Here is a 72,089-nt window from a genome sequence, read left to right as displayed (position 1 = left end):
GACTTTCTGCTGGACATCCGCTTCCCGGCTAGTCCAGACTTTCACCTGGTTCGCGACACCAGGACTTTTCACCTAGGGTTACCACCCCCTAGGACTTTTGCCTGAAGCCATCGACCTGCCAAGACTTTCTGCATAGGGTTACCACCCTCTATGACCTAGGGTTACCACCCCCTAGGGTTTTTCCTCTGCCTAACCGCAGTTAGGACTTTTCCTGAGACACTCATTTAACATGTTAGATCACAACTCACCTTAACTTTGAATCCTTTGCCATTATCAAAACTTAGGTTCGATCGTTAGATGCTTCCCGCACCAACAGCTATAGCTTCTAACCATTTGGACACATAATCCATTGCTACAAGGATAAACCTATTCCCATATGAAAAGGGAAATGGCCCCATGAAGTCTATTCCCCATACATCAAATAATTCAACTTCAAGTATGTAATTCAATGGCGTTTCATTCCTCCTAGTAATATTTCCAGTCCTCTGACATTGATCACATGATTGTACAAACTTCTTGGCATCTTTGAATAAAGTGGGCCAATAAAAGCCTGCTTGAAGGATTTTTGCTACCGTCTTAGAGCTCCCCAAATGTCCTCCATAAGAAGAAGAATGACAATGAAATAGGATATCCTTGACTTCTTCCTCAGGTATACATCATTGCATTTCCTATAAAGGAGGGGTTCATCCCAAATATAATTCTTCTCATCTGAAAAAAAAATTTCTTTTGCTGATTGGAGAAATTTGTGGGTAGGACTCCGCTTGCCAGGAAATTCACAAAATCCGCATACCAAGGTATTTTAGCACTCGATAAGGCTAGAAGGCGCTCATCAGGAAAAATATCATCAATAGGTAAGTCAAAATCTGCATCCTTTTCCTTATTTTGCCAAACTCTGGATAAATGGTCAGCCACTACGTTCTCTGCTCCCTTCTTATCTCTAATCTCGAGGTTGAACTCTTGAAGTAGTAAAATCCATCTGATAAGTCGTGGTTTAGCATCTTTCTTGTTTAGTAAATATCGGATAGCTGCATGATCAGTATAAACTATTACCTTTGAACCTACTAGATATGATCTAAACTTATCAAATGTAAATACTACGGCTAGAAGTTCTTTTTCAGTAGTGGAATAATTCACTTGAGCTGCATCAAGCGTTTTACTTGCATAATATATAGCATGTAGAATCTTATTTTTTTCTTTGTCCTAATACTGCCCCTACTGTGAAGTCACTTGCATCACACATTATCTCAAATGGAAGATTCCAATCCGGAGCTTGAATTATCAGGGCTGAAATAAGGGCACTTTTAATTTTACTAAAGGCCTCCATGCATTCTTTGTCAAAACAAAATTCAACATCCTTGATTAGCAAATTTGTTAAAGGCTTAGCAAATTTTGAAAAGTCCATGATAAAACGTCTATAGAATCCGGCATGCCCTAGGAAACTTCTCACTCCTTTTACATTAATTGGTGGGGGTAGTTTTTCTATCACTTCTACTTTTGCTTGATCCACTTTAATCCCACGTTCTGATATTTTATGCCCCAAAATAATTCCTTCTCTAACCATGAAATGACATTTCTCCTAGTTTTACACTAAATTCGCCTTTTCACATCTTTGAAGAACTGTAGAGAGATTAGATAAATAAGTGTCAAAGTCATTCCCGTATACTGAGAAATCATCCATGAATACTTCCATAATTTTCTCTATTAAATATGAAAAAATTGTCATCATACATCTCTGGAAAGTGGCTAGAGCATTACAAAGCCCAAATGACATACGACGATAAGCAAAAGTTCCATAGGGGCATGTAAAAGTAGTCTTCTCTTGATCTTGGGGATGAATTGGAATTTGAAAAAATCCTGAATATCCATCTAAGTAGCAAAAGTATGAGTGCTTAGCCAATCTCTTAAGCATTTCATCAATAAAAGATAAGGGAAAATGATCCTTCCTCATTTCCTTGTTCAGCTTTCGATAATCAATACACATTCGCCACCCCGTTACTGTTCGTGTTAGAATCAATTTATTATCTTCATTTTTGATAGCAATCATCCCCCCTTTCTTTGGGACTACGTGTACTAGACTCACTCATTCACTGTTTGAAATTGGATAAATGATACCAGCATCAAGAAGTTTGAGCACCTCTTTTTTTACTACCTCTTTCAGATTTGGATTCAACCTCCTCTGGTGCTCAATTGAATTTTTATAGCCCTCCTCAAGTAGAATCCTATGCATGCAAAGGGAAGGACTAATCCCTTTTATATCATCAATAGTGTATCCAATTGCTTTTCTATGCAGCTTCAACTCTTCGACCAACCTCTGTGTTTCAGACTCAGTTAGACTAGCATTGATTATAACTAGAAAAGTAGAATTTGGTTAGAGGAATTCATATTTTAAAGTTGATGGCAATGGCTTAAGCTCAGGTTGGGTTGATACTATTTCTGGCACAGTTAGCTCTTGCTCTATCAACTTAATCTCTTCATCTTGGGATCCCTCCTCCAAATATTCTTCATCTTCTAGAAAAGTATCATCCCCTTTCTTTTCCTCCATTGAAACTACTTCTTCATTGAATATTTTAAAAAAAAAACTCATAACACCAAGGCAATAATACACGAAGATCATTCTGATTCAGAGTAATTCCTTTCTCCCCATTCTCCTTTTCTTCCACTGTATTAACCGTTAGAATTGCGTCGTTTTGTCCCGACCAATCATTAAAATTTGATGTGATCCTGTAGATTATCCCACTGGCTTCCTCTAAATTTTTCTTAAGAAAAGATCCTCCAGAGGCTACATCTAGTTGACTCTTATTTGAGAGAGAAAACCCTTCATAGAATAAGTGCATAATTAACCATCCCTCAATACCATGATGTGGACATGACCGTAAAAGAGATGAATATCTTTCCTAGGCTTGATGTAGCTCTTCCCCAGCAAGTTGTTTAAAATTCAGAATTTGACTTCTCAAATAAGTAGTCTTCTGGAGGGGAAAATATCTGCCCAAGAATCTTTGTTCTAACTCATCCCAGGTTCTGATACTTTGAGATTTCAGGGAATTATACCATCTCTTTGCAGCACCCTGCAAACTAAAAGGAAAGGCCAATAGCTGTATAGTATCAGATGGAACATCCACATATTTCAAAGTATAACAATATCTATAAAATTCCATGAGATGTGAGTAAGGGTCCTCAATCTCTAGGCCTCCAAACTGGACTTTCTGAACCATTGAAATGAAGGAAGGTTTAAGCATTAAATTTCTTGCTTGAATTTCAGGGTAAACAACTGGTCCTAGTCCCTTGGCAGACCTTGGGGCTCCATAATCTCCTAATGACCTGAAAACCTTTTTTGGTGTAGCAAAAAGGTACAGGAGATACAAATTACAGTTACCAAATTCAGAAAGAATTAGGAAGGTCACGAAGGAATTTCAAAAACATAGAAAAGATCAGACAAGTCGTTAGAATCAAAATTGCAGAATTAGAATCACAACAAAAAGAAATTGTCAAGAGTGTTATTCAAGAAAGGAAAAACTTATGAAAATAGAATTCTAAAAGTTAGATTACAACTATGCAAATGAAAAGAAAGAAAGAAAAGTTATGTTTAGTCTAACTCAATTGATAATTTCTAATGTTATAGCGCAGTCCCTGACAATGGCGCCAAAAGCTTGTTCGCTCTCCGCAAGTGTACGGAAATGTCGCAAGTAATATAAAAGATTATCGTATCCATAGGGACTGGAATAAGCACTAGAAATATTTCAACACTAATTAGCCAAACAACTAATCAATTGGTTTCCAAAAGTTAAATGTAACTAATGAAAAGTAAACATAGAAATGAAAGATCAACAAACAAAATTATGGGCTATGATAAAGGAATGTTTTAGGAGTTTTGGTTTCTTTGTAAGATTCCTCAATGTAAATGATCTACCAAATCATATTTCTCAATTGTCCAACATTTATAGAAGGTTGCCGATTCTCTCTTGCAATAGACAACCAACTTAGGACTGAAATCTATACCTAAATGCGATCAATTAGATATGAGCCTATGTTGTCCTTACACGGGCATGTTCCTGTCATGAAGATCCCTCGGAAAATCAACATAGAAATCATTACCTCTCAACCCATAAGATATAAAGATTAATGCATAAATCTATCTTACCCTCTTGAATTATCCTATTTCCCCCCTAAAGCTCATCCCTCAAACGTCCTTACACGGGATTGCACCTGACGCGTGCTTCCCTCGAAAAATTGAGTGAGAGATAATCTCTAAAAGATCCACAAGACATTCAAACAATCAATCAAGAATGTGAATTAGGTCCAAATCACAACAATACATCCAAGATTGAATTGATACAAACAAGACAATATCATAGAAATAAGGAAATGGCAAATCCACAAGAGTTTACATCAATTCATCATACAAATACTCCCTCCATCCTAAAACAAAGAGATCTACCCTTGAATCGAAGAGAGAAATCTGAAAATACAAAGATTATAAGCATTTCTTGATCCCCCAATCCAAGAAGAGGAGAGAAAGAAAACTTATCTAAGATGAAGCTTGGTCTTCGGATCCAATCCACGCTCACGGAGTCGATTCCGTTGAAGATCCTCCTTTAGATCACCCAGAAATCCTCCCAAGATTGAGAGGAAACACCCAAATCTCGCTTTCTCCCCAAGAGGGAGAAGATCCCCTTTCAAATCTTGAAGAAGGGTTTAAATAGAGGTGAAGTTTAGGCGCCACACGACCCCGTGGCACGGCCGTGTGAGGTTCACACGGCCCTGCCCACTCTCCTCTCTACCAGCCTTGCACGGTCGTGTGTGAGACACGGCCGTGGCAAACATCCCCAATAGCCCCTTTACACGGCCGTGTAGATCTACACGGCCTGAACTGTCTTAGCCTTTGGAAATCTGGCATGGCCATGTGATGCACACGACCTGCTTCCTTCCTTGCCACTGAGAACCTCACATGGTCGTGTGAGACACACGGCCGAGGCTTCTCCTTGCTCTGGAAAACTCACATGGCCGTGTGGTGCACACGGCCTAGGCTCCTTCTCAATCTGGGTTCCTTAGATCCTTGCACGGTCGTGTGAGGTTCACACGGCCATGACCTTTTCATTTCCTACTGCAGCCTTCTGGCCCGTGATCTCCACACGGCCTGGGCAACCCCCCAGAGCAGGGCAGTGTGTGGTTCAGGTAGGGCACCTTCTTCCCATTGCTTTGCTCACAGATTTGGCTTCGAACACGAAATCTTCACCAATTCTGACTCCTGTGTACAGAAAATGCACAAAAGCATATCTCCGAACAAAGAGAGTAAATATGCTAAAAAGGAAAGCTGAAAGTACGAAAATGCATAGATCAAGCATGCTCAAAGTATGTGAATGTACGTCAAAACATGCCAATAAGTGTATACAATCTACGCACATCAAGCTCATTGTCAGTTACATGGATCTGTACATACCACCACTCACGAGTTAGTGGTATAGTAGATATGGTGTAGTGCTGGCTCTGTCAGTGCTCCGCTGGTCCACTCATGTGTAGCATGACGTAGTGTGGTAGCACGTCAGGGGTCCCTCCACTTGATTGTCTTAGGGAGATGTGAGCATTGAGCTCCCCCACTTATGATTTGGGGTAGGAAGATAGGTGTACTCTGACAGCATCCCGTCCACTCAGTCACTCATCAGGAGCAGTGATGCCAGAGTGCACGGTTGTCACAACCCTACCCACTCGATCTTACCATCGTGTGTGAGATGGCTGACTGGCATCAAGGGTAACCAAGAAATGTTATTGGCATCATATACATTATTTGCATTTATTTCTTGTGTTTGTTGCACTTTATATGCTGCATATTGGATGGATGCATTGTTTGACATGCATACAGGATTTATGATACTTTGGGTCTGAAGGCCTTGATATTCCTATACGCAGGTTATGGTTAGTATAGTTACTCCTTATCTTACAGTTTCACACTTTCTATATGTTATATCAGGAGACTGTACGCATAGTTATTGCTATTTGTTATTGTTTACTATGCATGTCAACTAGGTATTCGCTGAGTGTTGGACTCACACCCCGTTATTACTCTTTTTAGGTTGAGGCTATCCGGAGGAGTTCCAGTCACTAGTCCCCTTCCAGGTTGTGAGGATTTCCACTTTGGATCCTTGTTTTGTGTTTTCTTATTATGTTAGACTATGTTTCAGACTTATATCTGCTAGAATTTGGATTTTGTATGCTCCCTTGTTATCGATGGGTTTTTGTTTGGATGATATCGGTTTTGTGCTTTATGGGTGTAGTTGAGTAGGATATCGGTTTTGTGCTTTATGAGTGTAGTTGAGTAGGATTTTTGTGATGTTTTCTTTATCTGTGCTTATGTTTAGTTTTCATTATAAAACTGCATGGATGTTTGTTATATTTGTACTGTTATATATTATTATTGTTTCGGCCATGTTGGCCGATATATATGAGGCCTGAGGGTATTGTAGGAAATTTCATATTGTCATCCATACTGGGGAGATGTTGTCAAAATTTTCTTTGGCAGGGACTACCTGGGGTGTGACAATATTTTTGGTATCAAAGCCAAGTTTGCGAGTGAAACTGGGTATTTTCATATTTGTATAGATTTCCGTTATGATTATGTTTCGGAATTCCGTTTTGGATTTGTATGGATTTTCATCGATTTGCTCATTTCAGATTTCCGAGGTCAAAAAGGGGGACTGGACAGTGACGGAACATCTCCAGACAACAAATAGGTAAAAGGTAATTTTATAATTTTTGAGACTGGTAGTAATATTTGGGTTATAATTGAACAGATATGAGGCGAGGTGCACGTGCTCCCGTGCCGAGACGTGGTGCAGGACGACCACACAAGAGGACGTTGGAGTCCCTGGCAACAGAGTTGCCAGAGACGTCTAATGGAGTCGAGCCTGCCGGTCAGGGACAAACTCTGCATGGTACTGCGGGTGCGTCGGGTTCTCAGACTCCGATGGTTTCAGAGGTACCTACCCAGACCATACCCGTCGTACCCACTCCTACAATATTTACGGTACCACCAGCGGTACCACTAGCATACCCGGCACCTACTCTGGTCAAGCTCACTACGTACCCGGTACCACCGCCACCAGTGCCTACAACATACCAGGCACCATTGCCACCGGTGCCCACTACATACATGGAACCCGCACCAGCAGTAGCAGTTGTTCCACCTCCGGTACCACCACCCACCAAACCTCTTGCCGCGCCCACCTATGCTGGCCCTGCAATGCCACCAAAGACACTTGCCTCATTCTATGCAACAGCACCGGGGATGCCTCCCTTGGCCTATGCAGCGGTACCACATGTTATACCAGCTCTAGTGGTTCCGTCAGTTCCTGCAGCCGTCCCAACTCACCTCACTGATATAGTCACGGCACGAGCCCGGATCCCAGCACTGGCAGAGTCGATGAAGAGTCGATTCACACTCTTCCGAGGAGAGACTGATCCGAGTGTGGCTCAGTCCTGGATAGAGACCATGGAGCGGACCATCTTCTACATGGCTTGCTCCGAGTGGGAGAAAGTAGAGCTGGCTGCTTTCCATTTACGGGATGAGGCCGACACCTGGTGGGTTACGTAGCGATCCATCATAGGTGAGCAGAACATCACTTGGGCCAGATTCAGAGAGGCTTTTGAGAGCCGCTACTTTTCACTAGCCTATCAGATGACTCGCCGGAAGGATTTTCTGAGTCTGCGACAGAACAACCGTTCAGTGACAGTGTATAATGCTGAGTTTAACCAGTTGGCTAAATTCTGTCTAGAATTAGTTGCTGAGGACAGTTCCCGTATGCATCAGTTTATTCGGGGACTGGATGGACATCTGCAAGTAAAGCTTGCCGATTTTGGGAGTTCATCCTACATAGAGACACTGGACAGAGACCTGATGATAGAGTCAGCTCAACAGAGAGCGTATCCAAATAAGAAAAGGAGGCAAACGGGTCAAACATCAGGACAGATCCAGCAGGCACAGGCGACCGGACAGTAGTAGAGTGGTCGCAGTCGCCTAGGTCAGGGAACTTCTGGGGCTTCTGGTAAGCCTCAGAAGTCAGGGTGATCTTCATCAGGACCTTCCCGGTCTTCTTAGTAGAACCAAAAACAACCCGCCAGCGATATTCTCTACACTAATGTGGGTCTAGAGATCACGTCACCTCAGCTTGCTCCTTAGGACAGCCAGTTTGCTATTATTGCAAACAGCCTGGGCACGTGAGATGAGATTGTTCGTTGAAGGCTCAGCACACGACTTCCGGGGTTTCTGTTCATGGAGGACAGCACAGTCAGTCAGGGACTCGGTGAGGAGGGCAGAGAGCCCAATCTTCACATAGTCAGCAGAGGACAGCTCCCCCTGCCGTAGTTGCATATGGCATGCATGGACAGGAGCACCCCAGTGCCCTTATGGTACTACAGAGTTCTGTTGTGGGACCTCCATATCAGTTGCAGCCTCAGCCCCTAGTCCAGTATCTGCAGCCTCAGCCACTGGTTCAGTACCAACCACAGCCACAGCCACTGGTCCAATACCAATCACAGCCCCAACCGTCGGTCCAGTATCAGTCGCAGCCCTCTCAGACTTCTCTGGCACAGTATCCAGCACCACCTCAATGGCAGGCTCCTGCCCAGATGCGGTAGCCGCTAGTAGCGCTACCACCTTCTCCTCTACCCAAGATGGGATGTATTCATACGGTCACCAAAGAGGATGCGCAGAGAGCCGATAGATCCATTTTTCGTGGTACGATTTCCATTTATGCCTTATCTGCTGATATGCTGATAGATACTGGTATCTCGCATTCTTTTATATCACATACCTTTATGCGGGAGATTGGTAGACTACCTACTCGTAGACCGTAGTGACTGACCGTCTCCCTACCGTCTAGTGATACATTGGACATCACTCAGGAGGTCAGAGGTTACCCGTTAGATTTTGGCAACATAATACTTATGGTTGATTTATTAGTACTGGAAATGGTCGAGTTCGACATTATCCTTGGCATGGATTGGTTGTCTGCATATAATGCCACGGTTGATTGCCAGACGAGGGTGGTCACTTTCCTACCTCCGAACCAACGCTCGTGGGATTTCACTAGCATCAGGGACGATGACATATCAATCATTTCAACGATTCAGGCTCAGAAGCTGCTGTCACATGGCTGTCAGGGATTTCTTATGTCTATGATTAATACTAACGACAGCAGTAGTTCCCATCTCTCAGATGTTCTAGTGGTCCGAGAGTATCCCGATGTATTTCCAGATGAGCTACCGGGCTTGCCTCCCCGAAGGCAAGTGGAGTTTGCTATTGAGCTGATTCTGGGGACCGCGCCAGCATCGCAAACTCCATATCATATGGAACCGAAAGAGTTGGACGAGCTAAAGGTCCAACTCCAAGAGTTATTGGATAGGGGATTCATTCACCCTAGTGTTTCTCCGTGGGGTTCTCCGGTACTATTCGTCAAGAAAAAGGATGGTACTCTGAGGTTGTGCATCGATTACAGACAGCTGAATGCAGTGACCGTCAGAAATAAGTACCCCTTACCGCGGATCAAGTATTTGTTTAATCAACTCAAAGTTACCTCAGTGTATTCTAAGATTGATCTGCAGTCTGGATATCATCAGCTGAGAGTTAAGGAATCTGATATTCAGAAGATAGCATTCTGTACCAGATACGACCATTATGAGTTTTTGGTAATGTCATTTGGGCTTACCAATGCTCCAACAGTATTTATGGATTTGATGAACTGCATCTTTCTGGAGTATCTAGATCAGTTCATTGTCATTTTCATTGATGACATTTTGATCTTCTCGAGCTCCGAGGAGGAGCATGCACAGCATCTTCGCATAGTCTTGGAGACTCTTCGACGACATCAGCTATATATGAAGTTCAGCAAGTGTGATTTCTGGCTATCTTCTGTCGATTTTCTGGGACACGTAGTCTCTAGCAGAGATATTTCTGTAGACCCTCAGAAGATTGAGGTTGTCACCAGCTGGGAGCTGCCGAAATCAGTTCAAGAGATCCGTAGTTTTCTGGGATTGGCTGGATATTACAGACGGTTCATCGAGGGTTTCTCGCGTATCGCTATGTCGTTGACACGTCTGACTAGGAAAGGCGTGAAGTTCACTTGGGCAGAAGACTGCGAGACCAGCTTCCAGGAGCTGAAGTGGAGATTAGTGTCGGCTCTAGTTTTGGTTTTACCCTCCGGAGAGGACGGATTCGTGCTCTATACCGACGCATCTCTTCAGGGTTTGGGCATTGTTCTGATGCAGCACGGTAAGATAGTTTCCTATGCTTCTCGTCAGTTGAAGGAGCATGAGAAGAACTACCCAGTACATGATATGGAGCTAGCCACCATCATCTTTGCTTTGAAGATTTGGCGACATCATCTGTACGGCATTACCTTTGAGATTCTTAGGAATCATAAGAGTCTCAAATATATTTTCACCCAGAAGGAACTTAATCTCCGATAGAGGAGATGGATGGAATTCCTGAAGGATTATGATTGTACCATTACCTACCACCCGAGGAAAGCTAATGTGGTCGTCGATGCACTCAGCAGGAAGTCCAAAGGGACTTTGGCTTGCCACCGAGTTTCAGTCACAGACTTGGTTCAGGGTTTCTCTGAGTTGTGTCTTCAGGAGCAGGGACATATAGAGCAGGGTATTTTGGTTACCATGGTTGCTCAGTCGTCAATTAGGACGAGGATCCGAGAGGCCCAGGCTGGTGATCAGCATTTGCAATTTATTGGCAGCCAGATGGCAATTCACACGAGATGAGGAGGGTATTATATACTTCTGAGGCAGATTATGCGTACCTCAATCTCACCCGGTCTTACAGGAACTACTTCAGGAGGCTCGTCGCTCTCGATTTGCAATCCATCCAGGTGGGACCCGCATGTATCGAGATTTGAGATGTTCCTACTGGTGGAACGGTATAAAGAAAGACATCGTGGAATTTGTAGTGAGATGTCTTATCTGTCAGCAGGTGAAGGCTGAGCACCAGAGACCTGCCAGATTACTTCAGCGAATTCCTATTCCTGAGTGGAAATGGGAACACATTACCATGGACTTTGTGGTGGGTTTGCCTAGGACACGACGAGGCCATGACGCAATTTGGGTAATCGTTAATCGATTAACCAAATCCGCGCACTTCTTAGCGATCCAGAAGACTGATTCCCTGGATTGATTCACAGATCTCTATTGCAGGGAGATCATCAGATTGCATGTTGTGCCGTTGAGTATTATATCGGATAGAGACCCACGGTTCACGTCCAAGTTCTGGTAGAGTCTACAGCAGGCCTTGGGCACACAGCTCCGTTTCAGTACAGCTTTCCATCCACAGACAGATGGACAGTCAGAGTGGATCATTCAGACTCTAGAGGATTTGCTGAGGTCATGTGTATTAGATTTCGGAGGCAGTTGGGAGGACCATTTGCCATTGGTAGAGTTCACCTATAACAACAGCTTTATTCGGCTATCCAGATAACACTGTTTGAAGCGTTGTATGGTAGGCTTTATCGGACACCCACCCTCTGGGATGAGGTTGGGGAGGCCTAGCTATTAGGACCTCATAGAGCTCAGCAGGAGGCAGAGTTGGCCTGTACTATCAGACGGAGGATGTCAGAGGCGCAGGACCGTAGAAGAGTTATGCTGATCGGAGATGCAGACCCCTGGAGTTCTCTACTGGCGACCATGTTTTTCTACAAGTTTCATCCAAGAAAGGGGTGAAGAGATTTGGCCGCAAAGGTAAGCTAGCTTCACGATACATTGGCCCTTTCTAGATCCTGGAGAGGATTGGAGCAGTAGCTTATCGTCTGGCACTACCACCGGCTCTGGCAGGCGTGCACGACGTATTTCATGTATCTATGTTGAGGAGATACATAGCAGACCTAGCTCATGTGTTGTCTGATATACCAGTTTCCCTTCAGCCTGACGCCACCTATGAGGAGGTTTCGATATGGATTCTGGACCAAAAGGAGCGTCAGCTGCGGAACAAGACTATCCGACTGGTTAAAGTTGGATGACAACATCCACTACAAGAAAAAAGCTAATAGACAACGTTTTTAAAGCGTTGTCTATGTGCCTGAAAAAGTGTTGTTAAAAGCACTGTTGTTAAAAGTCTGCTCAACGACAACACTTTTAAAGCGTTGTCGTTTGTAGCGAAGACAACGCTTTTGCAACGCTTTAAAAGTGTTGTCAATTTTTGCAAAGACAACGTTTTTGCAACGCTTTTAAAGCGTTGTTTTTGGTAGAAAATACAACGCTTTTGTAACGCTTTAAAAGTGTTGTCATGTTTTGCAAAGACAATACTATTACAACGCTTTAAAAGCATTGTTATTTTTTGCAAAGATGACACTTTTTGCAACGCTTTAAAAGCGTTGTCGTTTTAAAGAAAAAAATAAAAAATATATTTAAAAATCATAATTTTTATATTTACGAAACTATTATTTTTCTTTTACCATGTCTAGATTCCAATTTTACATATAATCAGCTCAGCTAATGATTTCAAACTCATACCAAAATAATAGAATTATGACATTGAAGTAATATTAGTATTTACATGAGAAGCTAGAAAATGTCAAAATTAACACTAATTCTGTTTCAAAGTAGATAGTGATATTCACATTTAAAACAAAAGAGTACAAAATAACTAGCTGACCTCGAAGCCAACAATCTGTTTACTTCTACTAGCTACACTAAAAAATTATTATCGGCTTGAGAACGGGACAAAACAATGCAGTAATTACTAGCACAATACTGAAGAAGTAGCTTGTCTTTCTCAATCTATTACAGGAATAAGCAATTGGATTTTGTCTAGGATCTTTGTGAGCTTTGAACAGATTGAACAGTTGGCCTGAAATATAAACAAAAAATTACAGTCAATAGTTTGAACTAAAAAATTACTTCTACTAGTTATTTTCTATAAATGAACCAAAACTCATTACTCAGAAATGAAATGCTTACGGAAAGAAAGAAAGAAAGCTTGCAGAAATGCAACATTTCTTCAAACTGCAGAAAGAAAGTTGCAGAAATGAAACGCTTTCTTCTCTGCAAACGCTTTCTTGTAAAAAGCACTATTGTTGTAGAAATGCAACATTTCTTCAAGCTTGCAGAAAGAAAGCTTGGCTTGCAGAAAGGCAATGTTTCTTCAAACTGCATTCTAAAATGCATGCAGTTTCTAATATGCATTCTAAAATTCATGCAGTTTCTAAACTGCATTCTTCAAACTGCGCAGTTTTTAATATGTAAAGAAAGCTTGCAATTTTTCCATTCTAAAATGCATACAATATTTCTCCATTCTAAAATGCATACAATAGTTGCAGAAAGAAAGCTAAAATGAAATGTTCTTTAGAATATGAGTTTTAACCAATAGTGGAAAATTGCCAACTTCCTAAAGAAAGCTTGCAGAATTTTTAGTTTAATATGCTTGATAGACTTAAAACTTGCCAAAATCTTGCATAAAGCTTGCAAAAATCTTGCAGAAAGCTTGCAGAATATTTGCAAAGAAAGCTTGCAGAATAGACTTAATATTGTGTCATTCATCACAATGCCGATGACCGAACCCATAATGACTTAGCATGAATTAAGGGCAACAAACTGAAGACAAGAAAGTACTCCAATGTATCTGAGCTACAACTTAATTGTTGCCCTTGTAATTTTTTAACTACTGCTGATGTGGCTTGAGCCAAGTAGGAAAAAAATGATATAGAGTTTAAGAACTAGAGCATCTCCACCTAAGTGACTAGTCACCAATGATAATTAGATTGTGTACAAAACAGAACTTGTCCATATTAGAGTGTCATTGTGTTGATTAGAACTGGAGCATCTACATCCAAGCGACTAGCCACTAGGATTGATAAGAAGCCACTAATAAGAAGCAGTAAAAATTAATAAGCTGGAGAAACTATTGCTCACAAATCAAATATATTTTACCAGGAAGTCAAAAGGATACCACTAACTGGAGTATTTTAAAGAAAAAGTAATATTGAAGACTCTCACTGCAAGATAAAGAAAAAATAATTATAAACTATGTCCAGCGAAGTGTAGTAGGGGTTTAGACAAATAAAAGTATTCCTAAATAAACTTTCACCAATAGCTTTTAGTCAAGCGAAGTGTATAACAGCATCAAACCTGCAGAAACAAACAAAATGATGTCATGCAATGTTAAAAAGGATATCCAAATAAAATTGAAAGCAGACAGTTAAAAAATTGATAAGAGTGACAGCTTCAACATGAAGGATGCCTTTCCAAAACTAATTTGATGTTTGACATCATCACTGATAAGGACTTATCCCAACCACAAGTTAAAGATGATCATACAAATATTATGTTGTTCACACAATCAACATGAGATTAATTTTGAAGCATTAACAAATCAAGCATACACCCAACAGAACTTTCCAATTCTTATGCCTACTCCATCAAGGACATACTCAACATCTTATAGAACAATCAAGTGATAATATGAGTAACAAACACATATTTTTATCTTGTATCAATGAGCTTCCAATAAGAAGCATCATTTTTGTCGATACAAGTAGACAGAGGGTTCCAAGTTTTAGTAGCTATAAGGAAGCACTATTGCGTGAAACTGAAGTTGCACAACCTTATACAGTCAACCGAAACAACCACCAAAGTTCCAAAAACAGAATTATGAATCTTGAGCAACATCAATCAATGATAAGATAGCAGATTGTTCAATCATATACATGTAACCGTGCTTTCAATAAGTTATGAATCAGCTATGCAAAATTCACCACCAAGCTAACACGAACAGAAATCATGATATCGATCGAAGACATGCAGCAATCTTCTAAATGAGAGTAGACCATGTTGATGAGAAAAAAAGGGGGGAAGTAAAAAATATAAATTCCATATATTTTCACCAGGAAATACACAACAAATTTATAGAAACAAATAATATGATCTGCAACAATAAATTTGCAGGTGAAGAAATAAATAGATTCATATGAAGTTATGATCTGATAACTATGCACTATGAGCAGCTCGAGTACTGATACAGATCATTATATATCACCACAAACCAAGCAATCAACATAAACAATCACCAAATCGGCATACAGGAATATAAAACCTCAATTATCCACATAAAAATCCAAAATCCATACCATTCCGACAGCCAATAAAACCCCAGTTCAAGCGTGATCACAGAATCCGAACAAAGGATTGTTGTTGTTGCTGCTGTGGCACTGGAATCACAAAGGAAGGCACAACCAATCCTCCGCTTGTTGCCTCTGTCTCGCCTAGAAACAGATCATCCGTTTTCCTGAACACCGCGTGTAGACATACTATGGCCAAGGCGACCAAGATTGCTCCGAATACGGTTGATCCCACATCGGAGAACAAGAGGGCAAAGACCGTGGCAACCGAGAGGATGCCGAGGATGGTTCCTTCGTTGATCGTACGGCCAAATAGAACGAGCGGTTGATCACGGGAGAAGTAGAGGAAAAACCAGGTGGCGAGGAGGGCGACGAAGGCGAAGAGGGAGCCTACGTGCCAATGAGGGAGAGGGAAAGGACGGCAAGGGAGAAGATAATATAATTAGATCGAAAATACGAGACGTTGCGCTGGAGGCGAACGAGGGCATCGCCGGCGTTGAAAGGGCGGGTGAGGGCGGCGAAGTCGAGACTGAGCGGAATCCCTGCGGAAAAGAATCGGTCGGAGACTGAGCACAGAAGAAGATCCCGGAGGCGGGAGGGGAGGGAGGAGAGGGAGGGGAAGAGGTAGGTGCGGTGGGATCGATCTGTCGTGGTCGATCACCTCAGCACGGGATTTGCCGCTTGAGAGGAGGAGTTGGATGGAGAAGGCCGGCGTGAGATTTAGACGAAAACTAGGGCATGAGAGAAGGAGTTGGGAGAAGGGTTCAGGAGGGTGGGCGAGTGAAACTATGGTTTTCTGCTCCTTACTTGATCTAACGGTTTATATTAATTTAGATTTAGATGAGGACTTGACAATATACAACATTTTTTAAAAAATATTATCTTTGACCCATAAAAATCACTAATAGACAACGGTTTTAAAAAAAGTGTTGTCTATTAATAAGAAAATAATGAAATAGACAATGGTTTTCACTAAAAGTGTTGTTAAAAAAAAAAGACAACGTTTTTTTTTTAAAACGTTGTCTTTTAAGTGTTGTAGAATCTCAATTTTCTTGTAGTGATCATTCAGACGAGGAGGATACTTGGGAGCTCGAGGATATGATTCGAGCTCGATGCCCCCACCTTTTCACTTGAGGTATGTGAGTTAATTACCATTCAGCATTTATACTTTTATCTATTGTTAGTAATTGCTGATGGTAGATAACAAAATTTGGGGACTAAATTTTTATTAGTGGGGGAGAATGTAAAATACCGAAAAATGGTAAATAACCATAAGGAAATTTTTTGGAATTTTTAAAAATTTTCTGAGATTTTTCGGAGCCCGTATGGCTTGGGTTACGGGGATCAGTATTGGGCCCCAGGAAAACCTGTTTAGGCTAACCCGTTTAAACGAGGAAATGTTTATTTTCTTTAAATCATTTCCTTTTCTTTTCTTTATTCCCTTCCTTTGTCGTTTCTTCCCTGATCCGCGCCGCACCCGAGCCACACTCCGGTCGTTACTTCTTCTTCCTAAAATCGCCGCTGCAATCCATTTTATTTTCTCCTCCGGTACAATGGTAGTGGCGAGTCTCCCCTTTCCTCTTCCCCATCTCTGCTTCTCGTCCTCTCCACGCGATCTCCCCTGCACCGAGGTTGTGCCCTAGCCTCTCCGCAGTTTGCTGTTGTCGAACGGAGCAACGCCGACCACCACGTCTCTCTGGCATTCCCTAGATTGGGTCCATAGTCGTTGAGACCTAAGCCTCCGACGCCAATGCCATAGGGGAACCAGTCGCGACAACCGATTCATTTCGGCTCTGCCCTAGAACGCCGGCCAATTGCTTCCTCTTCTCCAACACTGACATCCTATCCCCTTCCAACTCGGATCATCGAGTTGTGCCCTAGCACGGTCGCTGGAACAGATTGAAACTTTCCCCTTCCTTGCTGTGAGTGAGGTCTCGGCTAAAGGTGAGTAATGTTCTTTTTTGGATTTCGTCAATTCACTGGTTTTAGGTGATGAATGGTTGAATCCGAATGGAATATTTGAGGTATAGGTATTCTTGGAGGCTGTCGGCAGAGGCAAGTAGGGTTGTGAATTTGGATTTGGTTCTGTGGGGTCTTCGTTTGGTTCCGGCAGCACTCCAGTCAGCAGCTTCCCTTGTTCCAGCATCAAGAGGGGCTATAAATTGAGGTAAGGTTCGAGTTTTAGAAATTGTCCTTGTAGTAATTTAGTTGTCTGGATTGATTCTAATAGGAATGGATGTTTTGTTGTTCCTTAGGTAGTTGTCGACAAAAGCTTTAGGGCAGTGAGGTGGATTTCCAGCAGCCCACCTTGTTTACGGTTGTGAGTTTGAGGTAAGGGTAAGAATTTGACACGTTTTATAGTTAGATGTTTATGTGAAAGGGAATTTAGGTTTGGATTTAATCTATTGGGTTGATTGGGGATTAAATAATTAACCCTAATTAACTATTAGATTTAAATAGGTAAATTGAGATTATGTTGATTAGGGTTTTACCCTAAATTAGTCTTATGGATTTTACTTAGCTATTTTTATGAATCTAGTTAAATAAAATATTTATATGTTGTTTGATGTAGGACTCTGATTCGAGACGAGCATCTCGATGTCGGATTTGGTTTGGATTGGACCTTCATTTTGGAGGCGGGTACCTTGACCTATCTATTTTGATACGTCTTGTTGATATGTTTAGTACCTCTTAACAAGTAGTAATAATTATGATTATATCTGCATTGACATGTCACTATTTACTTCCGAGCATGTATTATTTGTTACCTGTTTATTACCTTTATGTTATAGAGATAGTGACATGCCATGCTCTATGATATACTGGACTGGTTAGATACCCTACTTGACATATGTACCTAGATCATATTATTTGATCCACATATCTTGGTACACATTATATGGAGAGGGATAGGATTAGGATATTTTCCATCTTAGTGACATGCACCATCTTGCATGATTGTATGCTGAGAGATTGGTAGCCCCATTATTATTGAGCTCATAGCCAGTTACATGGATCTGCATACACCACCACTCACAGGTTAGTGGTATATCAGACAGGGTGTAGTGCTGGCTCTGTCAGTGCTCCGCTGGTCCACTCATGGGGAGCGTGACGCAGCGTGATAGCACGTCAGGGGTCCCTCCACTTGATTGTCTCATGGAGATGAGAGCATTGAGCTCCCCTACTTATGATTTGGGGTAGGAGGATAGGTGTACTCCGACAGCATCCCGTCCACTGGGTCACTCATCAGGAGCAGTGATGGCAGAGTGCATGGTTGTCACAACCCTACCCACTCGGTCTCACCATCGTGTGTGAGATGGCTGACTGACGTTAGGGGTGACCAGGACATGTTATTGGCATCATATGCATTATTTGCATGTATTGCTTGTATTTTTTGTACATTATATGCTGCATATTGGATGGATGCATTGTTTGACATGCATACAGGATTATGATACTTTGGGTCTGACGGACTTGATATTCCTATACCCAAGTTCTGGTTAGTATAGTTACTCCTTATCTTACAGTTTCACACTTTCTATATGTTATATCAGGAGACTGCCCGCATAGTTATTGCTTGTTGTTATTGTTTACTATGCTTGTCAACTAGGTATTCGCTGAGTGTTGGACTCACACCCCATTATTACTCTTTTTAGGTTGAGGCTGTCCGGAGGAGTTCCAGTCGCTAGTCCCCCTCCAGGTTGCGACGATTCCTACATTGGATCCTTGTTTTGGTTTTTCTTATTATGTTAAACTATGTTTCAGACTTGTATCTGCTGGAATTTGGATTTTGTACAATCCCTTGTTATCGATGGGTTTTTGTTTGGATGATATCGATTTTGTGCATTATGGGTGTAGTTGAGTAGGATATCAGTTTTGTGCTTTATGAGTGTAGTTGAGTAGGATTTTTGCGATGTTTTCTTGATTTGTGCTTATGTTTAGTTTTCATTATAAAACTGTGTGGATGTTTGCTATATTTGTACTGTTATATATTATTATTGTTCCGGCCGTGTTGGCCGATGTATATGAGGCCTGAGGGCATTGTAGGAAATTTTATATTGTCACCCGTACAGGGGAGATGCTGTCGAAATTTTCTCTGGCAGGGACTACCTGGGGCGTGACACACAATCTGTTGTTATGTATCATTTGTGATACGTGTTGCGGTTTCTTGTGATATTTCATCTTGCACTGTTGGTATTAAAATAGGCATGCCCCTTCTCATTTCTTCTAGAATAATCTCACTCATGGGCTTATGGTTTATTACATAATCTTCCTCTAAAAATCAAGCATTGACGCTAACAATGATCTTCTAATTTTTAGGATTATAAAACAAACCACCTTTCGTTCCTTTAGGATATCCTACAAACAGACAAACTTCTGTACGTGATTCCAACTTGTCAGTATCTCCCTTTAGCACATGTGCTGGACTTCCCTATATCCAAATATGACTAGTCTTATGCTCATTCCACAATTTCATGGGAGTAAAGGATACTGATTTAGAAGGTACCATATTTAGAATGTACACCGCTGTTTCCAAAGCATATCCCCAAAATTAATTTGGTAGTTCTGAATAACTCATCATCGATCTCACCATTTCCATAAGAGTCATATTCCTTTGTTCTGTCACACCATTCTGTTGGGGTGTACCAGGTGCAAATAATTGGGATTGAATCCCAGCCTGTGATAAGTAATTCCTAAACTCTCCAAAGAGGTATTCGCCACCACGATCAGACCGTAGTGTCTTGATACTTTTACCATGACGTTTCTCCATATCAGCCTTGTACTTTTTGAACTTATCAAAGTATTCAGACTTACGGCGCATCAGGTAAATGTATCCATATCTCGAATAGTCATCTATAAAAGAGATAAAATATTCGAAACTACCTCTTGTCCGGATAGATATAGGACCACACAAATTAGAATGAACCAGTTTCAACACATCTTTGGCTCTATACCCCTTGGCCTTAAAAAGGTCTCTTGGTCATTTTAGCTTCCAAGCAAGATTCACAAGTTGGAAAGTTTTCCAACACTAATGAACCCAAGAGTTCATCGGCTATTAGCCTTTGAATCCTACTCAAGTTAATATGACCTAGCCTTAGATGCCAAAGATATGTTTGATTTATTTCCGAAGGTTCCTTTCTCTTATTAGAATTAGAAGATGTGTTATTAATTTCCGTTTGTTGCATCGTGAGAGTTATTGGATTTAGAGTATACAAATTGCCAACGAACGTACCAGAACAGATAACTTCCCTATTTATCTTGATAACACCATTGTTATCATAAATAGACAGAATATCCATCCTTGTATTGTTTAGAAACTAAAATCAAGTTCTTTCTAAAACTTGGTACGTAAAGACAATTTCTTAAAACCAATATTTTATTCCTATAAACATCTCCCACTGCAACAGCTGCTACATCTATAGCATTGCCCTTGTAAACAGTGATTTCTCCTTTGTGTAGTTGTCGGGTTTCCTGGAACCCCTGTAATGATTTGTAGACATGATCAGTGTTTATCATATCTACACGCCAAGTACCGGTAGATAACATCACTAAACATGTTCAAACTACTATACCTATATTGTTCTCTTCCTATGAGGACAATCTATCTTAATGTCCAAGTCTTATTTCCAATCATTATAATTGGGACTACTAAGTCTATTCTATAGTACAACAGCTAGGGGATTGACAAACATTTGAAATCCTAAGATTCACAAAAATATTTGGTCAAGACCAACACCTCAAAATCCCCATGCATTTTATATGTCACGTTAGTGTGAACGTATACAAATTCAAACTTTAAGAGGAGATTTTATCCATTAATTTTATCTTGTCAACCTAACTTTATGACAAATAAAATTAATAGTTGGTCTGTCTTTGATCAAATATTTGTTCAAAACTTTGAATTTAAAATAATATTGATTCCTCAAACAATATCATTTAAATTCACCAACACCTCAAACACCGTGAATATTGTATGTCACGATAGTGTGGACGAATACAAATTCAAACATTTGTAAGAGGAGGATTTTACCGTTTAATTATCTTGTCAACCTCAATTTATGACAAATAAAATTACCTCAAACACCGTGAATTTTGTATGTCATGGTAATGTGGACGTATACAAATCCAAACATTTGTAAGAGGGGTTTTACCCATTAATTTTATTTTCTTGCCAGCCTGACAAACAAAATTACCTAATACACCGTGAATTTTGTATGCCACGATAATGTGAACGTATACAAAATCACACATTTGTAAGAGGGGATTTTAATTTTATTATCTTGTCAACCTATCTTTATGACAAATTAATAGTTGGTTTTTCTTCGGTCACACAGATAATAGCAGTGACTCCGATGGGGAGGATACTATTAAATGTGCCTAAGTGTATACCATTATTTGATACTTAGTCCATTAAATAAGATTGTGCCCCTTCTGATGGGGAAGATCACATGCTCTTAATTAATATCTTATAATCATCCATAAAGGAAGTTTGATCTAGTGATATGCAAACAAACTCATCCGATGGGGAGGGAGGCACTCAGAGCCAACACGTAAGTTTGTTGCATCACTTACAAACCAGTAATGGAGACCGTGGAATTTATTTACTAATCCCTCTCCCACTTAGTTATTTAAGGTGAGGAATTTTAACTATGCAAGCACACATGACAGCAAATAAAGCAACAAATATGGAAAATTTATTTTCCAACTATTATGGCCTTTTTCCATCACTGTCCTCCATGTGCTACCAACCCTAGCTGCTGCCATCTTTAGCCACTGCAATCGGGTCCAGTCGTCACATCCATCTTTCTTCTTTTTCCACTGCATCTCTGGTCCTCAAAAAGTACCACGCCTTGCAAGGATACGATCCGCAACAAAAATAAAATTTTACATTTATCATCCTATATTCCACAAAGGAATTTACATGTAATCTAGATCGAAATAAAAATGTAAAATCCTAAAACTAATACAGCTCCTGCTGTATTTAATACATACAATCATGCACACACATAAAATACTCTTGACATGTCCAAGGATCCAATCACAAACAATATCTCTAAGCCATAATAGTTGGAGCCTGCAACCACAGAGTTAGCACATCCTACTATTATCCTGCCTAAATTATGTATGACATGTGTATAATTAAATTGAAAACCAAACACACAGAGACAAACCCTAGTTCTGATACCAATTGTTGGTTGCTATGCGGAATATCATATTGGTTCCCTGTACAAAAATTTTGTACAAGTCCTGAACCTTTACTAACAACCTATTGTGTTCTTTAGAAATTAAATTAGGAATCGCAAACGGAACTTAACATTATTGATTACAAATTTAACTTATCTGTTCTTAGTGGTTTAAACTTGGATCGCAAATGATGCTTAACATTATTGATCCAAATCCACCCATGTTACAAATTCAATTAAATATTAATTTCTAAAATTGGCTTCCAGGACTGCATGGTGAGGCACTAGGCCTAAGCCTTTTAAAGAAATTTAATATTTAATTTTCTTATATAACCCTAGGTTTAACCAAAAGGAACAATCGAATTACAAATTCAAAAAACAAAGAAAACCACAAACATGAATCATAAATTCAAAACCTAGAATCATATGCCTCTTGTGTTTGATATTTCAAAAACTATACAAAGAAAACTAATATGATGTTGAATAGAATTACTACTTATACCTTTCTTTGTAAACAACAACCTTTTGATCTTCTATTGTATTCCTCTTCTTATCTTGGACATTGTGTGGGCAACGATCTACCGAGATGAGAATCCACCAAACCTTCTTCTTCCTTCCTCCAAGTTTCGGCCAAGCACCTTCTCCAAGAGATAGCAATTCTCGGTCACCAACCAAGCTCCAAGGGATGCAAGAGCAAAGTCTCCTTTCTCTCCTTCTTCTCCTAGCAAGAACCGACCACCACAAGAACTCCAAGAAGGGGATGCACCAACCACTAAAGAAGAAGAGAAGAGGAGAAGAATAGGGTCGGTCACACACCAAGGAAGAGAGGCGAAACTATAGAAGATAAGTTGTAAGGTGAGACACCTCTACCCCCTCTTTTATATTCCTTGATCTTGGCATATAAGGAAATTTAATTATAATTAAAATTCCCTTATTCTCCTTGCCATTGGTTAATAAGGAAAATTAAATTAAAAACTCCTTATTAAACCTCTAATGCTTGACCCCTTCAATTGCTCCAAATAAGGCAAGTTTTAAACACAAAATTAAAATTTCCTTATTTTTTTTCGAAAATTTTAAAATAAAATTTTCTCTAACAATTTTTCCCTTCATGGTTGATTATAAAAGGAAATTAAAATCTCTCGATTAAAACATGTGGATGCTTTCCAAAAAGGAAAGTTTTCTTTAAAATTAAAATCTTCCTCTCAATCTACAAATAAGGAAAGATATCAAATCTTTTCTTAATCTTTTGTAGAAACTATAAAAGAAAAGATTTAATTTTAAAACTCTCTTTTAAAATCATAAGGATGGTTACATAAAAGAAAAATTTTATCAAAAATTAAAATCTTCCTTTTAACTACAAATAAGGAAAGATATCAAACCTTTCTCTTAATCTTTTGTAGAAAACTTATAAAAGGATAGATTAAAATTTTAAACTTTCTTTTAAAACCATGGCTTCCACATTAGGAAAGATTTTAATAAAATCTCTTTTATTTTTTATACGGCCGGCCACACCAAGCTTGGGCTCCCAACTAGGGTCGGCCACCTTTACTTGGATCAACCTTTGGCTTGGTCGGCTCAAGCTTGGACTCCAAGCTTGCTTGGCCGGCCACCTTAGGTTAGGTAGGAAGGTAGGTATAGGTGGATATAACACTTTATAAATAAGAGGCTACGATAGGGACCGAGAGGAGGAATTGATTTTGGTCTACCGATGAAATTAAGCTTCCCGTGTTCGCCCCGAACACTCAATTTAATTTCATCAATAATAATTCATACCACTAAAGAATTATTATTGAACTACCGCACCAATCCTAAATTATATTTTGGGCTCCTTCTTATCATGAGTGTGTTAATCTCCCTGTGTTTAAGATATCGAATGTCCACTAATTAAATGAGTTACTGACAACTCACTTAATTAATATCTAGCTCCAAGAGTAGTACCATTCAACCTTATCATCATGTCGGACTAAGTCCACTTGCAGGGTTTAGATGATAATCCTTATGAGCTCCTCTTGGGGACATTATCAACCTAAATTCCTAGGACATAGTTTCCTTTTATAATCAACAACACACACTATAAATAATATCATTTCCCAACTTATCGGGCCTCTTGATTTATCGAGCTAAATCTCACCCTTTGATAAGTTAAAGAAATAAATACTAAGTACACGTGCTTGTTACTATATCAGGATTAAGAGCACACACTTCCATAATAGCAAAGGTCTTATTCTTTTATTAAGTCAGTATAAATAGAACTTACCTTAAATGGTCCTGCTCAATACACTCAGAGTGTACCAGTGTAATTTATCAGTTAAAATAAACTAATACCTAATTACACTATGACTATTCCAATGGTTTGTTCATTTCCATCTCAGTCATGAGCTACTGTTTATAATTTATAAAGAATTGATAACATTATCTTCTGTGTGTGACACCACACACTATGTTATCTACAATATAAATTAATTGAACCACTACACTTAGTTTATAAATATAGATATTTGACTAATATGATTCTTATTTCTAAGTAAATGTTTATATAAAAAGCTAGACTTTTAGTATACATTTCAACACTACTTCCATTCTGATACCAAAATATCTCTACTTCTAAATAGAGCCTCAATGGCCTTTGGTACCATCAGGATATTACAAAAAGAAGTATACTTGAAACAATATAAGGTCTAAGTTCTACTTGACTAAAATTTACATCACCACCAACATTCGTGGTCATTTTTCACACCAATGTTTTCATAAGCTCTTGGACAGTAAACACATCTACAAGTTGAGAAAAGATATTTAGCAGGGACAAATGAAGTCAACTTGGATATCAAGTATCCTGAAATCAAGATGATATCATTACTTTAAAGAAAGAGCCAACAGCCTTGAGAAATGATACAATACAAAGATTATGAACACCATAGTTGCAACTGGTGCTTGAGTTCACAGAAATGCCTTTAGGTTGAGTCCGAGATTTATGTCTTTGTAAGAAACTGGAGCATACATCCATAATTCATCAGAGCTCAATAGCTGCAGAAAAATGATGTTGCACACTTCGCATTTTCTTAAGTCTGCGAAAAAAAATGATAGATGCAATAATAAAATGCTTACCTTGACTTGGAGCTCCAAGAACTTCACATATTGAGCTGCTTCTTCCAGCATTGTGCTGATATCTACCTGTCAAAACAGTGATACTTAAATATTCAACTAAATTCTACTAAAGATTGTGGCAGGAATTCAGTAATAATAGCAAGATTCTCACTTTTGTTCCATTTGGAACTAGGTTCTGTAAAATCCTCAACCTTTCATTGATCCTTTCTCTCCTTTTCTGTGCATCACATCAAGCAACAACACTTTTAGAATCTGCAGAAAGATCCATAAAGAATTGGGGTTAGTCTAATGGTTACCCTTGCATAAAGGCCCTGGGAACCTGCTGCTTCTCGTTGTGTTTTCTTCTTCCCTTTAGATACAGAGCTCAGACCACCTTCGCCCTTCAGCTCCTGAGAAACAGTTGAATCATCACTGACACTTCCTTGAGCTTTCTTGAACTGTCCATTACTCCTTTTCTGGATCATCTGAAACATATTATGTTGAAGATATATGCAAAAAAAAAAAATTGATGAATTAAGCACAGGAAATTGTGTATGTTATATCCTCACATGAGCCCGAGCTTTTTTGTTTGGAAGTTCCATTATTTGGATACCTCCATCTTCTGTGAGCTGCATGAGATCAGCAACTGATTCATCGAGTCGAAGAGCAGCAGCAGGAAGCAGTGGATTTGTGACTGCCTCCCCTTCAGTGCTGAAGTCCACAGGGTTGGTATAATAGTAGCCATCGAAGTTAGCATTGTGATCAGAGGAAGGCATTTGCTGAATCCCAACACTCCTGTGCACTTGATCTTGCTGATCAGTGGAGTAATGAGAGCGAAAGAGCAGTTCCATGACTTCGCAGTCTTCGTCAATTGGCAATGCTAGATCAAAGCTGTTCCAGGTTTCTTCCATATCCAATGGATCGAGAATGCTATGGTAGCTAGGGAGTTAAACACTGTAATTCGAGTTCAATTGTTTGATCCTTACAATGTTGAAGTAGTGCATTTATATGGTTGTTATGTAGTTTCATACTGAAAAACTAGCATTGACTTTGATTCCAAAAGCATCATGAACTAGTTCATCTGTAATTACAGCTAAGAAAGAAAAAACTAGGGGAATAAAGAAATAAAACAAGATGATATCAGATTCCAAAGTGGTTAATGAATGTTTACAAGTGATTAGAAGAAGGATTAGTAATATATATTATCTAGGACTTGACAAGTTTAATCATGTGATATATGAAGTGATAAGAAAATACTAAAAATAAAATAAAATTAGAGGAGTTAAAGTTGTGCATGCATGTTGCAGGGAGAGAACAATGTATCGAGTATTATGATCTGTTGGGACCATTTGGGAACTAGTAATTAATGATTCTTAATAGGAGTTGATTTAAGTATTTCCCTTCATTTTACAGAAAAATAATTGATGTGTAAGAATCTGCGTTTAATGCAAGACGGGATCGACCATGATTAACCATAAGAAAATGACTCTGTTGCTTTCTTTCTATATTCTTGATAATCTTTACAAAGATTTGTCTGTCTCTTTCCAAGAATCCTGGAAGCTGCCTGTATAACCTCTTTTATGTTTAATGCAACTCATTGGGTAATATAATGTAAATTATGGATTGAAGTTTAAAAAAAAAGAAAAACAACAGAAAAAAATAATGTTGGGTTAAAGCTCAATTATTTTGGGCTAGTTTTAATTTTTTGTTTAAAAATTCCTTATAAGGAATTTTTTTAGGTGGTGTATTTTTATTTTATCAAGTTTTTATGCACGAAGATCGATTCAAGTTGGTTGAACAGATTTTTCAGGTGGGCTCACCTGGACTAGGCAAATCAAACCAATTGGTGTAGGAAATCTTGTCTATAAGAGAGAACAACCAAGCTCTGAATGGTAGAATAGTTGATTTGAGCAACCAGAGCTAGTTTGACAAGTAGTTCAAATAAGTTAGTCGAGTAGGACAAATTGGTCAGGCTAGGTGGTCTATGAGGGTTGATTAGTTTATACTGAAGGATTAAGTCAGTGGACTTAATTTGATTAAGTCTACATGGGTCGACTTAATTTTCATAAGATGAACTTACACTCGATTAACACACAAAACTAATTATTATTAAGGAGCTAAATCTCATTTAAGTGATATAATGCTTTATACATGAAAAGGGGTGTAAGTAATTGGATATGGACTCAATATATAGATCTGATAATTCATTTCATTAACATTGATAAATTATTAATAAGGTATAAGCTTTATGGTGGATAGTCTCCCACAGATTGAGCCAGATATATAAATGAAGATATTTGGTTCAATTAGGCTACGCTGAGTCGTGTTTTCCTCTCCTTAATTCTTCTCCTCTATTAAGAAGGACTTTGGGTTGTCAGCTCAATCCTGTGAATGACTTTTGCTGGGCTTATAGGATCTTCAATGACAAGTAAGCAATACGATGTCATTAGCGATGGATTCAGGTTAGCCAGTTGATAACTATTGCATCAATTTTAGTTTTGTATTGCTTGATGATAGTTAGATTCTATTGTAGATATATTCTTTAGTTATTATTGATATATCACAATCTTTTCAATTGATATTAGAGATAAGGATTAACTTATTATTAGCTTTTAATGAGATTTAGTGATATGCATCGATTTTTACATTCAATTCCATATGGATGAGTAAAATTAATGTATATATGTTAAATATAGCATGATAGATTATGATTTAACCTATAAATTGAGTTTTTACATTATCCACGAAGAATGCAATTGACAGTGCAATTTTAGGGTTTTTTTAGATGAAAAACTTCATTTAGAAAATTAGATTTTCCGACATCAATTGATTGGTGAAGGTCATCAATCGATTGGTAAGCATGAATTGGGGCACTGAATGTTCCCAAATCGATTGAGTAATCAATCGATGTTCATCAATCGATTTCCATAAGGACCTATCGATTAGGATGTCCATAATTGTGAATAGAAAGGTTTGGAATCTATTGGGTGATCGATTGGTGTTTAACAATCGATTGCCATAGGGACCAATCGATTAGTAAACTTGGGATCATGCATAGAAGGTCTCCAAGTTGATTGGGAGATCAATTGGTTAACTCTAATTGATTGCCATAAAGGTCAATCGATTCGAGAACCTGGGCCGGATACAGAAGGTTGTGGAATAGATTGAGTTTATCGATTGGATAACACCAATCAATTAGCATAATCACCAATCGATTGCGGTTCATTTGGTTGTCCATAGAAGATTTCCAAATCGATTGATGGATCATTGGTGTTCACCAATCAATTGGGTCAATCGATTGGGGTGGATGAACTTGTGAACAGAAGTCTTCCAAGTCAATTAGGGAATAAGATATTATGCACCAATCATTGCCAATGGTGGGCAATCGATTGGCATGTCTAGAAATTGACACATAAAGTGTGTCAATCAATTGCAACTTATTGTCAATGGATTTAGCAGTGTGTCAATTGATTGGTAGTTAACACCAATTGATTTATAACAAAATTTAGCTTAGTTTTTAGCAGTTCTTATTTCCTGTATTCTTCCTCTCTCTTGCTACTTAGTTGAACATATACCATCGCCAAAATGAGAACTATTGGGGAGGATAGGAGTATTAGCATAGAGGGATATATATCCATCCTAAGGATGATTGGTCTAAAGAAAAATAATTCTTATGCCGGATATATAGTTAAGGAATCTCACAAGTCTATTTTGGCTTCTAAGTCATGCACATAGTGTGTTGACCCAAAGGAAGGGGCACTATGTGACCGATTAGAAGTGTTATGAGTGGTTTTGAAAACATAAGCTAACCAAGGAAACTCATGAATAAAGTATTATGCGCATAATTCATCGGCCCAAAGGAAGGCAAGTCATATGGTAGATAAAGGTAATTATGAGTTATTTGGAGAGTACCAATAGTAAGTTATAATTTAGTCCAAAGACTTAATATAATGTTTCACTAGGTATATCAATTAATGCTCATAAAGTTTTGTTTGTTGCATTTTGTTATTGCACAACTATAAAGATATATACCTTGTTTGTTAAATTGAGTTATATTCTTTGCTTTTGTTTATGCAATGCTCTTAATGTCTATGACATGCATAGAATATATACTTTTATGCATGTTTTAACACACGTTCACTTGCTTTCTTTGCTTATGTTCTATGCATTTTTACCCATCTTTGTCATATTTTCAGCATAATTGCTCTTTTTATCAGAGATTTGATTTTGTTTGGTTTTCTATTAACTGCACACAGTTTTGGAGCAAAATTGGTGTTGAAACTTACTTCAAAGAGACAAAAGAAGAAAGCAGAACTTTGGTCGTATGCTTTCACACGACCGTGGCACTTCATCCATGGCCAAGCAGCACACGATTGTGCCAAAGGACACGACCGTGCCATCCATCCAAAGAAGAGTCCACCTCTGGCAGTGTGGTTTCACACAACTGTCCCTACTCATCAAAACTCAATCAAGCTAGGATCATGCCAAAAGGCATGGCCATGCCAATAAAATAGAATTAGATCAAGCCCTTGCCATGCCAAAAGGCATGGCCATGCCATTTCCAACCGAGTAGAATCAAACGACGGTCGTGCCAAAAGGCATGACCGTGTCACTCTGGCAGCACGTTTCAAGATATGGTCATGCCAAAGGGAACGATCGTGACACAGGTCACGACTGTAACATGGGTCGTGCCCTGGCTCATGCCCTACTCTATTTAAGGTAAGTTATTCATCTTCTTTAAGGGAGGAAGGCTCTCCACTTTGGGAGACCCATCTTGGTTTAAATCTATGCCTTCTCCGCACTCCGATTGAAGATCAGAGTCATTTTCATCATATCCTTTGACTCTGGAAGTGTGAGATTGGATTCGAAGAACACTCAATGTCTTGGATAAGATTCTTCTCTATTTTTATCTTTAGATTGGGTTTTGAACTTTTGATTTATTGTCTTTGGATTCTTTCCTTCCTATTATGGAGTAGATCTTATTATATTAGTGTAGTTTTGTACTAACGTTCTAACTCAGGTTTTGATAAATGACAAGTAAGTTAAGTTAGGTTTGTTGGTGCAGGAAGTATCCGACGATCGAACCTAAGTTTTGATAATAGCAAAGGATTCAAAGTTAAGGTCATTTGTGTCTAACGTGTTTGAATGAGCTTGCAGGAAAGTCCTAAGTGTACTTAGGCAAAAGTCCTAGCTGTGATTAGGCAGGTGAAAAACTCTAGGCAGAAAGTTTTGGCGGGTCAAGGGCTTCAGGCAAAAGTCCTAGAGTCGAGGACTCTTGGTGGAAAGTCCTGGTGTCGCAAACCAGGTGAAAGACTGGGCGGGTCATAGAGCGGACGCCCAACATAAAGTCCTAGAGCCTCAGGCACTAAGCAAAAGTCCAGTCGGTCTAGAGGACCGGTCTGGAAACAGGTATACTCTCCTTGGTTGAGTAGGTGAGGACGCGTTCCCCGGTGAGGGCGCGTTCCCTAGTGAGGGAACAGTAGGCGTCGGTTCGACCTAGGGTTTTTGGTCGGGAATCCGAAGTCAGAACCGGACAGTCCGATAACTGTCAAATGCTTTATTTTACATATTTATATTGTGCTAACTTTGTTTTGCAGGATATTTTGGTTTGTTAGACTAACGTATTTTGCAAGAAGCAAATTGGATATCCTTACCTCGGATGAACATTACCTGAGGTGCCCTCCATGGAGCTTAGAGGTGCCTCGGGTCACATACAGAGACAACCTCGCAGCAAGATACGAGGGCACCCTCATGGAGCTTGAGGGCACCCTGGACACTAGCGCGATGGCACCCTCATGGAGCTTGAGGGCGCCCTGGACCTGGCGCGAGGGAACCCTCCATGGGATTGGAGGCGCCCTCAAATGGATAGGCAGCGACTTGGTCGGAGCACATCCACGCTGCGGATTCGGCACTGATGAGGGTGTTGGATCGAGAAACGCTAGAGGGGGGGGGGGTAAATAGTGCTCGTGGCTATTTCGTTCGATTTAAAATGTATCGAGAGTTTAAGCAGCGGAAATAATAAAAAGGAAGATAATCACAATCACACGACCCAAGAATTTACTTGGTTCGGAGCCTAGGGTGACTCCTACTCCATGGCCCACGCTTGTTGAGTGTTTCCTTTGGGAAACAACTATATTCATGAAAAGTTTTACAGAAATGCAATACAAGTAAAATAATAACAATCTTATACCAACAACAAAGGAATAGTAGAATAGCAGCTTCTGGTTGTCGGGGCGTAGCTACAACACTTCAGGGTTGTCTTTTGAGCAGCCAACAGTCGAAAGAAAGCTTTTGGATTCGTTATCTTGCTGCTGCCTTGAGACTCCCTTTTATACACTGCTGGAGGTGCCTCAAAGCCCTTCCGAGGCACCTCCAACACGCCGTGTCAGCCGCGTGGATCAGTGCTGAAAAGTTCATCACTTATCCTACTTGAGGCGCCTCCATAGCCACTCCAAGGTGCCTCCAAGCCCTGGTCCAATATGCCTCCAGCTTCGTCCGAGGCGCCTCCAGCTCCTCTTCGCAGCCAGCTCACACTCTGCACCCGAGGCGCCTCTAAGCTCCATGGAGGCGCCTCAGACACTATTCATCTGAGGTGTGACTTTCTCCTTTGTTCCTGCAAAATGTGTTAGTCCCAAACACATACACTGCCAAACAAAGTTAGAACAAAATAGTCATAAATAAAATATTGACAGTTTCCAGACTGTCCGGGTCTGACTTCGGATTTCCTACCGGAAACCCTAGGTCGACCCGATGGCTACTGTTCCCTCTGCAGGGAATGCGTCATCACCTACTCCACTCAGGAGATTTACCTGATGCCAACATGATCCTCCAGATCGACTGAACTTTTTCTCGACGTTCGATGCTTCCGGACTTTCTACTGGACGTCCGCTCCCCAACCCGTCTAGTCTTCCACCTGGCTCGCGACACCAGGACTTTCCACCTAGGGTTACCACCCCTAGGACTTTTGTCTGAAGCCCTCGACCCACCCAAACTTTTCGCATAGGGTTACCAACCCCTATGACCTAGGGTTACCACCCCCTAGGGTTTTCCACCTGCCTAACTGCAGTTAGGACTTTTGCCTAAGTACACTTAAGACTTTCCTGCAAGCTCATTCAAACTGTTAGATCATAAAACAACTTAACTTTGAACCCTTTACCATTATCAAAACACGGGTTCGATCGTCGGATACTTCCCACACCAACAATCTCCTCCTTTTTTATTATGGCAACTGAAATTCAAAGTTAAGTTCAAACAGGTTTAAGTAAATAAATGCATAAGTAGCAATTTTAAAAGTTTTAGTATAAGCAAGCATAAGTAAACAAATTTTAGATGCAACCAAAGCTTAAGCTAAAACATTAAAGTGTAAGGCTCCCCCTTAATTAGAGCTTTCTTTTGAATTTTTATGCTACTCTCCCCCTTTGCCATATATCAAAAACTTGTGGAGGGAAAGAGAAACCAGAGTACTTAGGTATATTTGAAAAAGATTTTGAAAAAAAAATGTTTAGTCATCCCTTGAAAAATACTTAGCTTTTTAGAAGAAATGTTCTCGTAAGACTTTTAGCTAAGTGAAAAAATATTTGTCATAAATTATTTGAAAAATAATTTAACTAATTTTGTGATATCAAAGCACTTAGTTAATTTTGAAAAGTTTTTTTGCTTTTTGAAAGATACTTAGTTAAATTTAGAAGTACTTAAACACAATCACTTAGAAGGAATTTTCTTTGTAAAACATTTAGCTAAGTAAATGTTAAGGATTCAGAGAAGATCTTTTAAGATAGTTTTAAAGGATTAAGTTTGAAGAGTAACTTTAACTAAGGAAGATTATTTGAACTTTAAAAGGTAACTTAGCAAAATTTGAAAAAGTACTTAGGTAACTTTTGAAATGCCTTTTTGAGAAAAGTTAGTTAGATTCGAAAGAATTTATATTTGAAATAGAACTTTTCTTAAAATTGGCTAAGTTTGAATATTTGAAAATGGCTATAGAAGTTACTTTGCTGAAATTTTAATAAGCCTCTTGAAAAATAGCTTTGGAAATGCTATTAGAAAATATAGCTAAAGTTAGAAAAGTACTTAGCTTGATTTTGAACTGAAAAATATTGAATTTGAAAAGGTTCTTTAAGAAAAGATAAGTTTTGAAAGATATTTAGTTTGAAGGACTTAGTTAAATTTTAGCTGCAAAGAGGGAGGAGCTTAACTCCTAAGAATTTTAATTAAGGTCATTCATTCAGATTCAAGTAGTCCTAAAGTCCAAGCATGAGTAATTTTTGAAAATTAACATTTAATCATTTAATCCCCTGAGCCAAATGTTTAACCACTAGCTACTAACTGCTTACCTAGAGGGTAACAACTTTCACTTAGTTAGTCAAGTTAAGTTGAAAATCCAATTAGATTTGACTAAGTCAGAATCACTTAACTTGATTACTATATTTTTGGTATTTAACACCCAGACTTACTGCGATGGACAAAAATAAGCATTCTGAAGTCTAGGCTGTACCCTATGCATCTCACGTCGTTTTAAGTTTATTTCAACCACAAGCAAGTTAAGCCTAGGGTGTTTGTGTGATGCTCTGGCTAAAATCTAGGGGAACATGGTTTCTAGGGTAAGCTCCTAGGCGAAGTCCAAAATTTAAAAAATCTAATAAAATTGGGATTTTGAAATCAACATTTTTCTTAGAATTTTTGAAAAATACAAAAATCAGGCTGAATACGTTCTATTCAACTAAACACATTCCTATTTGTCTTCTAAGTGCACTGAACTCAAGTTCATGTAAGGGTTTTGTGAATATGTCATCTAGGTTTGATTTGGACTCAACATAGTTAAGTACAATATCTCCCCTAGCTACGTGATCTCTTACAAAATGATGTTTTACATCTATGTGTTTAGTCCTTGAATGGTGAATTGAGTTTTTAATTAAATTAATTGAACTATGTTGTCAATTGAAATTTTAGTATTTTGATATTCTAATTGGTAGTCTTTTAGGGTATGCATCATCCATAATAATTGAGATGCACACTCTCCTAGGGCTATGTATTCAGCTTCAGTAGTGGATAAAGCAACACAGTGTTGCTTTCTGCTTGACCTGCTTACTAGGCACTGTCCTAGAATTTGGCAGCTACCACTTGTGCTTTTTCTGTCTAGTTTGTACCCAGCATAGTTTGAATCAGAATAGCTATATAAGTCAAAGGTGCAAGTTCTGGGGTACCAAAGTCCTACATTTAGGGTGTCCTTAATGTACCTAAGTATTATTTTAACATGTTTTAGGTGTGACTCTTTTGCACAAGATTGTTATCTTGCGCACATACCTACTGCAAATAATATATCGGGTTAACTTGCAGTTAAGTAGAGTAGACTACCTATTACACTTCTATAGTACTTTGGGTTTTCTGGTTTTCCTTCTATGTTTGAATCAATTTTAATGTTGGTGGCCATTAATATTTTTTGAGTTTTCCATTCCAAATTTCTTAATTAACTCCTTAGCATATTTTGGAAAATGTAAATTTCATCTTTTGTTTGTTTAATTTATAATCCTAAGAAAAATTAAGTTCCCCCACCAAACTCATTTTACATTCATTTTCCATTAATTTAACAAATTCTTTTAAAAGTTTAGTGTTGGTTGAGCCAAAAATTATATCATCAACATAGATTTGGGCTACAAAAATATCTTTTTCTAAGGTTTTGACAAATAGGGTTTGATCTATTTGACCTTGGTTAAAGCCCTTGGATATTAGGTAATTAGATAACCGTTCATACCATGCCCTAGGTACTTGTTTTAGTCCATATAATGTCTTTTTCAGTTTGAATACATGGTTTAGGTTGTCTAGGTCCCAAATCCTGGTGGTTGACTTACATATACCTCTTCTTTAATAAACTCATTTAAGAAGGCTGACTTGACACCATTTGGTATAACCTAAATCCTTTATGTGATGCATAGGCCAGCAGCTGTTGGTTGGCCCTAGGAAGATCGTACCGGTTCCACTGTACAAAAATTTTGTACAAGTGTCGAACCTTTCCTAAACAACCTATTGTGTTCTTTAGAAATTAAATTAGGAAATCGCAAACGGAACTTAACATTATTGATTCCAAATTTAACTTATCTATTCTTGATGGTTTAGATTTGGATCGCAAGCGGAACTTAACACTATTGATCCAAATCCACCTATGTTATAAAGTTAATTAAATATTTATTTCTAAAATTGGCTCCCAGGTCAAACATGGCGAGGCGCTAGACCTTCTTGGGTATGAGATCATCCACCACTGTCTCGATAATGCCTTTAATAGAAATTCAATATTTAATTTTCTAAAATAACATTAGGTTTAACCGAAAAGAACAATCGAATCACAAATTTGAAAAACAATAAAAAACACAACTTCAAAACAAATCCGAAATTCTAGAATCATATGCCTCTTGTGTTTGGAATTCTAACAAAGAAGAACTAGTATGATGTGGAAAATAATTACTAGTTATACCTCTTCTTTGTATGATAATAACCTCGAGATCTTCTGCCATATTCCTCGCCTCCTCTTGGACATCGTGTGGGCGACGATCCTCCAAGATGAACACCACCTAAAGCTCCTCATCCGTCTCTAGTATTTGGCCACCACCACCACCAAGGAACAAAAGAGAGCAAGGGGAAAAAAAAGAAGAGAGGGGCTGACCACAATGAAGAGTTCCAACAAGAGAATAAGAATTGATTAAACATGAAGCCTTCCCTCCCCTTCTTTTATATTACTTGCCCAAGGCAAATAAGGAAAAGATTTTTACAATAATTAAACTCTTCCTCTTGTTTTTCCTTTTCCCCTTTTATTTTTTCCTTTTCCTTCCTCTAGATTGATTCAATCATCAATCATTGATTAAATTGATTGGTCGGCACCTTGCTTGGGCACCAAGCAAGGGTGGCTGGCCCTAAGAGGAAAGAAATACAATCTTTTGTAAAAATATTATAAGCAAAGTAGAAAAGCTCTTATAAAATTTTATAAACTTTCTTTTAATTTCCTAACATGGATGTTAAAAAAGGAAAGTTTTAAAAATTAAAACAAACTTTTAAAATTTAAAACTTCTCTTCTAAAATTACCTTTTTTTAACATGGTTACAAAAATAGAAAGTTTCAAATTTAAAACTTCTCTTCCTTTTTTCTAAAAATCATGAGGATTGTTAAAAAAGGAAAGTTTTAAAACTTTTAAACTTTCTTTTAAACCATGTGGCCTAATTCAAATAAGGAATGTTTTATATTTCAAAATCTCTCTTTTAAAACTTTTAGATATCTACAAAGACAAGATTTTAAAAATTCAAAACACCCCTCCTAGTTTGAATTTTATTGGTCGGCCCCTTTTTGCTTGGGTACCAAGCAAAGGGCCGACCCCCTTTGAGAAGTAAGTGGTCGGCCCCTATGGCTTGGTCACCAAGCCATGGGCCGTCCCCCTCTTGAACACCAAGATGGACTTTTCATGAGTGAATTTAATGCTTCATTGAGGCTACGACAGGGACCTAGAGGAGAAATTGGTTTTGGCCTTCCGATGAGCTTGAATATCCCGTGTTTGCCCCGAACACACAACTCAAGTTCATCAATAATAACTCATTCCACTAGAGAGTTATTATTGCACTACCGCACCAATCCCAAATTACATTATGGTTCCTTCTTATTATGAGTGTGTTAGTCTCCCTGTGTTTAAGATATCGAATGCCCATTAATTTAATTGAGTTACTGACAACTCACTTTAATTAATGTCTTAGTCCGAGGGTAGTACCACTCAACCTTATCGTCATGTCGGACTAAGTCCACCTGCAAGGTTTAACATGACAATCCTTATGAGCTCCTCTTGGGGGCATTCTCAACCTAGATAACTAGGACACATTTTCCCTCTATAATCAACAACACACACTATTAATAATATCATTTCACAACTTATCGGACCTATTGATTTATCGAGCTAAATCTCACCCTTTGATAAGTTAAAGAAATAAATACTAAATGTATATGCTTGTTATTATATTAGGATTAAGAGCACACACTACGATAATAACTGAGATCTAGTTCTTTTATTAAGTCAGTATAAAAAGAACTTACCTAAAATGGTCCTACTCAATACACTTAGAGTGTACTAGTGTAATTTATTAGTCAAGATAAACTAATAGCTAATTACACTACGACTATTCCAATAGTTTGTTCCTTTCAATCTTAGTCATGAGCAACTATTTATACTTTATAAATGTAACACCCACGAAATTATAAGATAGGTATATGAGTATTATTTTTCCTTAGAGCATAGAAATGAAAAGAATAAGAGAAAAGGGAAAATAAGAACAAAAATATAGAATAAGAAGAGGTGAGGTCAAGGATCGAACCTTGAACCTCCCACATATGATGGAGATAAATTGATGCATGATAACCACTAGGATAAGGAGTAATATTTGGATGGAAAGAGATGAGAAATTTAATTAAAGGTGAGAAGGAAGTAAAAGAAAACTAAACAAAAGAGCAAGAGAAAACCAAGTGGCTTACCTTCTTTTCCTCTTGGTTAAGAAAAGGAGCAAGCAAAAGAGGAATTGCTTACTTCCCTCCCTCTCTAAATTTTCGTGGGAATTAAGGGAATAATGGAGAATAAGAGTTGAGGGAATGAATGAAGACATGTTTCATTTAACAAAGGAATAAATAGATTTAGGAGAAGGAAAAACAAGAGAGTAAGCCCTTTTCTTTCTTCCTCCTTCTTCCTTCTTCATTCCTCACCGAACCAAGAACTTTTTCCTCTCCTCATCCCAATAGCTAAGTTAAGTTCTTCTCCAAGAAAACTAACTTCCGTGAAGAAGCCTTCAAATCCTAGCCTTCCAAGAAAAAGAAACAAAAGGAGGTACAAGAAGAAGAAGCTTTCTCCTTCCTTGGCACCTAGAATACTTTTCTCTCTAAGGAAAACCACAAGCGAAAGGATGTAAGTTTCCCTCACCTGTGGTACAATAGCTTTTTGTGTGTTCTATGAAGATTCGGTTACATAAAAATCTAAGCAAACCTCATGATGAATTTCGGCCAAGATAAGACCAAAGGAAGGACCTAGGAAATATAAAGATCTAAATTTCGACATGCTTGATATGTTTCTTGTGACATGTATTTTATGGTAGGGATTTATTTCACGTTTCTATGCTAGAATGTTAGTTAGAACTTAGATTCATGATCCTAGACTTTCGGCCAAGCATGAACAAAAGAATTAGGTAAGCTTAAGCCTTAAACTAAAACATGCTCCTTTGTTCTTATGATAGGTGCCCTATGACAATGGTTTTGTTAACATTTTATCCTACTTGTATGTTGATTAGAACTTTAGTTTCATGCTCATGAATATTCAGCCATGGTAGAACTAAGGGCCTAGGAGAGCTTTAACTTAAAACTAAGCATGCCATGATCTCCCTAAGATAAGATATGAAGCTATTATGATATGCCATGATTGTATGTTGATTTGAACTATATTTCATGTCTATAAAGGTTCGGCCATGTTTAGATTTGAGGCCTAGGGGAGTTTAAAACAAGTCTGAGATGCTCATGACCTTCTTAATGAAATGATATGAAACTAACTTAATGTTCTTAGGCTTGTTTGTTGCATGGAAATTTGGTTACATGCTCTATAACTTTTGGCCACACAAGATTTTAAGGCCTAGGAAACTTAGAACGTAACTCAACTATGCTCATGTTGTTCCTTGAAATATTTTCTATGAAAGTTGTTTAAAGTTCTCATGCTTTTAGGACACTTGAACCCTAGCTTTAAGTCCTACAAGTTTCGGCCATGTCATGTTTAAGGGCCTAGGAAACTTAGAACGTAACTCAACTATGCTCATGTTGTTCCTTGAAATATTTGCTATGAAAGTGGTTTAAGGTTCTCATGCTTTTAGGACACTTGAACCCTAGCTTTAAGTCCTACAAGTTTCGGCCATGTCATGTTTAAGGGCCTAGGAAACTTATAACCTAACTCAACTATGCTCATGTTGTTCCTTGAAATATTTGCTATGAAAGTTGTTTAAGGTTCTCATGCTTTTAGGACACTTGAACCCTAGCTTTAAGTCCTACAAGTTTCGGCCATGTCATGTTTAAGGGTCTAGGAAACTTATAACCTAACTCAATTATGCTCATGTTGTTCCTTGAAATATTTGCTATGAAAGTGGTTTAAGGTTCTCATGCTTTTAGGACACTGGAACCCTAGCTTTAAGTCCTACAAGTTTCGGCCATGTCATGTTTAAGGGCCTAGGAAACTTATAAACTAACCCAACTATGCTCATGTTCTTCCTTGAAATATTTGCTTTGAAAGTTGTTTAAGGTTCTCATGCTTTTAGGACACTTGAACCCTAGTTTTAAGTCCTACAAGTTTCGGCCATATCATGTTTAAGGGCCTAGGAAACTTAAAACCTAACTCAACTATGCTCACGTTGTTCCTTGAAATAATTGCTATGAAGTTGTTTAGGGTTCACAAGCTTGAATGATAATTTTTAACCCAATGAATGTTTGATAAGTTTCGGCCATGATAAGTTGTAAGCTTAATGAAACCTAAAACTCTACCTAAACTTGCTTATGGTGTTTTTCTTATGATATAGGAAATGATACTTATTTAGGGTTCACATGTTGGTATGTAGTTTTTACCTAAAACCCAATCTATATGTTTCGGCCCCTATAAGACATTAGGGTTAGAAATCTAATTATGTTTCCCATGTGTCTTATATGCCATGTTTATGAGATTGCTATGCTTCTATGTTTAATTATGCACATATATGATCTATACATGATGGAAACCCTTATGCTATGCTGTGTGTTATTTATGACGAGCTGTGTGCCCAATTTACGCATGATATATGTGATGAGCTGTGTGCCCAAATTTACATGCTATTTATGATGAGCTGTGTGCCCAAACTATGCATGTATTTATGATGTGATGTGTGCCCAAATTTTACATACCATTATGATGAGCTGTGTGCCCAAAATTCTTTATGGTATGATATGATAAGAAATATGATGTGCAAGAAATGATAAGAATCATGATATGTATGACATGCTACTTTACTTTATATGGCTTGTACCAAGGGTGGGCTCCATAAGCGCCCCTGGGTCGATGGACTAAGAAACGGACCTCGTTAGGGATGGGCTCCTAAGTGCCCCTAGGTCGATGGACTAAGAAACGGGCCTACTTATGTATGCCTTGTAGGGTTCAAGACTTGCTACCTTGGACCTACATGGGACGCGCACATTTATGTATGTGGTACAAGCCGGGGCCCTAATCATGTTATGAATATGTTTAAATATACAAGTAATAAGTTTTCAAAGGACATGTTGCATATGTTATTGCATGAATCATGTTTTCGAAAGTCATCTTGCATAACACATTATGATTATGTGACGATACACCATGATGCCTATGATTATGTTATGTTATGTTAGGATGAACCTTACGATTATGTTAGAATATGTTATGATCACGATTATGTTATGTTAGGATGCACATATTGACTTTATTAGGATATGCCATGATACCATATGATTATGTTATGATAGAATGCTTCTATACATGATATGATGAGTTGTCTTTATGCTTTATGCCTTGAAGCTTTATTTATGCTATACGGTTTTCGTGAGTAGGAAAGGATCTTACTGAGCCTTGAGTGCTCACAGCTTACTTTCCTTGTACCACAGATAAGGGCAAAGAATGGATGTACTAAGGGAGCAGCAGGAGGGGGCAAGGAGGACGTGTGTAGTAGTGACTTGGCTAAAGAGAAAGACCTGCTTCTAGTTAATAAGAATTATGTTCATGTTGTTTCTTTTATGACTCTATGACACTTCATCATGCTCTTTAGTATTATGGGTTAAATTTATGTTAAGCATGGTATGTGACTCATATGATAGGTAGTTAGCGATGATGATTAGAAAAGTTTAAAAAGAAAAAAAAAATATACTATAGATAAGACTTCCGCTATTTTTTTTAAGAAGAGAAGATAAGTAACCCCCGTCAGTTTAAGCAGGAAGGGGCGGGGCGTTACAGTTTGGTATCAGAGCCGGGTTAGCCTTTTCACTACACACATGTCAAGCCTCCATCCTACCGCTCCAAGTAAGAATCTATATGCTTAAAATTAATTTTTTTTATGATGCTTTAATATTATGCATGATTTCTTATTTTGTTTTTATGATGTTAAGTCACAGTCCTAGTTTAGGTATGCATGATGGTAGGATATGAATAATAACGATCTTATTTTAGCCTGGATAGAAATAACGATAAATTATTGTTATTAATGAAGATAAGCATGGCTAGGAGACGTACTACCCGAATAGACGAGGCAGCTACTCCACCAGATCTGACTCAGATAGTTACCGACCTCCAGCGTTAGATCACGGAGCAACAGCAGCTGATCACGACCTTGATGGGTCAGCAAGAAAATCTTGCCACCCCGCCAGTAAATCAGAATGTCGCGCCCGTCATCCCTGTTGTTTCACCTGTACCACCGATAGCCCCTGCTCCAGTGGTCAGACAGGAGACCTACTTGATACAGTAGCTAAGGCTGAAGCCAGAAAATTTCTCAGGTACTTGCGAGCCATGAGACGCTCAGGCCTGGTTCAAGACAGTGGAAAACATAGTGGAATTTCTGGACCGGCCCGTAACGGAAAAGATCAAGTGTGTATCATTCTGTTTTTCCGGAGACGCAAGGATGTGGTGGGAAAGAGTAAAAGAAAAGAGACAGATTAATCTGATGAACTGGATGGACTTCGAGACAGAGTTCTTCGAGGAATTCTTCCATATGCAAGTGACGAACCGGCACTATGACGAGTTCACCGAGTTTCGGCAAGGTGATCTATCAGTGAACGAAGCAGTAAAACGCTTCAACCGTTTGGCACGCCTATGCCCAGAATTGATTCTCACAGAAAGAGAAAGGGTCAGACTGATGTTGAAGATGCTTCGACCCGAAATAGCACTGAACGTGGCCAGCGGAGTTAATAGACCTCAGACTACAAAGGAGTTGGTCAGCAGTGCCCCTCATCACAGAACATTATCAGAAAGCAATGAACGAGAATAAGAGTCAGGCCCGAACAGAAGGACAGAGACCCTCAGGTAACAAAACAAGCTGGAAAGGGACCTCTACTGGAAAAAGGAAACAGTGGGACAATGCAAAAGGTAGCTCAGTGAATAAACAACCGAAGTACCCTCAGTGTACAATTTGCGGAAAGCTGCATCCTGGAATATGCCACAAGGGTACAAGAGGGTGCTATAATTGTGGAGGGGAAGGACATCTGGCCAGAGACTGCACTAACCGGTTCCAGGTACCACCCTAGTAGAACAACCAAACCAAGAGTACCCCCTCACAACTACATCAGATGCAAGCTACCATTGAAGGAACACCGATTAGCCAAGGGAGATTGGAAGCCCCACCAACTACAACGAACGCCAGGGTTTTCTCGCTTACTAAAGAAGATATGGCAGACGCCACTACTGTCGTCACAGGTCAGTTACCTACTTTTAGTCAATATGCCAAAGCTATATCTAATGCTAAAGGCGAACCAGTGTTCAAAATTATTGGGAAACCGAGAGATATTAATAGTCAATGGATCGAAAATATGTCCGGGCAGCTCTCTACCATGACCATAGCACCCACATTATTCGATAATTTATTAGAGAAACAAACCAGTGACCAAAGTCTCCAAAGGATTAAACAAGAAACCCTAGAAGGAAAGAATGACGGATTTCGGATCGCGGACAATGGAATATTATGCCTCAGGGATAGATTATGTATTCCCGGGGATCCAGAGTTGCGAAGAAGGATACTAGAGGAAGCTCATTCAACGCCCTATGCAATGCACCCAGGCTATACGGAACATCCGCCAACGAATAGAAACTGCTCAGAGTCGACAAAAGAATTATGCGGATAAGCGACGAAGGCCATTGGAATTCAGTGTCGGAGACTCAGTATTTCTCAAAGTAACCCCTATGAAAGGGGTAATGAGGTTTGGTAAGAAAGGAAAGCTAAGCCCACGTTATGTGGGACCATACCGAGTTCTGAAAAGAATCGGCAAAGTAGCTTATGAAATAGAGCTGCCTCAAGAGATGTCAGCCATACACAACGTGTTCCACGTTTCGATGCTAAAGAAATGCATTCCGAGCACAGATCAAGTGATCGAACCACGGGCAGTACAAGTGCAAGAGGACCTAACTTATGAGAGTCGACCAATTCAGATATTGGATCGAGACGTCAAAAGACTAAGGAACAAAGAAGTACCCTTAGTAAAGGTTCTGTGGCAAAATCAACGATACGAAGAAGCCACGTGGGAACAAGAAGATGATATGAGACAGAAGTATCCATCACTATTCTAAGTTCGAGGACGAACTTTCTATGAGGTATGGGGTACTGTAACACCCACAAAATTATAAGATAGGTATATGAGTATTATTTTTCCTTAGAGCATAGAAATAAAAAGAATAAGAGAAAAGGGAAAATAAGAACAAAAATATAGAATAAGAAGAGATGAGGTCAAGGATTGAACCTTGAACCTCCCAAATATGATGGAGATAAATTGATGCATGATAACCACTAGGATAAGGAGTAATATTTGGATGGAAAGAGATGAGAAATTTAATTAAAGGTGAGAAGGAAATAAAAGAAAACTAAACAAAAGAGCAAGAGAAAACCAAGTGGCTTACCTTCTTTTCCTCTTGGTTAAGAAAAGGAGCAAGCAAAAGAGGAATTGCTTACTTCCCTCCCTCTCTCAATTTTCATGGGAATTAAAGGAATAATGGAGAAGAAGAGTTGAGGGAATGAATGAAGACATGTTTCATTTAACAAAGGAATAAATAGATTTAGGAGAAGGAAAAACAAGAGAGTAAGCCCTTTTCTTTCTTCCTCCTTCTTCCTTCTTCATTCCTCACCGAACCAAGAACTTTTTCCTCTCCTCATCCCAATAGCTAAGTTAAGTTCTTCTACAAGAAAACTAACTTCCGTGAAGAAGCCTTCAAATCCTAGCCTTCCAAGCAAAAAGAAACAAAAGGAGGTACAAGAAGAAGAAGCTTTCTCCTTCCTTGGCACCTAGAATACTTTTCTCTCTAAGAAAAACCACAAGCGAAAGGATGTAAGTTTCCCTCACCTGTGGTACAATAGCTTTTTGTGTGTTCTATGAAGATTCGGTTACATAAAAATCTAAGCAAACCTCATGAAGAATTTCGGCCAAGAAAAGACCAAAGGAAGGACCTAGGAAATATAAAGATCTAAATTTCGACATGCTTGATATGTTTCTTGTGACATGTATTTTATGGTAGGGATTTATTTCATGTTTCTATGCTATAATGTTAGTTAGAACTTAGATTCATGATCCTAGACTTTCGGCCAAGCATGAACAAAAGAATTAGGTAAGCTTAAGCCTTAAACTAAAACATGCTCCTTTGTTCTTATGATAGGTGCCCTATGACAATGGTTTTGTTAACATTTTATCATACTTGTATGTTGATTAGAACTTCAGTTTCATGCTCATGAATATTCGGCCATGGTAGAACTAAGGGCCTAGGAGAGCTTTAACTTAAAACTAAGCATGCCATGATCTCCCTAAGATAAGATATGAAGCTATTATGATATGCCATGATTGTATGTTGATTTGAACTATATTTCATGTATATAAAGGTTCATCCATGTTTAGATTTGAGGCCTAGGGGAGTTTAAAACAAGTCTAAGATGCTCATGACCTTCTTGATGAAATGATATGAAACTAACTTAATGTTCTTAGGCTAGTTTGTTGCATGGAAATTTGGTTACATGCTCTATAACTTTTGGCCACACAAGGTTTTAAGGCCTAGGAAACTTAGAACGTAACTCAACTATGCTCATGTTGTTCCTTAAAATATTTTCTATGAAAGTTGTTTAAAGTTCTCATGCTTTTAGGACACTTGAACCCTAGCTTTAAGTCCTACAAGTTTCGGCCATGTCATGTTTAAGGGCCTAAGAAACTTAGAACCTAACTCAACTATGCTCATGTTGTTCCTTGAAATATTTGCTATGAAAGTGGTTTAAGGTTCTCATGCTTTTAGGACACTTGAAACCTAGCTTTAAGTCCTACAAGTTTCGGCCATGTCATGTTTAAGGGCCTAGGAAACTTATAACCTAACTCAACTATGCTCATGTTGTTCCTTGAAATATTTGCTATGAAAGTTGTTTAAGGTTCTCATACTTTTAGGACACTTGAACCCTAGCTTTAAGTCCTACAAGTTTCGGCCATGTCATGTTTAAGGGCCTAGGAAACTTATAACCTAACTCAACTTTGCTCATGTTGTTCCTTGAAATATTTTCTATGAAAGTGGTTTAAGGTTCTCATGCTTTTAGGACACTGGAACCCTAGCTTTAAGTCCTACAAGTTTCGGCCATGTCATGTTTAAGGGCCTAGGAAACTTATAAACTTACCCAACTATGCTCATGTTGTTCCTTGAAATATTTGCTATGAAAGTTGTTTAAGGTTCTCATGCTTTTAGGACACTTGAACCCTAGTTTTAAGTCCTACAAGTTTCGGCCATATCATGTTTAAGGGCTTAGGAAACTTAAAACCTAACTCAACTATGCTCACGTTGTTCCTTGAAATAATTGCTATGAAGTTGTTTAGGGTTCACAAGCTTGAATGATAATTTTTAACCCAATGAATGTTTGATAAGTTTCGGCCATGATAAGTTGTAAGCTTAAGAAAACCTAAAACTCTACCTAAACTTGCTCATGGTGTTTTTCTTATGATATAGGAAATGATACTTATTTAGGGTTCACATGTTGGTATGGAGTTTTTACCTAAAACCCAATCTATATGTTTCGGCCCCTATAAGACATTAGGGTTAGAAATCTAATTATGTTTCCCATGTATCTTATATGCCATGTTTATGAGATTGCTATGCTTCTATGTTTAATTATGCACATATATGATCTATACATGATGGAAACCCTTATGCTATGCTGTGTGTTATTTATGATGAGCTGTGTGCCCAATTTACGCATGATATATGTGATGAGCTGTGTGCCCAAGTTTATATGCTATTTTTGATGAGCTGTGTGCCCAAACTATGCATGTATTTATGATGTGCCGTGTGCCCAAATTTTACATACCATTATGATGAGCTGTGTGCCCAAAATTCTATATGGTATGATATGATAAGAAATATGATGTGCAAGAAATGATTAGATATGTATGACATGCTACTTTACTTTATATGGCTTGTGTTGGTGCGGGAAGCATCCGACGATCGAACCTTAGTTTTGATAATGGCAAAGGATTCAAAGTTAAGTTAGTATGTGATCTAACATGTTTGAATGAGTGTTTCAGGAAAGTCTTACCTGCGGTTAGGCAGGTGAAAAACCCTAAGGGGTGGTAACCTTAGGTCGTAGGGGGCGGTAACCCTAGGTGGAGGAAAACCCTAAGGGGCGGTAACCTTAGGTCCTAGGGGGTGGTAACCCTAGGTGGAGAAAAACCCTAGGGGGCGGTAACCCTAGGTCCTAGGGGGTGGTAACCCTAGGCGAAAAGTCCAGTTGGTCTGGAGGACCGGACTGGCATCAGGTAATCTCTCCTGAGGGGAGTAGCTGAGGACGCGTTCCCCGTAGAGGGAACAGTAGACGTCGGGTCGACCTAGGGTTTCCGGTTGGGAATCCGAAGTCAGACTCGGACAGTCTGAAGACTATCAGTTATTCCTTACTTATGAATTATCAGATTCTAACATTGTCTTGCAGGGTATGTAATTGCTCGGACTAATTGTTGGTGTTGCAAGGTTGCAAACATAGTCCCATATTGAAAACACATGGAAAAGATCATGGGTTTATAAAGAGAAAGATATCTCCATTTGGTATGAGGCCTTTCGGGTAGAGCCCAAGAGCAAAACCATGAGGGCTTAGGCCCAAAGTGGACAATATCATGTCATTGTGGAGATATCTAAATTTTTTTCGATCCTACAATTGGTATCAGAGCCCGGACTGCCAGAAGGTTTAACCGCTGACTGTGCACAAGAACTATGGTCTGATTGAGCCATGTGGGTACAATATTGACCTCGAACAAAGAAAGTGGGGGCTCCTATGTTCGGATCAAGAGGACCAGACACCAGGCAGGAAGTCCTAGTTGCGGCTAGGCAAGGAAGTCCTAGTAGGTCGGGTGGACCGAGGGGCAGGAAGACCTGGTGGGTCGAGGATCGGACATGGGAAGCCTGTGGTCCTTTGTTTGAGGGGGGGGATTGTTGGTGTTGCAAGGTTGCAAACATAGTCCCATATTGAAAATACATGGAAAAGATCATGGGTTTATAAAGAGAAAGATATCTCCATTTGGTATGAGGCCTTTTGGGTAGAGCCCAAGAGCAAAACCATGAGGGCTTAGGCCCAAAGTGGACAATATCATGTCATTGTGGAGATATCTAAATTCTTTTCGATCCTACAGCTTGTACCAAGGGTGGGCTCCATAAGCGCCCCGGGGTCGATGGACTAAGAAATGGGCCTCGTTAGGGATGGGCTCCTAAGTGCCCCTAGGTCGATGGACTAAGAAACGGGCCTAGTTATGTATGCCTTGTAGGGTTCAAGACTTGCTACCTTGGACCTACATGGGACGCGCGCATTTATGTATGTGGTACAAGCCGGGGCCCTAATCATGTTATGAATATGTTTAAGTATACAAGTAATAAGTTTTCAAAGGACATGTTGCATATGTTATTGCATGAATCATGTTTTCGAAAGTCATCTTGCATAACACATTATGATTATGTGACGATACACCATGATGCCTATGATTATGTTATGTTATGTTAGGATGAACCTTACGATTATGTTAAAATATGTTATGATCACGATTATGTTATGTTAGGATGCACATATTGACTTTATTAGGATATGCCATGATACCATATGATTATGTTATGATAGAATGCTTCTATACATGATATGATGAGTTGTCTTTATGCTTTATGCCTTGAAGCTTTGTTTATGCTATACGGTTTTCGTGAGTAGGAAAGGATCTTACTGAGCCTTGAGTGCTCACAGCTTACTTTCCTTGTACCACAGATAAGGGTAAAGAATGGATGTACTAAGGGAGCAGCAGGAGGGGGCAAGGAGGACGTGTGTAGTATTGACTTGGATAAAGAGAAAGACCTGCTTCTAGTTAATAAGAATTGTGTTCATGTTGTTTCTTTTATGACTCTATGACACTTCATCATGCTCTTTAGTATTATGGGTTAAATTTATGTTAAGCATGTTATGTGACTCATATGATAGGTAGTTAGCGATGATGATTAGAAAAGTTTAAAAAGAAAAAAAATATATTTACTATAGATAAGACTTCCGCTGTTTTTTTTAAGAAGAGAAGATAAGTAACCCCCGTCAGCTTATGCAGGAAAGGGCGGGGCGTTACAATAAAGAATCGATAACATGATCTTCTATGTGTAACACCACACACCATGTTATCTACAATGTAAATTAATTGATCAACTACACTTAACAAATAAATGTAGACATTTGACCAATATGATTCTTTTATTTCAAAAATAAATGTTTACAAAAGCTAGGCTTTTAGTATACACTCTAACAATCTCCCACTTTTACTAAAAGACTAAGTTGTCATATCTGCTGCCATACATTTGATTCCCATCCCCTCCACATGCCGATCAAAAGCTTTCACCGGAAGGGCCTTAGTGAAAGGATCTGCTAGGTTATCTGCTGATGCAATCTTGGAAACAATAACTTCTCCTCGCTTGATGATGTCTCGTATCAGGTGGTACTTGCACTCTATATGTTTACTCGCCTTATGGGCTCGTGGTTCCTTCAAGTTTGCAACTGTACCACTATTATCACAATAAATTGTGATGATTTTGGGCAAACCAGGAATCACATCTAAGTCCATTAGGAAGTTCTTGAGCCATACAGCTTCTTTGGCTGCCACATACTCAGCTTCCATGGTTGAGTTTGATATGCATTTCTGCTTAACACTCCTCCATGCAATGGCTCCACCTCCTAAAGTAAACACATAGCTTGATGTAGACTTACTGTTGTCCCTATCTGATTGGAAGTCAGAATCCGTGTAACCCACAAGGAGCAAATTATCTGCTTGATAAACCAGCATATAATCTCTAGTTCTTTTTAGGTACTTTAATGTATGTTTTACAGTAGTCCAATGTCCCTGTCCAGGGTTACTTTTGATATCTGCTATCCATGCCCACGGCAAAGTAGATACCCGGACTCGTTCATAGCATACATTAGGTTTCCGATAGCCAAAGCATAAGGAGCTGCCTTTATTTCTTCTATCTCTTTTGATGTCTTCGAAGACATCTCTTTAGATAAAGATACTCCATGCCAAAAAGGTAGAAAAACCTTTCTTGGAGTCTTGCATGCTAAAATGAGCTAGGATTGTATCGTTATATGAAGCTTGGGATAAGCACAACATTCTTTTCTTGCGATCCCTTTGATCCCAAAAATGTGTGCATATTTTCCCAAGTCCTTCATATCGAATTGCTTGGACAACCATACCCTTACTTCCGACAACACTTTGATATTGTTTCCAACTATCAAAAATGTCATCTATGTATAGTATAAGAAATACCACCACGTTTCTATCACAGTTCTTGTATACACAAGACTCTTCCGGTCACTCAATAATCCATAGGTCTGGATTACTTTATTAAACCGGATGTTTCCAAGACCTAGAAGCTTTTCTTCAGTCTATAGACTGATTGAGTTTACATACATGATGCTCTTTTCCCTTTTCAATGAACCCCTCTAGTTTCTTCATATAGATGCTTTCTTCAAGACTTCCTTTAAGGAAAGCTGCCTTGACATCTACTTGCCAAATCTCATAATCCATATGAGCAACAATAGATAAAAGAATCCAGATAGACTTAAACATGACTACCGGTAAAAAGTTTCCCTTTTTCAACAAGCCTTCCTTTGAAAGTTTCAACATTCCCGTCTGTCCATCTTTTTCTATTGTGGACCTAATGGATTTTACACCAATTGGTTATTAAACAAGCTTCCAGACTTTATTAGAATACATATATTCTAATTCTGTATTCATTGCTCTTTGCCAAGATGCCGCATCCTTATCTTGGAGTGCTTCATCATATGTCAGGGATCAGGTTCATGTTCACCAGGGATCAAGTCCAAAGACTCTCCCAAAACATGAATCTTTCAGGTTGCCTAACAACCCTCCCACTATGACGAGACACTGTCTGTAACTATGTATCATTTGTGACACGTGTTGTAGTTTCTTATGGTACTTCATCTTGTACTGTTGGTATTAAATTAGACGTACCCTTTAATATTTTAAGAACAAATTTACTTATGGGCTTGTGGTTCATTACATAGTCCTCTTCTAAAAATCGGGCATTGATGCTTATAATGACCTTCTGAATTTTAGGACTATAAACCTCCTTTCATTTCTCTGGGATAACCCACAAACAAGTGAAATCCTATCCAACTCATCAGTGTCTCCCTACAGCACATGTGCTGGACTACCCCAAATCCGAATATACTTTATACTAGGCTTACGTTCATTCTACAATTCTATGGGAGTAGAGAGTTCTGACTTTAGAAGGTACTAGTGTTCACTTTCGTTTCCAGAGTATATCCTCAAAACGAATTTAGTAATAACTCATCATCGATCTAATTATTTCTATAAGTATCCTATACCTTCTTTCTGCCACACCATTCTGTTGGGGTGTACCAAGTGCAGTTAGTTGGAATTTAATCCCGACTTCTGATAAGTGTCTCCTAAACTCTTCTAAGAGGTACTTGCCACTACGATCTCACCGCAGTGTCTTGATACTTTTACCTTGGCGTTTCTCCGCATCAACCCTGTACTCTTTGAACTTATCAAAGTATTTAGACTTGCGGCGCATCAAGTAAATATACCCATATCTCGAATAGTCATCTATAAAAGAGATGAAATATTTGAATCCACCTCTTGCCTGGATAGTCATAGGTCCTCACAAATCAGAATGAACCAATTCCAACACGTCTTTGGCTCTATACCCCTTAGACTTAAAAAGCCTCTCGGTCATTTTCCCTTCCAAGCAAGACTCGCAGGTTGGAAAGTTTTCCACCACGAATTAACTCAAAAGTTCATTGGCTATTATCCTTTGAATCCTACTCTAGTCAATGTGACCTAGCCTTAGATGCCAAAGATATGATTGGTTCATTCCCAAAGGTTGCTTTCTCTTATTAGAGTTAAAAGATGTGTTATTAATTTCCATTTATTGCATCATGGGAGTTATTGGATTATAAATTGTCAACCAATCTACCAGAACAAATAACTTCTTGATAACAACTTTGTTATGAAAAGAGACAGAACATCAAGTTCTTCGATAGTTTAGAAATCGAAATCAAATTCTTTCTAAACTTGGTACGTAAACACAATTTCTCAAAATCCATATTTTATTCCTATCAGAAGATAAACATCTCCCACTGCAACAGCTGCTACATTTGTAGTAGTGCCCATGTAGACGGTGTTTTCCTTTTCATATAGTTGTCGGATTTCCTGGAACCCTGCAATGAATTGCAGATATGATTAGTGGCTCCCGTATCTACACATCAGGTACTGATAGATAATACCACTAAACATGTTTCAATAACTAATGAATAAAATACACCTATATTGTTCTTAGTTCTGAAAGGACAGACCATCTTAATGTCCATGTCTTATTTCTAATCTTAATTGGGACTACTAAATCTATTCTATAGTATAACAACTAGTGGATTGACAAACATATGAAATCCTAAGAATCACAAAAGTATTTGGTCAAGACCAACACCTTAAAATCTTCGTGAATTTTGTATGTCACGATAGTGTGGACGTATACAAAATCAAAAAGGAGATTTTATCCATTAATTTTATTATCTCGTCAACCTAACTTTATGACAAATAAAATTAATAGTTGGTCTATCTTTGATCAAATATTTGGTCAAAACTTTTGAATTTAAAATAATATTGATTCCTCAAAACAATATCATTTAAATTCACCAACACCTCATACACCATGAATTTTACATGCCATGATAGTTTGGACGTATATAAAATCAACATTTGTAAGAGGAGGGTTTTACCCATTAATAACCTTGTCAACCTATCTTTATGACAAATAAAATTACCTCAAATACCGTGAGTTTTTTATGCCACGATAGTCTGGACATATACAAATCCAAACATTTGTATGAGGGATTTTACCCATTAATTTTATTATCTTAACAAATAAAATTACCTCAAACACCGTGAATTTTGTATGCCATGATAGTGTGGACGTATACAAAATCTCAACATTTATAAGAGGGGGTTTTAATTTTATTATCTTGTCAACCTATCTTTATGTCAAATTAATAGTTGGTTTTCCTTCGGTCACACAAATAATAGCAGTGATTCCGATGGGAAGGACACTATTAGATGTACCTAAGTGTATACCATTACTTGACACTTAGTCCATTAATTAAGATTGTGCCCCTTTCGATGGAGAAGATCACACGCTCCTAATTAATTTTCTATAATCATCCAAAATGGAAGTTTCATCTAGTGATCCACAAACAAACTCATCTAATATGGAGGAAGGTACTCGGAGCCAATGTGCAAGTTTGTTTGCATCACTTACAAACTAGTAATGGAGATCGTGGAATTTATTTAAAAATCCCTCTCCCACTTAGTTATTTAAGGTGAGGAATTTTAACCTAGCAAGCACACATCACACACATCACAGTAAATAAAAGTAATAAATATGGAAATTAATTTTTCAACTATTATGGCCTTTTCCATCACTGTCCTTCACGTGCTGTTAGCCCTAGGGTTCATGTCATCGGGTCCATCGAGCTTCCTTTTCCGCTGCGCCTCTGGTCCTCCAATAGCATCATGCCTCGCAAGGATACGATCCATGACATAAAGTAAAATTTTACATACATCGATCCTATATTCCATGAGGGAATGTACATGAAGTCTAGATCGAACATAAATGTAAAATCCTAGGGCTAATACAGCTCTTACTGTATTAGTTAAATACAATCATGCACACATAATAAAATGCCCTTGATATGTCCAAGGGTCCAATCACACACAATATCTATAAGTCATAATAGTTGGAGCCTGCAACCACAGAGTTAGAACATCCTACTATTATCCTGCCTAAATTATGTATGACATGTGCATAATTAAACTGAAAACCAAACACACAGAGGCAAACCCTAGCTCTGATATCAATTGTTGGTTGGTCCTAGGAAGATCGTAACGGTTCCACTATACAAAAATTTTGTACAAGTGTCGAACCTTTCATAAACAACCTATTATGTTCTTTAGAAATTAAATTAGGAAATCACAAATGGAACTTAACATTATTGATTTCAAATTTAACTTATCTGTTCTTGATGGTTTAGATTTAGATCGCAAGCGGAACTTAACACTATTCATCCAAATCCACCTATGTTATAAAGTTAATTAAATATTTATTTCTAAAATCGGCTCCCAGGTCAAACATGGTGAGGCACTAGGCCTTCTTGAGTATGGGATCATCTACCACTGCCTCGACAAAGCCTTTAATAGAAATTCAATATTCAATTTCCTAAAATAACATTAGGTTTAACCGAAAAGAATAATTGAATCACAAATTCGAAAAACAAAAAAAACACAACTTCAAAACAAATCCGAAATTCTAGAATCATATGCCTCTTGTGTTTGGAATTCTAACAAAGAAGAACTAGTATGATGCGAAAAATAATTGATAGTTATACCTCTTCTTTGTATGCTAATAACCTCGAGATCTTCTGTCGTATTCCTCGCCTCCTCTTGGACGTCGTGTGGGCGACGATCCTCCAAGATGAACACCATCTAAAGCTCCTCCTCCTTCTCTAGTATTCGTCCACCACCACCACCAAGGAACAAAAGAGAGCAAGGGGAAAAGAAAGAAGAGAGGGGCCGACCACAATGAAGAACTCCAACAAGAGAATAAGAATTGATTAAACATGAAACCTCCCCTCCCCTTCTTTTATATTACTTGGCCAAGGCAAATAAGGAAAAGATTTTTACAAAAATTAAAATCTTCCTCTTGTTTTTCCTTTTCCCCTTTTATTTTTCCTTTTCCTTCCTCTTGATTGATTCAATCATCAATCATTGATTAAATTGATTGGCCAGCCCCTTGCTTGGGCACCAAGCAAGGGTGGCCGACCCTAAGAGGAAAGAAATAAAATCTTTTGTAAAAATTTTATAAGCAAAGTAGAAAAGCTCTTATAAAATTTTACAAACTCTCTTTTAATTTCCTAATATGGATGTTAAAAAAGGATAGTTTTAAAAATTAAAACTAAGTTTTGAAATTTAAAACTTCTCTTTTAAAATTACATTTTTTAACATGGTTACAAAAATAGAAAGTTTTAAATTTAAAACTTCTCTTCCTTTTTTCTAAAAACTATAAGGATGGTTAAAAATGGAAAGTTTTAAAACTTTAAAACTTTCTTTTAAACCATGTTGGCTAATTCAAATAAGGAAAGTTTTATATTTCAAAATCTCTCTTTTAAAACTTGTAGATATCTACAAAGAGAAGATTTTAAAAATTCAAAAGACCTCTCCTAGTTTGACTTTTATTGGCTGTCCCCTTTTTGCTTGGGTACCAAGCAAAGGGCCGACTCCCTTTGAGAAGTAAGTGGTCGACCCCTATGGCTTGGTCACCAAGCCATGGGCCAGCCCCCTCTTGAACACCAAGATGGGCTTTTCATGAGTGGATTTAAGGCTTCATTGAGGCTACGACAGGGACGTAGAGGAGAAATTAGTTTTGGCCTTCTGACGAGCTTGAGTATTGTAACACCCACGAAATGATAAGCTATACCTATGGGTATTTTTCTTTTAGAATAAAAGAAAAAAAAAAGAAAAATGGAACTAGAAACCAAAATGAAATAAAAAGAAAGAGAGGTTAAGGTTTGAACCTTGAACCTCCCACAAATGATAGAGTTAAATTGGTGTATGGTAACCACTAGAGTAATAAATAATATATGAATGGAAAAGAATGGAAATAGTAGTTAAAAGTAAGAATATAATTAAGTAAAGGAACAAGAGAAAAGCAAGTAGCTTTCCTCCTCTTCCTCCTGGTTAAGAAAAGAAGCAAGCAAAAGACAAGTTGTCTTTCTTCCTTCTTCTCTATTTTCGTGGGAATTAAGAGAGTGAGGAGATAGAGGAGTTAAGGGGATGAATGGGGACATGTTCATTCTCATTGGGAATAAATAGGAATGAGAGAAGAAAAGGGAAAGAAAGTTGGTTAATTCTTCCTTCTTCTTCTTCCTCCTCCTTCCTTCTCCTTCTTCCTTCTCCACCGAGACCTAAACCTCCTCCTCTCTCATTTCCAAAATCCAAGCTAAGTTTCTTCTTGCTAAGAAAAACAAATTCACAAGAAGGAGTCCTCAAGATCAACTCCTTACAAGCAAGAGAAGAGAAAACTAAGAAGAGAAGTTTCTTCTTCCTCTTCACAAGGGTACCATCTTCCTTAGGAAAAACAAGCAACAAGTTGTAAGTATCCCCTCACCTGTGGTACAAGTTGTTTACGTGTTTTTCATAAGGTTAGAATGCTTAAAAAAAACCTAGGATCACTTTTTGGAAATTTCGGCCAAAAACTTGAACAAAAGTTTTAGATAAAGTTTAAGACCAACTAAGCATGCTCACTATGTTCTTATGATATGTACCCTAGTATAGGGGTTAGTGAATGTTTCTTATGCTTGTATGCTTACCTAAAACTTAGATCCATGCTCTTGAACTTTCAGCCAAGTGTGAATAAAAGATTAGGAAGGCTTAAGACCTAAACTAAATATGCTCACTATGTCTTTATGATATGTACCCTATGATAAGAGATTAGTTTGGTGTTTTTATGCTTTTATGTTGCTTTAAACCTAAATCTATGCTCATGAAGTGTTCGGCCATGATAGAGAAATTGACTAAGAGAGGTTAAAAATTTAGTTTACCATGATCATGACTTGCTTATTAATATGTTATGAAAAGTACTTAGTGTTTTTTCACACTTGTATGATTTTTGGAACCTAAATACATGCCACCTGAGGGAATTAGGGTTTTGGCCATGATCAATTTTAGGGTCCAAGGAAGCTTAAAAATTAAACCTAGCATGCTCATGAATCCCCTTATGATAAGATATGAAGTTAGCTAGATATTCATGCTTGTATGTTGTTTAGAGCTTGATTTTCTTCTTCATGAACTTTCGGCCATGATCAAATTTAGGGTCCAAGGAAGCTTAAAAATTAAACCTAGCATGCTCATGAATCCCCTTATGATATGATATGAAGTTAGCTAGATATTCATGCTTGTATGTTGTTTAGAGCTTGATTTTCTCCTTCATGAACTTTCGGCCATGATCAAATTTAGGGTCCAAGGAAGCTTAAAATCAAACCTAGCATGCTCATGAATCCCCTTGTGATATGATATGAAGTTAGCTTGATATCCATGCTTGTATGTTGTTAGAGCTTAATTCCCTTCTTCATGGACTTTCGGCCATGAAAGAATTAGAGACCTAGGGAAGGTTAAAAAAAATGGATTAACATGCTTATGACTTTCCTTATGATATGATATGAAGTTAGCTTGATATTTATGCTTGTATGTTGTTTAGAGCTTATTTCCTCCTTCATGAACTTTCGGCCATGATAAGGATCAAGACCTAGGAAAGCTTAAAAATTGGATTAACATGCTTATGACTTTCCTTATGATATGATATGAAGTTAGCTTGATATTTATGCTTGTATGTTGTTTAGAGCTTATTTCCTCCTTCATGAAATTTCGGCCATGATAAGGATCAAGACCTACAAAAGCTTAAAAATTGGATTAACATGCTCATGACCTTCCTTATAATATGATATGAAGTTAACATGAGATTCTTATGCTTGTATGTTGTTAGAGCTTAATTCCCTTCTTCATAAACTTTCGGCCATGATAAGGATCAAGACCTAGGAAAGCTTAAAAATTGGGTTAACATGCTTATGACTTTCCTTATGATATGATATGAAGTTGACATGAGATTCTTATGCTTATATGTTGTTTAGAGTTTAAGTTCATACTCTTTGAACTGTCGGCCATGATGGGATTAGAAGCCTAGATGTGCCTCACATTCTACGTTATGAATTAAGAGATGATATTTAATGATTCCATGCATGATTATGTTTTTTCTATGATAGGTGATGTGTTCATTTATACCTATGAAACATGCATGATAATGCCTCTTATGATGTGCTATATGCTCAAGTATGCATGCTTTATGATATGACAAGTAATATGCTCATTTATGTATGCTTATGATCTATGCATGATAATGTCTCTTATGATGTGCTATGTGCTCAAATATGCATGCTTTATGATATGATAAGTAAAGGCCTAAGAGTTGCTTCCCTATTTGTTGGGATTAAGAGCACTCTCTATGATATGACAAGTGAAGGCCTAAGAGTTGCTTCCCCTTGGGGACTAAGCGCACTCTTCATGATATGACAAGATATGATATGTTATGTTATGACATGAACCATGCTATGCTATTTTACTTTGTATGGCTTGTACCAAGGGTGGGCTCCATAAGCGCCCCTAGGCCGACGGACTATGAACGGGTCTAGTAAAAAGGGATGGGCTCCTTAGTACGCCCCTAGGTCGACGGTCATAGTACGGACCTAATTCCATAGTAGGTTCGGGGCTAGCTACCCTGTCCTAGGGATTGCGCGCATTTATGCATGTATGTGGTACAAGCCGGGCCCTCATGATGATATTATGTTCAAGTACTATATGATATGTTTAAAGACATCTTGCATATGACATGACACATGTTTTAAAAGACATCTTGCATGATATGATTTATGATATGATATGCTATGCCTTTATGATTTATATGACATGATGCTATTATGATTTATGATATGATATGCTTTTATGATTTATATGACATGATATTTTTTTTTATTGATAATATGATACATCATGATATTTCTTTATGATATGCTATCCCTTTATGATTTATATGACATGATGCTCTTATGATTTATGATATGATATAGCATGATGTTCTTTATGAGATGATATGTTATGATGCTATGTTTTCACAATATGATGTTAGATGATTATGTTTCCATTGCTATATGCTTATGTGATTATGCTATGATATATGGTTTTTGTGAGTAGGAAAGGATTTTACTAAACCTGTGTGCTTATAGCTTACTTTCCTTATACCGCAGATAAAGGCAAAGAATGGATGAACTAGGGGGGCCGCAGGAGAGGCAAAAGATGTGTGTGGTGGTGGCTCGGCTAAGACAAATAAAAGATCTGCTTATGTTATTTTTTATGTTGACATGAACTAAGTTTATTTATGTTAATGTTCAGCATGACTTCATGATACTTCCGTTGTTTTACTTTAGAAAGAAATTTTAATATGCATGTATGTTTTCGCAAGTAGTAAAGTAACCTCGCCCTACTAGCAGGAGGGGCGGGCGTTACAAGTATCCCGTGTTCGCCTCGAACACACAACTCAAGTTCATCAATAATAACTCATTCCATTAGAGAGTTATTATTGCACTAACACACCAATCTCAAATTATATTATGGGATCCTTCTTATTATGAGTGTGTTAGTCTCCCTGTGTTTAAGATATCGAATGTCCATTAATTTAATTGAGTTATTGACAACTCACTTTAATTAATGTCTTAGTCCAAGGGTAGTACCACTCAACCTTATCGTCATGTCGGACTAAGTCCACCTACAGGGTTTAACATGACAATCCTTATGAGCTCCTGTTGGAGGCATTCTCAACCTAGATAACTAGGACACAATTTCCCTCTATAATCAACAAAACACACTATAAGTAATATCATTTCTCAACTTATCAGGCCTATTGATTTATCGAGCTAAATCTCACCCTTTGATAAGTTAAAGAAATAAATACTAAATATATATGCTTGTTATTATATTAGGATTAAGAGCACATACTTCTATAATAACTGAGATATAGTTCTTTTATTAAGTCAGTATAAAAAGAACTTACCTAAAATGGTCCTACTCAATACACTTAGAGTGTACTTGTTGGAGTGTATACTGAAAGCCTAAGCTTTGTAAACATTCATTATGAATAAAGAATCACATTTGGTCTAATTATCTACATTTGTTTGTAGTTGTTCATTTAATTTATATTGTAGATAACATAGTATGTGGTGTCACATACAGAAGATGATGTTATCAGTACCTTATAAATTATAAACAGTAGCTCACGACCAGAATGGAAAGGAACAAACCATTAGAAAGTCGTAGTGTAATTAAGTATTAGTTTATCTTGACTATATAATTACACTAGTTCACTCAGAGTGTATTGAGTAGGACCATTTGAGGTCGTTCCTTTTATACTGATTTTATAAAGGAACAAAGACCTCAGTTATTATGGAAGTGTGTGCTCTTAATCCTAATATAATAACAAGCACATATGTTTGATATTTATTTCTTTAATTTATCAATGGGTGAGATTTAGTTCGATGAATCAATAAACCCGATAAATTGGGAAATGGTATCACTCATAGTGTGTGTTGTTGATTATAGAAGGAAACTGTGTCCTAGTGATACTAGGTTGATAATGTCCTCAAGAGGAGCTCATAAAGATTGTCATGTTAAACCCTGCAGGTGGACTTAGTCCGACATGATAATAAGGTTGAGTGGTACTACTCTTGGACTTAGATATTAATTAAATGAGTTGTCAGTAACTCACTTAATTAGTGGACATTCGATATCTTAAACACAGGGAGACTAACACACTCATAATAAGAAGGAGCCCAAAAATGTAATTTGGGATTGGTGCGGTAGTTCAATGATAGTTCTCTAGTGGAATGAATTATCATTGATAAAATTAAGTTGTGTGTTCGGGGCGAACATGGGATGCTTAATTTTATCGGGAGACCAAAACCAATTCCTCCTCTCGGTCCCTATCGTAGCCTCTTATTTATAGAGTACTATACCCACATATACCCACCTTCTATACCCACCTAAAGGTGGCCGGCCAAGCTAGCTTGGGAACCAAGCTAGGGCCGGCCTAAGCTTGGGTTTAAGGTGGCCGGCCCTAGCTTGAACCCAAGCTAGTAGGGCCGGCCATAATTAATTAAAAAGAAAATTTAATTTTAATGTTTATTATTATGTGGAAGATTTAATTTAAAAGAGAATTAAAATTAAAATATCTCTCTTGTAAAAGATTTACAAAAGATTAAAGAAAGAGATTAGATCTCTTTCCTTATTTGTAGAATGGAGAGATGTTTTATTTTCTCTTTAAAATTATTCACATGTTAATAAAATTAAAATTATAGATATTTCCTTTTATTAACCATGAAGAGATTTTAAAGAGAAATTTTATTTTTTAAAATTTCCGGAAACAAATAAGGAAAGTTTTAATTGTTGATTGAAACTTGTCCAATTTGCTTCCTATTGTTTTGGCCGGCCATCATTGTTTAATTGGGAAATATTATTTTATTTTTCTCAATTAAAATCATGTCAAGGAAATTAAGGAAAATTTATTGTAATTAAATTTCCTAATTTACCTAGGCCAAGGAATATAAAAGAAGGGGTGAGGGTGCCTTCATGAGACACAACCTCTATTGTTTTCTCTCCCTTTTTCCTTGGTGTTGTGGCCGGCCATTACCCTCTCCCTCTCTTCCTCTTGTGGTGGCCGAATACTTCATCTTTCTTGGAGTTCTTGTGGTGGCCGAATACTACTTGGAGAAGAAGAAGAAGAAGGAGAGAAAGCTAGCATCTCTTGGAGCTTGGTTAGTATTTTAATTTTCTTCTTTGGTAAAGTTCTTCCTTTGTGGCCGAACCTTGCTTGGAGGAGAAGAAGGTGGTTGGTGGTTTCTCATCTTGGTAGATCGTTGCCCACACAACGTCCGAGGTTAGAAGAGGAATACGGTAGAAGATCAAGAGGTTTTTCTACAAGGTATAACTAGTAATTTCTATTTCCGCATCATGCTAGTTATTTATGGAAATAATACCAAATACAAGAGGCTTACGTTCTAGTATTTCGAATATGTTTTTTTCGAAGTTGTGTTCTTTTGTTTCTTTCTTTTCCTTGTGATTTGATTGTTCTCTTTGGTTAACCTAAAGTTATTTTAGGAAATTAAATATTAGCTTTCTATTAAAGGTTTTGTCTAGTCGGTGGTGGTTGCTCCCATATCCAAGAAGGCCATGTGCCTCGCCACGTCAGTACTGGGAACCTTTTATGGAAATTAATATTTAATGGAATTAATAACTTAAGGAGACTTGGGTCGAACGTGTTAAGTTCCGCAGGAGATCCAAGTCAAAACCTAAAAGAACAAATAGATTAAGTTTTGGATCAAACGTGTTAAGTTCCGCAGGAGATCCAAAATTTAATTTAAAAGAACACATGGTAGCTAGGAAAAGGTTCAGATCTTTGTACAAAATTTTTGTACAGTGGAACCTATAGGCTTTCCGAGTAGCAACCAACAGTACTATTGTAATTTATTAGTCAAGATAAACTAATAGCTAATTACACTACGACTATTCCAATGGTTTGTTCCTTTCTATCTTAGTCGTGAGCAACTATTTATACTTTATAAAAAACTAATAACATGATCTTCTGTGTGTAACACCACATACCATGTTATCTACAATATAAATTAATTGAACAACTACACTTAACAAATAAATGTAGACATTTGACCAATATGATTCTTTTATTTCAAAAATAAATGTTTACAAAATCTAGGCTTTTAGTATACACTCTAACAATAGCATCTTAATGAATTCGAGTCTAGCTACTGGTGCATAGGTTTCATCATAATCTAACCCTTCACCTAGCTGAACCCTTTGGCTACTAGTCTGGCCTTATTTCTTACTATATCACCCTGATTATTCAATTTGTTCTAAATACCCACTTAGTGTCAATTATGGACTTATCTATGGGTTTAGGTATAAGTTCCCAGACTTGGTTTTTATCAAATTGGGTTAACTCTTCCTACATAGCAATGATCCAGTCTAGGTCAGGAAGGGCTTCTTCTATAGTCTTTGGCTCAATCTTAGAAATAAGGGCAATCTGACTCAGGTTTCTATAGGAAGATCTAGTTCTAACTACTAGGTTTAGGTCACCCAAAATTTGCTCAGGTGGGTGAGAAGTATTTATTCTTGTTGGTCTTATACTTGGGTCAGTAATTAGTTCTTCTGGTTTACTAGTGTTAGGTTGAATTTCATCATCTTCTATAATTCTTGGGATAATGTCAACATTTTCATTTATATTAGGTAAGTTAGTTTCTTCATCAAAGATTACATTAGTTGTTTCTTCAACTTTTAGGGTATTTTGGTTATAGACTCTATAGACCCTACTAGTTGAGGAGTACCCTAAAAATATTCCTTGGACTGATTTGGGTGTAAATTTTTCTAAGTAATCTTTAGTGTTTAAAATGTGAACTTTACATCCAAATACTTTTAAATAGTTCAAGTTGGGAATTTTATTATAGTATATTTCATAGGGGTTTTATTGTGTAATTTGTTAGTTAGAATTCTATTTTGAATATAGTTTGATGTATTTATTGCTTCGGCCCAGAATTGATGATTTAAGTTATACTCATTTAACATGGTTCTAGGGGCCTCTTGTAGGGTTCTATTTTTTCGTTCCACTAGACCGTTCTGTTGGGGGGTTCTAGGGCATGAAAATTCATCTTTGTATCCATTGATTTTATAAAATTGGGTAAACCTATGATTTTCAAATTCACCCCCATGATCACTTCTTATTCTTTTAATTTTAGTATCTTTTTTATTTTCTGTTAACTTGCAAAAATTATTAAAATCTTCAAAGGTTTCATCTTTGGTTTTCAGAAACTTTACCCAAATGAATCTAGAGTAATCATCAATTATGACTAAGCAATACTGGTTCTTGCTTAGTGACTTGGCTCCATGTGAATCAAATAGATCTAAATGTAGGAGCTCAAGTAAGGAGTCAGTTCTATCTAGATTGGTTGACTTGTGGGTTGATTTGGTTTGTTTACCTTGTTGGCAAGCTTGGCAAATTGTATGTTCTAACTTCCTTAATTTGGGTAGCCCTCTGACTAAGCCATTTCGACTCATTTTTTAAATGAGTTTGAAATGAGTGTGACCCAATCTTCTGTGTCACAGGTTGGTTTCCTCTTGTTGTTTCAAGAGACACTTTGTTGAGGATATGGGCAGGTCAATTGTGTAGATGTTATTTTTCCTAAGCCCCTTAAGTATGATTTTGGGGTTATGAATATTTTTAACTAAGCACTCAAAATGATCAAAAGTAACTAAGTAGCCACTATCACACAATATACTTAATACTCAGTAAATTAAAGTTAAAATTTTCAACTAATAAAATGTTTTGAATAATGAAATCAGAACTAAGTTCGATATTACCCTTTCCGATTACCTTAAGTTTACCGTCGTTGCCGAATGCAACTGATCCTAGGTTCTTGCATTTGAGCTTAGTGAACTTCAACCTATCTCCAGTCATATGTCTGGAGCATCCACTATCCAACATCCATTGATCCAATTCCTACACATAAAGTATTTGAATTGGATTCTTTTTGATGGATCAAAAGATAATTTGATTGAAATAAGCTCCCTAATTTTCCATCTCGCCCAATCTAGGTTAACACTTAGTTATTCCTATGGGTGATTGTGAGATGGTTGAATTTGTTTTAAGTTAAGTAACTTTTGAAGAATAATTAATTTTGAGAAACTTTAAGTGAATTAATTAAAAAAACTTTAAGTTAATTAATTTGAAAGCTTTTAATTTGAATTTTTATTTTTAATTTATTTTAATTAAATTTAATTTTAATTTTAATTTAATTTAATTTAATTTTAATTTAATTTGATTGAATTGAATTTAATTCAATTTTATTTAAAATAATTGAATTGAATTGAATTTTAATTTAATTCAATTCAATTTAATCTATTTTTAATTTAATTTAATTTTAATTTAATTTAATTTAATTCAATTCAATTTAATTTGATTTTAATTTAATTTAATTAATTTAATTAATTTAATTTAATTTAATTTAATTTAATTTAATTTGATTCAATTTAATTTAATTTAATTCTTAGTCATATCACCCGATCTAAATTTTACAATCAGGGAATCTTATAATTTTGTGAGATGATTTAGGTTCAATTATAGGGGTTGGTTTAACTTTGTGTTAGATTCAGGTTTAGCTTTGAGCTCAACAAATAGGCATTTTTCGGATAAAATTCTCGGCCATGGTGAGTCACTTGGACATCATTAAAGTAACCATGCCTTCGAGGTTTTCCAAATAGTCCTATCCACTGAACTTAATACAAAACCTTGGTCTAACTGGTTAGGATCCATAAAAGGTAGCTTCGGGTAGTTCCACTTAGCCAAATGCACCAGGTAGAAGCCATATCTTCCTAGACATGTATAGACTAAGCTTCTCTAACGTACTATCATCCAAAATTTCACCAGTACCATAGGTCAAGTTAAACTTGTTCCCTTTCTAATTAGTTCTAATTACCCTGCCGGGTAGGTTAGTTTTGGAGGTGACAGCTATTCTGGAGCCTCCACCTAAATTATTGATAATTTTATATTTTTATTTAATTTATAGATTAGATTTAAGTTTTTAATTATATTTTAATTATGTTCTTTTAAATTTATTTGTTTATTAATACAATTTTTCTTTTGGCTCCCCTTGGATCATAGCCTCGATATGGTCTATCAAGGTAATGTACTTGATCCTGGGGGACCCAATATTGACCAAGTCCAACTTGATTGACCAAGTTAGACTTGGGTACCCATGCTTGGACAACTTTTCTATTTGTTCTGTGTATAAGTGATAAATACGATCTATATTTTTGTTTAGGCTTGAATCCAATTCCGGATCTGTTGTATACGACCTTTTGTTTTCCAAGAATCAGGTCAAGATTCTTGGAACCCAAAGTTAACCGTTCCAACGCGGTCTTCAAATCCTTGACTTGAATTTTCAGGTTGGAATTCTCTTCCTCAAGGTTTTGGACTTGAGTCGAGGTTCCAGTCTGAACGGATTCAGACAAGGATTTGGGGTTGGTCACTTCTTTAAGGGTTGTTACCTCTTTCAGAAGTGACTTGATCTGAATATTGGATTTTGCTAATTTACGTAACAAATAATTAACTAAATTGTTTATATTGGATGCTACTCGGAAAACCTAATGGTTCCACTGTACAAAAATTTTGTACAAAGATCTGAACCTTTTCCTAGCTGCCATGTGTTCTTTTAAATTAAACTTGGATCGCCTGCGGAACTTAACACGTTTGATCCAAAGTTTAATTTATTTGTTCTTTTAGGTTTAGACTTGGATCTCCTGCGGAACTTAACACTTTCGATCCAAATCACTTAGGTTATTAATTCTATTAAATATTAATTTCCAAAATTGTCTTCTAGTACTGACGTGGCGAGGCACATGACCTTCTTGGATATGGGAGCAACCACCACCGACTAGACAAAGCCTTTTAAGGAAAGCTAATATTTAATTTCCTTAAATAACTTTAGGTCAACCAAAAAAAACAATCAAATCACAAGGAAAAAAAAACAAAAGAACACATCATCGAAAATAAATTCGAAATACTAGAATCACATGCCTCTTGTATTTGGTATTTTTACAAAGAAATAAAACTAGCATGATGCGGAAAAATATTACTGGTTATACCTTTCTTTTGAAGACAAAGACCTCTTGATCTTCTACCGTATTCCGCTTCTAACCTCAGACGTTGTGTGGGCAACGATCTTCCGAGATGAGAACCACCTTTCCACCTTCCTTCTTTCTTCTAGATTTCGGCCACAATAAATTTCTTCAAGGATGAAGAATTTCGGCCACCACCACTGCTCCAAGGGATGCTAGAGACGAGGCTTGCTTTCTCTTCTTCTTCTCCTTCCTTGATCCGGCCACAAACAAGAGCTCCACCAAGAAGATAGGTTTCGGCCAACAAGAGGAGAGGAGAGAAATAGGGCCGGCCACCAAAACCAAGGAAGAGAGGGAGGAAAAGAATAGAGGTTGTTCACCCATGAAGGCTCCTCTACCTCCTCTTTTATAATCCTTGGTCTTGGCAAATAAGGAAATTTTAATAAAAACTTTCTTAATTCTTTTGCCATGAAAAGGAAAAATTTATTTAATTAAAAATAATTTTTCTTCTCATTACTATAATGGTCGGCCACACCAAATCTCCAAGCAAATAAAAATTTTAAACACAAATTAAAACTTCCTTATTTGCTTCTGGAAATTTTATAAAAAATTTCTCCAATAATTTTTATCCCTTCATGATTGGTTAAAAGGAAATTTTATAAATTAAATCTTTCTTTAAACATGTGGATAATTTTCGGAAAGTTATCTCTAAAAATTAAAATCTCCTTTCAATCTACAAATAAGGAAAGATATCAAATCTTTTCTTAAACTTTTGTAGAAACTAATAAAAGAGAATTATTAATTTTTTAAAATTTCTTTTAAATCATGAATATGGTTAAAAGGAAAGTTTTTACCAAAATTAAAAACAACCTCTTAATCTACAAATAAGGAAAGAGATTTAGCTCTTCTCTTTTGTAGAATCTTATAAAAGGAAAGATTTAAAATTTTAAACTCTCTTTTAAATCATGTTATCCACATAAGAAAAATTTTAAAAAATAAAAATCCTTTTATTTTAATTTGGGCCGACCACACCAAGCTTGAACCCAAGCTAGGGCCGGCCACCTTGAAGCACCCATGAACCAAACTTTGGCCGACCCTAGCTTGGTCTCCAAGCTAGCTTGGCCGGCCCCTATGGGATGGGTAAGAAGGTGGGTATAGGTGGGTATAGTACTCTATAATTAAGAGGCTACGATAGGGATCGAGAGGAGGAATTGGTTTTGGTCTCCCGATAAAATTAAGCATCCCGTGTTCGCCCCGAACACACAACTTAATTTTATCAATAATAATTCATTCCACTAGAGAACTATTATTGAACTACCGCACCAATCCCAAATTATATTTTGGGCTCCTTCTTATTATGAGTGTGTTAGTCTCCCTGTGTTTAAGATAACAAATGTCCACTAATTAAGTAAGTTACTGACAACTCACTTAATTAATATCTAGCTCCAAGAGTAGTACCACTCAACTTCATCGTCATGTCGGACTAAGTCCACCTACAGGGTTTAACATGACAATCCTTATGAGCTCCTCTTGGGGACATTCTCAACCTAGATCACTAGGACACAGTTTCCTTCTATAATCAACAACACACAGTATAAGTGATATCATTTCCCAACTTATCGGGCTTATTGATTTATCGAACTAAATCTCACCCATTGATAAATTAAAGAAATAAATATCAAATATATGTGCTTGTTATTATATTAGGATTAAGAGCACACACTTCCATAATAACTGAGGTCTTTGTTCTTTCATAAAGTCAGTATAAAAGGAACGACCTCAAATGGTCCTACTCAATATACTCTAAGTGTACTAGTGTAATTATATAGTTAAGATAAACTAACACCTAATTACACTACGACCTTCCAATGGTTTATTCCTTTCCATCTTGGTCGTGAGCTACTGTTTATAATTTATAAGGAACCGATAACATGATCTTCTGTGTGTGACATCACACACCATGTTATCTACAATATAAATTAATTGAGCAACTACATTTATCGTAAATGTAGACATTTGACCAATGTGATTCTTATTTCTAGATAAATGTTTATACCAAAAGCTAGGCTTTTAGTATACATCCTAATAGTTTAAACGTGGAATACTTACAGTGGAGTCAGGCCCTTCGAAAACAGATACAGATCCGTGGCTTCTTTTCGATTCAGCTTCCGATTCGCTCTCGCTCTCGGACATATTGATCCGGTCCCGAGTCATCAGTGCAAGGAGACTCGTCTGATCGAGTTCATCGTCGTCGTCTTCTGAGGAAGATTCTTCAAATGTTGCCTTTAGGACCTTTTTCTTTCTTTGTTTCTTTACCTCCTTTTGGTTGGGGCAGTTGTCCTTGATGTGTCCCTTCTGGTTGCAGCCATAACACGTCACTTCAAATTTTACCTTCGAGCTTGATTGGGCTTCCTTGGACTGAACTGCCTTCTTGAGGTTCTTATTGTTGAACCCCTTCTTCTTCTTGTAGAGCTTATTTACAAGGTTGACGAGTTCAGCTGTTAGCTCATCGTCTTCATCGTCTGAGTCAGGTTCTTCATCCGATTCTAGTTCAGTTCTACACCTTGGTTTTGGTTCGTGTGTTCTGCTTGTACCTGCAACCAAAGCAATGCCCTTCTCGGTTGGTTGTGCATTAGTCTGCTCATGTAATTCAAACTCAAAGAATAACTCATCTAATTTTATAGAAGAAAAATCCTTGGAGACTTTGTAGGCATCTACCATTGATGCCCACAATGTCCTCCTCGGAAATACGTTGAGAGTGTACCTTATTATATCTCTGTTCTCGACCTTTTGCCCGATCGCGTGGAGGGAGTTGAGAATTTCTTGAATACGTGCGTGGAGTTGACTTGTTGTCTCTCCTTCCTGCATTTTGAGATTATATAATTTATTAAACAATAAATCTCTCTTGCTTACCTTGGTGTTAGAGGTGTCCTCGTGCAGTTCGATCAGCTTCTCCCATAGCTCTTTTACAGTTGAAAACAGACCAACTCTGTTGAGCTCCTCCTTGGTCAGTGCACACTAAAGGGTGCAGGTCACTCTGGCATTGGCATCCACCTTCTTGATTTGAGCTGGTTCCCAGTTCTCGCAGGGTGTAGGTTTGTCGTCTTCGTCGGTTGGCAGTTGGAATCCAGTCTTGACGATCATCCACATCTCGAACTGGATCTTTAGGAAATTTTCCATTCGTCCCTTCCAGTACCGTAAATCTTCTCCGGTGAAGAGCGGGGGACGAATGGTGTTGTATCCTTCTTGCTGGGCCATTTTGTTAATATGCAAGAACAGAATAGAACAAGACGTCCCAAGACTAGGTCATGGATTAGTAGTGCGGGAATAAAGTTAAAATAACGAACTCGAGTGGTGTTGCACCAATTTCGAGCAAAAATTGATTTGTAAAAAGAATTAGAATATAGCTATTAAGCTAATTCTAATTGACTCTGTAAAATTGAAAATAACCACAAAAAAAATATGCTTGATTGGTGGTCGCACTAAATTGAAGCGACCCCGCTCTGATACCAATTGTTTGATCGAGAAGCGCTAGACGGGGGGTGAATAGCGCTCATGGCTATTTCGTTTGATTTAAAACATATCTAGAGTTTAAGCAGCGGAAATAATAAAAAGGAAGACAATCACAAACACACGACCCAAGAATTTACTTGGTTAGGAGCTTAGGGTGACTCCTACTCTAAAGCACACGCTCGTTGAGCGTTTCCTTTGGGCAACAACTATATTCGTGAAAAGTTTTACAGAAATGCAATAGAAGTAAAACAATAACAATCTTATACCGACAACAAAGGAATAGTAGAATAGCAGCTTCTGGTTGTCGGGGCATAGCTATAGCACTTTAGGGTCGTCTTTTGAGCAGCCAACAGTCGAAAGAAATCTTTTGGATTCGTTATCTTGTTGTTGCCTCGAGACTCCCTTTTATACACTGCTGGAGGTGCCTCAAAGCCCTTCCGAGGCGCCTCCAACAAGCCGAGTCAGTCACGTGGATCAGTGCTGAAAAGTTTGTCTCTTATCCTGCTTGAGGTGGCTCCATGTCCACTCCAAGGCGCCTCCAAGCCCTGGTCTAAGGCGCCTCCAGCTCCGTCCGAGGCGCCTCCAGCTCCTCTTCGCAGCCAGCTCACACTCTGCACCCGAGGCACCTCCAACCTCTATAGAGGCGCCTTGGACACTGTTCATCCGAGGTGTGACTTGCTCCTTTGTTCCTGCAAAATGTGTTAGTCCTAAACACATACCCTGCAAAATAAAGTTAGCACATAATAGTCATAAATAAAATATTGACAGTCTCCGGACTGTCCGAGTCTAACTTCGGATTTCTTATCGAAAATCCTAGGTCGACCCGACGCCTACTGTTCCCTCTACGGGGAGCGCGTCCTCACCTACTCCACTCAGGAAATTTACCTGATACTAGCACGATCCTCCAGATCGACACTCTGCACCCGAGGCGCCTCCAAGCTCTATAGAGGCACCTCGGACACTGTTCATCCGAGGTGTGACTTGCTCCTTTGTTCCTGCAAAATGTGTTAGTCCTAAACACATACCCTGCAAAACAAAGTTAGCACATAATAGTCATAAATAAAATATTGACAGTCTCCGGGCTGTCCGGGTCTAACTTCGGATTTCTTATCGAAACCCTAGGTCGACCCGATGCCTACTGTTCCCTCTACGGGGAGCGCGTCCTCACCTACTCCACTCAGGAGATTTACCTGATGCTAGCATGATCCTCCAGATCGACTATACTTTTGCTCGGCGTTTGATGCTTCCGGACTTTCTGTTGGACGCCCCCTCCCCACCCGTCCAGTCTTCCACCTGGTTCGCGACATCAAGACTTTCCACCTAGGGTTACCACCCCATAGGACTTTTGTCTGATGCCCTCGACCCGCCAAGACTTTCCGCATAGGGTTACCACCCCCTAGGGTTTTTCACTTGCCTAACCGCAGCTAAGACTTTTGCCTAAGTACACTTAGGACTTTCCTGCAAGCTCATTCAAACTGTTAGATCATAAAACAACTTAACTTTGAAGCATTTGCCTTTATTAAAACACGGGTTTGATCGTCGGATGCTTCCCGCACCAACAGAGGGCGCCCTCCAGGGTGTTGGAGACACCCTCCACGGGCCTTATAAGGCAGTCTTGAGCAGCAGCTTGGAACAACAATGAGAACGCGATCCATCTTCCGTGCACTGCTCAAAGAACCATCTGATAAAGCTGTAGCAAGACACCGACGACCTGAAGCTTCGAATTTCCTATTCTTAAGTTGTTGGTATATTTTCTTGCTGTACTTAATTGTTGTACTCTAAACTGTACTTTTGCGAACTTATAGTGATTACTCAAAGTAAACGCCTTGAAGTAGGAGTCGCCCCAGGCTCCGAACCAAGGGAAAAACTTGGTGTTTGCGTGTTTGCAATTATTTTATATTTCCGCTGTGTTTTACTCTTAGTTTTTCGAAACGTAAGTGAAAGCCACAAGCGCTATTCACCCCCCCCTTTAGCGCTTTCGATCCAACAATTCGTATCAGAGCGGGGTTGCTTTGAATTAGTGAAACCACCATTCAAGTAATTTTTCGTGGTAGTTTTTAATTTTTCGGAGTTGATCGAAATCGATAAAATTGCTGCTTCCGATCTAGTTTTATCAAATCAACTTTTTCTCTTTAAGTTGGTGCAACACCACTCGAGTTCACGTTTTTATTTCTCTTTATCCCGCACTACGTGGTAGTTTTTAATTTTTCAGAGTCGATCGAAATCGATAAAATTGCTGCTTCTGATCTAGTTTTATCAAATCAACTTTTTCTCTTTAAGTTGGTGCAACACCACTCGAGTTCACGTTTTTATTTCTCTTTATCCTGCACTACTAAATCCAAGACCTAGTCTTGGAACTAAATTTCTTTTTTTTTGTGTGTGCGAGATTTTCTTTAAGATGACCCATCAAGAAGGCTATAGCACAGCCTGACCTCTGCTCTTCAACACCGAAGATTTCGACTACTTGAAGGGTCTAATGGAGTCATACCTTCAAACACAGCTCGAGATGTGGATGATCATCAAAACTGGAATTACACTCCCACTCGATGGCTCGGGAAAACCATTTTCTTATGAGAACTGGGATGCAAGCATAACCAAGAAGGTT

The 72,089-nt window shown here is 38.0% G+C and overlaps 1 protein-coding gene and 1 pseudogene across 1 annotated transcript; both read right to left on the bottom strand.

Moving 5' to 3' along the window:
- Positions 1 to 15,195: 15,195 nt before the first annotated feature.
- Positions 15,196 to 16,810, bottom strand: LOC122048263 (annotated as a pseudogene).
- An 8,418-nt stretch (positions 16,811 to 25,228) lies between these two features.
- On the bottom strand, positions 25,229 to 26,286 carry LOC122048262 (transcription factor bHLH84-like). The gene is made up of 5 exons (XM_042609856.1): positions 25,945 to 26,286; positions 25,693 to 25,860; positions 25,548 to 25,613; positions 25,397 to 25,462; positions 25,229 to 25,315 (listed from the first exon to the last, which is right to left on the bottom strand). Exons 1-5 carry the CDS (start codon positions 26,284 to 26,286, stop codon positions 25,229 to 25,231), a joined length of 729 nt encoding a protein of 242 aa, XP_042465790.1.
- Positions 26,287 to 72,089: the final 45,803 nt, after the last annotated feature.

The sequence above is a fragment of the Zingiber officinale genome, chromosome 2B, assembly GCF_018446385.1.
Source record: "Zingiber officinale cultivar Zhangliang chromosome 2B, Zo_v1.1, whole genome shotgun sequence".
Lineage (NCBI taxonomy): Eukaryota > Viridiplantae > Streptophyta > Magnoliopsida > Zingiberales > Zingiberaceae > Zingiber > Zingiber officinale.
Note: the sequence above shows the minus strand (reverse complement) of the source record. Positions and strands in the feature narration are given on the sequence as shown.

Coding starts and splice junctions, on each gene's coding strand:
- LOC122048262 (XM_042609856.1), bottom strand. CDS start 26,286: ATGGAAGAAACCTGGAACAGCTTTGATCTAGCATTGCCAATTGACGAA. Junction 25,614..25,692: donor CCCAGGGCCTTTATGCAAGG/GTAACCATTAGA, acceptor TGTGATGCACAG/AAAAGGAGAGAAAGGATCAA. Junction 25,463..25,547: donor TAGTTCCAAATGGAACAAAA/GTGAGAATCTTG, acceptor CTGTTTTGACAG/GTAGATATCAGCACAATGCT.